The sequence below is a fragment of the Sycon ciliatum genome, chromosome 10, assembly GCF_964019385.1.
Source record: "Sycon ciliatum chromosome 10, ocSycCili1.1, whole genome shotgun sequence".
NCBI classification, from domain to species: domain Eukaryota; kingdom Metazoa; phylum Porifera; class Calcarea; order Leucosolenida; family Sycettidae; genus Sycon; species Sycon ciliatum.
Window position 1 is genome coordinate 22552023 of NC_088652.1, and position 72089 is coordinate 22624111.

The 72089-nt window shown below is 46.6% G+C and overlaps 1 protein-coding gene and 2 long non-coding RNA genes across 4 annotated transcripts; 1 reads left to right on the forward strand and 2 right to left on the reverse strand.

Moving 5' to 3' along the window:
• The first annotated feature begins 2652 nt into the window (after window positions 1–2652).
• Window positions 2653–42324, forward strand: LOC135825950 (uncharacterized). Its single transcript, XR_010555172.1, has 4 exons — window positions 2653–3281; window positions 6788–6853; window positions 38224–38410; window positions 42054–42324. It is a non-coding gene; the product is annotated as an uncharacterized LOC135825950 (long non-coding RNA).
• LOC135825586 (uncharacterized) lies at window positions 23731–26870 on the reverse strand. 2 transcript variants are annotated; one of them, XM_065338194.1, is made up of 5 exons: window positions 26499–26870; window positions 26003–26305; window positions 25160–25807; window positions 24857–25081; window positions 23731–24706 (listed from the first exon to the last, which is right to left on the reverse strand). In XM_065338194.1, the coding sequence occupies exons 1-5, from the start codon at window positions 26865–26867 to the stop codon at window positions 23918–23920; spliced, it is 2334 nt and encodes a 777-aa protein (XP_065194266.1). In that variant the 5' UTR covers window positions 26868–26870; the 3' UTR covers window positions 23731–23917. The 2 variants fall into 2 exon arrangements, with proteins under 2 accessions (XP_065194266.1, XP_065194267.1); XM_065338195.1 differs by lacking the exon at window positions 24857–25081.
• Window positions 42325–45371: 3047 nt separating the features above from the next.
• On the reverse strand, window positions 45372–51371 carry LOC135826112 (uncharacterized). The gene is made up of 3 exons (XR_010555215.1): window positions 51087–51371; window positions 47208–47345; window positions 45372–46619 (listed from the first exon to the last, which is right to left on the reverse strand). It is a non-coding gene; the product is annotated as an uncharacterized LOC135826112 (long non-coding RNA).
• Between the last annotated feature and the right edge of the window lie 20718 nt (window positions 51372–72089).

The following is a 72089-nucleotide window of genomic DNA, read 5'->3' on the forward strand; positions in this document are numbered from 1 at the left end:
GAAAAGTGTAAACTCCAAAGCAAACACGCTTCTCATGCTGATCAGATTGGCGTTATCAGTTCAAAAGCTGTACCCCTACGTCGCAGACTGACGGAGCGCCTGAGAAACATATCACCCGAAGACAAGGAAGAAGAAGTGGAAGCAGGCATGAAACACGCTGGTGATCTCATTGAAGCATTTGGCTGTGACCTCCAAGGGAAAGTAGCTGATATCAAGAGATTGATACATGAACACTGCGACGAGCAACTTCACCGGATCAAGCAACGAAAAGAAGAACTGATGAAGGAGGCGGAATTGCACAGTAAGAAGTTGAGTGAGCTACATGCTCAAACATTGGCCGAACGCAACGGAGTTGTCTTCCAAACCATTAGCAAATCTTCTCTGAGGAATGAAGATCTCCTCAAAATGCATCCACAATTGACTGAAGTTGTTACAAGTTCTTTGCAGCACCTCCCCAAGAATTATTCTCGGATGCAAAGATTAGCGTTTGAACGCCAGAACCTTTCAGGTTGGGAAGGCATTATCGGCAGTACAGGAAAGGTCGTGGACAACACTGATATCGATTTGTCTAGGTGTGAATTTTCAGAAAAGAACGATAGGTACATCGGTTATGTAGGCGAAGAGACGAAAATTACAGCTTTGGTAAATAATTGGCAAGGCAATCCCATATCTGAACCCGCATTGAAAGTCTGCAGTATTCAAATCTGGGCAACTGAAATCCAATCTGATGGTGCGGAGGTCCCAGTGGCAGTGCCGATATCAAGTTACGGCGAAGGCGCAGTACATGCTCGCTTCCAGGGTCATGAAGATGGTGTCTTCTTTCTGGAAATATGCTTAGATCGTCCTCTTCCCGTGCCAAATTCAGAAGAGGACATAATAAATAATAATGATGAAATATTCAAATTGGGCTCTTTTAAGGTTATGGCTACCCTTATGGTGTACAAAAGCAGAGCCATTATATTTGATGAATCCGACAGCTTTCCGAGAAAGTTCATTGACGTATCCCTCAATTTTTATACTGAGCCCTGCGTATACCCTTACACCACCCTGCGCCATATTAAGGATGGAAATGCTAGCATCCGAGCACTAGAACCTATTCAAGAACGTTATTTTGCAGTTGCAATAGAAATTGTGCACTGCGCATCCAGTAAACTAGAAATAGGGTTTACATGGGACTGTAGACAGAGTGAGCAGAAAATGAAACTGCTTCTTGCATCCTCTGCTAAAAAGCGTTCACTGCCTACTCCTATTAGTGGCTGCAGTTCTGGTGAGACAATACAAATATCACGCTCTCGTGAATCGCTCGATACCTATAATATTAAGCATATTTCCTTTGAGTACGAGCTTATCAAGGAACATAATGCACGGATTGACGCCGGTAAAAAGCCATTTTTGATGGTTCGTATGTCCCACTCCCATACATGTATAGCCATATATGATTTGAACTCGGACTCCATGTTTGAATAAACACGCATGTGGAGGAGTAGAAGAGCCAAAACGCCCAAAATCATACCCTGATTAATTCAGTGTTATTGTAAAAAGTACGTCATTCGCTGTTCTCTTATTTGCTATAATCTTGTGTTAGATAATGGCCAAATCCTATGGCATTACCATTTACATCGTATTAGGGAATGTTCCGTCTCGTCATTTCTAGTATCAGTTTTCGTTAACTTGGTTGTGTATGATAGTGTCCCGTGTCATTCATTTCACCCGATAAATAAGAGCCGCATTCAGGTTAATATTCCATATAACCTGCTTGAATTTAATTAGCCAATTATAACTTTGCTTGCCAAGGGTGCTGTCCGATGATGTTAGCTGTTATATCATCAATAATTTGGCTTGCAACGTGTGGATAAGAAGGTCCTCGAAACATGCAATGTGAAAAAGGTAAAAAACGATCAACATCTAGGAATATGATAAGTATGACATCACTTGCTATCGGATCAATAATTATTTTATCTGAATAGAGTGACCATCCCAAATGCAATAAAATGTGTGAAAATCACCGTTCGAATGTAGATAGGATTAAGTTCCACGTCTGTAGGAACACACTCGCCTCAATTTCCCTCAACTTACTTCCCTCGGCTCAAGCGTGAAGGAAAAAGTGGGGTATCGGTGCCAACATTAACATGTTTTTGGATTTTATTTGCGCATGTTGTCATAAATATTGTCACACTAGTAGTGAGATAAGATCTAATCGTCGCAAGTGGATCTAACACATGATGTACGTTCCGATCAGGGTGTCGTGGCACATCATGGTAGATCTACATGCATGGTAGCCCTTCTCTTCAGCTGTGGTAACACTTTCGCCAACAAGAAATCCTAATATTGAGTACTAATATAATAACGTGCCGAAAGCAGCGCCAAGGCTTATGCACCCCCTTCCTGGGATGGGGTTTTGTACTCTGCATGACGCAATGGAAATGCAAACGGGGTCTACTTATGTAGTACTTGTTTGAGTCGCGGGTCGTATTTTCTTGCCTCCTTGAATGAAGACGATGAAGTACACACACACACATGTGTAGATTATAATTTAGCGCCGGCGGTAGTCTGAATGAAAGCTGAAGTCAGTCGTTATTATGCTGCGATGATGCGAATCATAGGTGTATAAAAATAATCATGAATTTTTCTCCTGCCTGGATCCATGTTCTGGTTGGCTATCGACCTTGTGCTCCCTTGAGCCTTTTCACAGTTGGAACAAGGACAGCTCACCTGCCCTGGTAAATACTTTGGTGAATGAGTTACTTGTACGTCTACTCTGGATGTCCTCGAGATAGAGGACCCGACTATACCTACCCGGGACGCAACTGAGTTGCTCCTAGATTTTCTATCGATACCAAAGGAAAAGTCGTACTACTAGTATTGTGTAGAAATGTTGTATTGCCGAAGATAAAAGCAAGCCGAAAGGTAGTTGACGCAACAAATAACCATAGTCGTTTTTCCCCTGCCGTCCATGCAAGAAGACAGGGGTGAACAGCATGTTCCTTGCTTTGGAAGCCATTATCTCGCTCTGGTGTGGCATTCGATAAATTGGACGAAGACAGCGGCGTTCCTAGCGGAATTCAACCCGGTGAGTCCTTCGTCGGCATCGACTGGAAATGCGTCACGACATTTCGCCATTGGGCAGGACACAGTCATGACTCCCTAAGCACTTTGGAGGTTCCTGCCAATGACGGTTCGACAAAAAACGACCGCGACGATGTCAGGGGTCTAGTCACCATTGTGCTGGCGGAATGCGAACACTGAGAGGCACATGTCCCTGCGAACGACCTGGATGGCAGGTGAGCATGAGAACTATTATTAATTTGTTGATAAATGTTTGAAAATGAAGTAGGTCGATGTACTTCCTCGGCTTAGGTTGCGCTTAGGCCCCGGTCACACATGCACTTTTTTTGGCGGTTCCGCCAAAAGGTAACTTACGCTTCCGCCGTTGCCGAGGCAACGGCGGAGGCGTAAGTTAAGCTTTGGCGGAAAGTTTGGATTTCGCTACGCCAAAAAAATGCGAGCGGAGCCTCCGCTTTGGCGGATCTGCTTTGGCGGAACCTGCATGGTGATGGCTTTGGAGTTTGGTGTGCTACTTCTGCACTGAGTTCTGGTGTTGTTTGGTTGCCGTTTGGTATTCAGTTTTCATTTTGTTGTTCTTTGCCAATGAACTGTACGTTCTGGAGATCTCGCAAACAATACTGCATCATTATGAGTGGATAATTGGTGAGGGAATCCGTCTCCCAACTCATTGGCCCTGATCGCGGACGATCTCCAACTCTCTCCAAGCAATACGTCCACCAGAGTATGCAACACTAGGACTGCAACCAGGGAGTAGTAGAGTACTCTGCCACACCCTCACTGCAACTGCAGGCATCCACGCAGTCGCTGGGTCGATGATGAATCATGGAGGAGGCAACGGCACCCTGCTATAAAACTATTTGAATTTGATAGTGATGTAAACTAAACTAATATTCAAATACACCCGTGCTAGGCCGCAGTAAATGTGCCCCAAATCCACGAGTGTACTTGACAGGAGACATTCAGCAGCCTGTCAGCGATCCACAATAGCTCTACTTGTACAAGCGAAGGTCGCTTCAACTCGGACAAGAACATCTAAAATTTCATAGGACGTGCTGCATTTGCATTCTCTCCGCCAAAGCGGAGCGTTGAGGAGCACAGTAGTCTACATGTATGTGTGACCGCTGCATCGTGTGGTCCGCCAAAGCGGCTGCGCTAGGTCCGCTTTCCGCCTCCGCAAAAGCGGTGCAAGCTTTTCATGTGTGACTGCGGCCTTACACGACGACAAACACTTTCGAGAAAGGTTTCACGGTGAGCGAGAAAAGTACTATCGCGCTCACACAAGACTTTTATGCTTACAAGTATCACAGAGAGGGTAAAACAACCTATTTCCCTACTCTGTGGTGAAATTCGCCGGGCGCGCGGAGAAATGAAATATTCATCATGTGGATTGCCACCGAGTTTTTTCTTCGTTGTTGGAAAAGACGGCTCATGCAGGATGAATGACCATAATGCTGCACTGGTGTTTTTTTGGTTGTTGAGACTTCAAAGTCTTGAGGTCGCGTTCTTAGTGCATATATCTGACGAGATGAAGGAGGGATCGACTCGGCTAGTTTTGTTCTTCTCGCGAAGGAGAAGTCGGGGCATGCACCTCTGGCTGCACAGTGATTTCATCTCGCTCACGCAACAATGGCAACATTTGCTGCTGTACCAAGATGCTCGGTAGGCTGTCCAAGGCTTTTCGAAGACATTTGCTTCGGCGGATGCTAAGTATCCACGGAGTTCTCCACTACTCTGCGGTCTGAGTACTGGGCATCAACAAACTGACAGGCACTCGAGCAGAAAAAGCCGTAAAACAGTATGGTATTCATCAGACATTATGCATAAACGCTCAGCGATTATACTTTTATCGTTCCCCCCACCCCCCCCCCCCTCCCCCCCCCCCTCTGGAGTTTCCGAGCAAGAGTTCATGCTTTTCTCGGTACGATTATGATGTTCGTGGCACGCGACCTAATCACCATGGTCACTTACCTGTATCCGTCTTTTTGCGCATCGTGTGAGCGCAACCTAAGCAAAACTTTGTTGCATTTTGCAGTTCAGTCCAAAGCATTCTATGGCCACAAAAACGCCTTGCAGAGTGGAAAAAAGCAGCATTTGAGAGATACCGTTAGTTACAGGTGTCACACAGCTCGTTTCGAAGCAGTCCGGCTTGTCTCTTCAACTGGACGTGATGACGACTCACTCCCTGATGAGTCTGCATCATCGCTGACTGTCGCATCCAGCACTGCCAGCTTTTGCTCTGCAGCCTTTACAAGTTTCCGAGACACTAATTGATCGTGGAAATCGCCAAGTTTTTTTTTCGCTTGAACTGTGAGCTTGACGATCCCCACTGTGATGCTGGCAGTTGTTGTCTCAACCATTCTCCAGAATGCCATGGAAGGAGCCATATAGACGCAACCAAAGGCTCCTCATGTAGGCAGCGGGGTATTCGTGCCAGTACCCTTCCACAGCCTGCAGAAGCTCCTTCCGGGTTTCCTTTGCCACGAGTGACACATCTGTTTGAAGGCAGTGCAAGAACGCCAAGTCGTTGACGTTGAGATCGGGACTTTGCGCCGGCTGAACGAAAACCTGAATGTCAAATCCTTCTGCTTTCTCCTGCGCTGCAAACACACGTGCATTGGTTTTGGCTGTGTGCAGGCTCGCACAATTGTGCTGGTACAGCAGTGGCTGGGCAGATTCTGGTCACTTCTGCAAGCCACACGGTCTTTCAAACTGTTTCTCTTTTTTCGCACTTTTGTGTCATCCGCCTGGGTTTGTGTTCTGGTGACATCCTCTCAGGAAACGGCTACGCTTCGTTGATTTTTTCGAAAAGGACTCCATGCCCTTCGGAGGTTCAAATGCCTGCCAGAACAATGGATGACACCGTGGCTACCGTATGCCGGGGATAGATCACTGACATGTTTCTCTAATGCCAACATAAAGATTATGACACGAACACAAAAGAATGCAACGAAGTTTTGCATAACAGAGGAAGTAGACAAATATTCCTGTTAGCTCAATCTCTGGGCAACTATCAACAGTACATACCCCCCCCCCCCTCCCCTCCACCTAAGGCCTCGGTCACACCACGTGAAAAATGCTGCTCCAGCGTCTGGAGCATGAGTTTTCGTTGTCAACTGATGAAAATGCGGAAAATTTGAGCATCAGATGGAGCAGCGTCTCGCGCGAGCAAATCGAATGGATGGACACTGCATCACGACATTCTGTGCAGTGCTTTCACAGTCAAACGTGATTTACGTGCACTCCCCTAAAAATTTCGACCTAGGTTCAGCATGCACATAATGCATCATGACCATGAATAACAGGCACCTGCCATCCTATACAAATGCAGCCGTGCAACCCCCTAAGAGGGGAACCGGCTACGTCCCTGATTCACTAAGTTGCATAGGCAAATACATTTTACACCAAGTGATGTTCATGATCTCCTGACAGTTGGGTGGTGTACAGTCAGATCTCGCTAATCTGGTGCTCTTTTATCCGGCTCCCTCGCCATCTGGAAGAAAATCGTTGGTTACCGATTTACAGCATATTCCATGCATACATACAGTATGCGTGTTCGATTATCCCGTTCAATCTACTAACCAGATGTTTCTGTGTAAACGGACGTGTGCGGTTATGCGAGGTCTGACTGTACTGGCTAATGATGCTACACATCTGTGACATAATGCTGAACCATATCTTACAAGATCACTATTCTCATCATCTTTTCATCACTAAACTGCAGATGCTCGGCGGCTGCGGAAGGAATGATGCAAAGAATTTGGTGTGCTCTTTTGATGCAGGACAGCAGGTAAATCACAGTTGAATTCTTCTGTTCAATACTTGTGTGTGAATGCGTGTGTGTGGGGCGGGGGGGGGGGGGGGGGGTGTTTGTGCTGAGTGTTTTGCACGTTTGTGTGTGTGTGTGTGGGGGGGGGGTGAGTGTGTGGGTGCATGCGTGTGCAGACGTGTTTGGGTGTGTGCACATGGCCCTCGCAAGCACTGGAAGGATTGCGTTGTGTCCGATCTAAGAGTCCGTGGCCTCACCAAGGACTGGTATCCTATCGCCTGTAAATCCCGTGCTGACCGGCGGGCTATGTATGGGGAGAATGCGCCTCGGCCTGGCCCAGTGGTATGTACAGATTGCAATCAGTCATTCTCGCGCCCTGGAGATTTTGCTCGCCACAAATGTATGGTTGAGCGGGCCAAGCCGATTGCTGAGCAGCAAGGGGCTTGTCACGGTGGGGATTGTGGAAGTTGGTTTCGTAGCAAGGGTGGTCTAGCTGTTCACAGCTGTTCCGCTCCTCAGCCTCCCGAGCCCTGTCGAGCCTCTGCATAGGATGCCTGCTGTGCTGTGCGTGCTCGCTGCTTTCGGACTGCGCAAGGCCGCGGTCGTCACCGGTGCTCGAGGACTGGTCCCCGCACGACTTCCCAGCAGCATAATTCGTTAGCTCATGTATGCGTGTGTTCTCGCCGGCTCCATTTCCTCCACCATCTCCGGTGTCATCAGGCTGCGTGCTCCATGTTCCTCCCTGTTGCCCCTCCTGGGCCCAAGTGACCCCTGTGGCAGTGGCTCTACAGGCCAGGTGTGTATGTGTGTGTATATATGTAGGACTCAGTGACCAGTCAAGGCCCCGTGACCAATCACGGTCCCCGTGACCAATCACGGTCCCCGTGACCAGTCAAACAGTCACAAACCCCCCATGACCAGTCACAAATTAGTTTACCAGTCACAATGCCCCATGACCAGTCACAAATCACCATACATGTACATGTGTAAAGTACACAGTTCGTGACTGCTCGCAGGGTGCTTCGTACTGCAGGATTTGTTGTGGAAACTATAATTCCCTATGAGCGGTCACAGAATACAGTTGTGACCACTATAATTCCATGCGAACAGTTACATGCGGAATGTACAGTTGTGACCACTCTTTCTCTGTGAGTAGTCACAGGCAGAATATAGGTATTTCTGTATTACAAGAGAGATTGGAGGCTTTGTCAGAACTCTGAGTTTCACGTATTACTACGATCGTTAGGCAACTGATGGCTCCTAAACGGGCAGCCTGAACATTAGGGGGAGCAAGGTGGGAAATTCTGAGGGGTATCATAGGCGACGGGTATTATAGTGCAAGAGTCAGGTGCAGGCATGAAGTTGCCAAGTCTTCAGACTTGGGGCTATGCAGCAGCAGTTCCAGCGTGAATGACATAGAATAGAGCTGGGGACCGCACATGCCCACACCATTACACACACATACACCCACACTCTCTCCCTTTTCTCACATACACTCACACGCGCGCACACACACACACACTCATTCTCTAAATCTCTCTCACACACACGCACATATGTCATTCATTCTCTACATCACACACACACACACACACACACACACACACACACACACCTGGCCTGGTGTACAGCTACCAAATGCTTAGCCACGCCGTCCCCGAGACAGGGGGAGAGTAGAAGAGAGAGTTTGAGACACACACACACATCCACACACACACACACACACACACACACCTGGCCTGGTGTACAGCTGCCAAATGCTTGGCCACGCCGCCCCCGAGACAGGGGAGAGTAGAAGAGAGAGTTTGAGACACACACACACACACATACACACACACACATACACACATCCACACACACACACACATCCACACACACACACACACACACACACACACACACACACCTTTGACCTTTTGACGCCCATCGCCGGAGGCGATGATAGCAATGCTACGGCAGAAGCCATAGCAACTTGTGCTGGGATTGCACCATTCAACAGCTTGCAAGGCTGAAGAATTGACCGTCACTATTCAGCCTGGTCTACACCATACAGCTATTTGAAGTGACTTTTTCTGGCCAGTGAATCCCTATTTTTGGTCTTTTTTCTTTTTTCTTTTTTTTTCTTTTTTTCCCACACACACATCACACCACATAATCCGGCATGCACTGGCTGTTGGTAACCACCCAGGAGAATGAAAGAAAAGTCAGGAAGAGTCTGAGAAAGAGAAGAAAGACGTGTGTGACCATAATCGTCGGGAATCGAACCCGCAACCTATCGATTGGAAATCGCTGCACATACCACTGCACCATATGGGACACCCACACCCACACACACACACACACATCCACACACACACACACACACACACACACACACACATCCACGCACGCACACACAAACACACACACACACACACACACATTCTCTAAATCTCATTAGCCCCATCCCTCACACAAACAAGTCAACAAAGAGGCATCTTTGGATTGAGGAGTGCTGGTTTCGAAACAACTGGTTTGAAGCTCAAAGTAGAGCTGGTGTTAGCTCAGAGCAGAGCTGCTGTTAGCTCAGAGCAGAGCTGCTGTTAGCTCAAAGTAGAGCTGCTGTTAGCTCAAAGTAGAGCTGCGGTTAGCTCAAAGTAGAGCTGCTGTTAGCTCAAAGTAGAGCTGCGGTTAGCTCAAAGTAGAGCTGCTGTTAGCTCAAAGTAGAGCTGCTGTTAGCTCAAAGTAGAGCTGCTGTTAGCTCAAGGTAGAGCTGCTGTTAGCTCAAAGTAGAGCTGCTGTTAGCTCAAAGTAGAGCTGCGGTTAGCTCAAAGTAGAGCTGCGGTTAGCTCAAAGTAGAGCTGCTGTTAGCTCAAAGTAGAGCTGCGGTTAGCTCAAAGTAGAGCTGCTGTTAGCTCAAAGTAGAGCTGCTGTTAGCTCAAAGTAGAGCTGCTGTTAGCTCAACGTAGAGCTGCTGTTAGCTCAACGTAGAGCTGCAATGCTAAATGGATGTAATATAGCGCAAGGCAGAGCCGCAGCAAATAGCTAGATAACACCAGTTGTGAGAGTGGACCCGATTAGTGGGTACGATAATTATGATGGTGTGAATAAGTTGGATAGGGAGGGATGGTGGGAAAAGAAACACTGCTGAAGCACGATCCGTTGTCTGGAAGAGCACAACAGGGCAAGCAAGATTTGTTTTTCTTTTCCGCAAAATGGGCTGGTGCCATTTGTGATTACGCAGCAAAACAAAGCGCATGACGTCAGTCTTGAATGCAGTACAAAGCAATGCAGTGCAGTGTGTGCGCTAGTTCGGATTGTTGCTAACAAGTACTAGCACAGCTAGTACACCATTAGCCCCATCCCTCACACAAACAAGTCAACAAAGAGGCATCTTTGGATTGAGGAGTGCTGGTTTCGAAACAACTGGTTTGAAGCTCAAAGTAGAGCTGGTGTTAGCTCAGAGCAGAGCTGCTGTTAGCTCAGAGCAGAGCTGCTGTTAGCTCAAAGTAGAGCTGCTGTTAGCTCAAAGTAGAGCTGCGGTTAGCTCAAAGTAGAGCTGCTGTTAGCTCAAAGTAGAGCTGCGGTTAGCTCAAAGTAGAGCTGCTGTTAGCTCAAAGTAGAGCTGCTGTTAGCTCAAAGTAGAGCTGCTGTTAGCTCAAGGTAGAGCTGCTGTTAGCTCAAAGTAGAGCTGCTGTTAGCTCAAAGTAGAGCTGCGGTTAGCTCAAAGTAGAGCTGCGGTTAGCTCAAAGTAGAGCTGCTGTTAGCTCAAAGTAGAGCTGCGGTTAGCTCAAAGTAGAGCTGCTGTTAGCTCAAAGTAGAGCTGCTGTTAGCTCAAAGTAGAGCTGCTGTTAGCTCAACGTAGAGCTGCTGTTAGCTCAACGTAGAGCTGCAATGCTAAATGGATGTAATATAGCGCAAGGCAGAGCCGCAGCAAATAGCTAGATAACACCAGTTGTGAGAGTGGACCCATGAAACCAGCACTCCGTTAGCTAAGCACTATTGACGCACAGCAAGGGTCAATTTATGTCAGCACAGGCAAGCATTGCGCAGCTAGAGTTCAGTAGCTCATTACTCACCCGAGTTGGGGATCATGGCATCCATGGCACGGCAGCAAGCCGGGACGATAGCTGGCGCTTAGCGCTTGTTGTAGTCCGGATGTAGCATAGACACGCATCGCTCTTTCCACTGACCTGCCGCTCGGAAGAAGGAGTCGGGGCACTAGCCATAGCAGCGGTGGTGGCTGCACCAATGTAGACCGAATGCCCGGAGTAGTTCGACTGGGATGGTACACCGGCCGCAGCGACAAGAGACCATACTGTTACTGTGAATGACTGCCTGGTCAGCTGCTGTCTGTTCGAGAGTACGAACAAGAGTTGCTCTGGTCCCTCGCGACGAGTGACAAATGGGTAGCTAACAATGGCACGGACCGGGCAGTACGGCGGTACAAACGGGCCAATGTCACTAGTAACGCCTTTACCGAATGGGTCCGTCTTGGATGAAAGCAGGAAGAGTTGCAAGCGTCCGTCACCAGGGGAGCTAGTACAGCCCCGTGTGATGCCATTAGTGAATTCAGCACACCGAAGAAATCCAAAGAAACAGCATGGCGGCTTGGTAGAGCAGCTTGTCATGGCCATTCAGGATACTACTTTTCCGGCGTGCATCCGTCAGGTGTCGTAGGATTGGCATAGTTATAGGAAGGCGAGGGGTGAGTACAGCCGTACCATGGCATCGCTGGATGCCCTTCAACACCCTCTCCAGAAGCCACGCATCTACTAAGGGGCCGGCAAACCCATTCTCAAGGTGGGCTTTATGCACCGCACTCGCATACACAGATACAGTTCAGGGCACGCTGATCATAGTTCACGCATGAATGTGTGTCCAGGAACGATGACTCGGGCAGCAAAAGTGAGCTTCCCCAGGAGGGACTCGAGTTGACGCTGGCCGATGCTGCGCTCGCTGATAGTAGCCATGAGTGGCGCACGGATCTCGGACAGCTTGTCCTCTGGTAGCCGCAGTCTAGGAAAATACCAAGGTCAATGATGGTGATGGCCCTCGAGCTGGGATGGAGCAAAGAGGAGTGCCGAGATACGTGAATGCCCGGAGGGGGGGGTGGTGAGTTGCTGGTTGGCTGCAGCCAAACCAGTGGAGATATCGAGAAAGTCATCGAGGTAATGAAGCCGGTGATCTATAGCAAACTCGTGCTGCATGATCCAGTTGACTGCTGTGGCTACTGAGTCAAAGACGGCTGGGCTGGAGCGGAGGCCGAAAGGCAGAAAGCGCTCGTAGTAGTAGGAGCCTTCCCAGCGAAGTCCTGACGGCGGACTGGGATCTGCCGAAATGCACTGCGTACATCGAGCTTGGACAAATACACAGGCTGTGGGCATGACATGATAGTAGGAAGCGACGAGCGGGTTCTGGGCCAGGGGGCGCCCGGGTCCCAAAAAATGGGGTATTATTGAAAAATGGGGTACTAATAGTACCCCATTTTTGCGGTGAAAATTATTTTTGACCCGGTTTTTTTGCGGATAAAAATATGTGCCAGGGGGTGCCCCTACCTCAAAAAAAAAAAAAAAAGGGGGTATTATTGAAAATATGTATTGGGGTGTTATGCTCTACCCTAAACAATAAGGTAATATGGTGTCATGATTATGTAAGTATAAAAGGTGTGTTCTTGAATGATGATCCAGTCAGTTTCAAGTTGTTGTGGTGCAGTGAAAATGGATTCTGAATTTGAGATCCTGTATGCTTATGTTCGTTCAAAGAAGCAATGTGCGCTGGAGGAAAAGAAGAAGAAGAAGAAGAAGGAGATAGAGGAAAGTGAAGAAGTGTGTTATCATCGTGAAGAACAAGTTGAGCATGCTGGTCATAGAGTTTGTTCTCAGTGTGGATTGGTAATGGCTGACATTTACATGCCCGAGGTAAAGTGGAGAGAGCGTTGTACTAGCATAAAGACCTACACGGATTCCGATCGCATTCAAGGTGTGAATCGTCATCTTGTACATTTTCTCAACAAGATCGACTTCACTTTACCGCATGCACAGTTTCACCCTGTTCAAGAGGCACTGCAAGCAATGAAGAAGTCCAGCAGCTATAAAAGCATGAACTATGCAATAGCATTATCGTGTATACTTCATGAGGATCATGATGCAGTGCGCACACTGCGTTCTTCTTTACCGCGCAGTAATGTATCATGGTTGAGAAGCAGCCGCATTACACAACCTCTTCCATCATGTTTTCCACTGATGTTTCTTCTACATCTCATGGAACACATCAAGGGTCCTCTGTCCGCTAGACAGCTGAACACTCTGAAAGTTAATTTGTCCTTGATGTCACCTGCAGACCTGTCCATGATGCATCTTCTAATAGATGCCTATTGTTGGCATGACTACAGTCTGGAATATTTAGTAGATCACGTGACCTCTCTCCCACCTGATCTTGCCAACATACTCTATCAATTTACCAAGACTGCAGTACGTCATCAATGTTAGCAATGCGTTGGAGATTTACACTCTCGGGAACCTGTTCTGAGACATGGTCGAGACACGTTCAGTCATGACCGAGACATGTTCCGACAGGTCAAGTGCAAGTCGTGCTGTGATTGGTTAAATCTTATCATCTGCTCACCGTGTCCTCTGATTGGTTGATTCTTGAACAATTTCACCGTGTTCTCCAAGGTCGTCACCTCCCATAGGATGTTATTTCAAACTCGGCGGCGGTCAAAAGGGTATATATGTGCAAGCACAGTCCTCCATTCACTCACAACTGCCTTTGTTGTTTCGTTGCTCAAGCCTTCTCTCTCTCTCTCTCTCCCTCTGGATCTCACTGGATCTCTCGTGACTGATATCATGATGGCCACTGATGCTGTTGTTGCTGGTGAAGATGTTGTGGACTGTTTGGGTATTGACCCGTTCGCTATCAAGACGATAAAGAAACCCGGTCTCTACAAGCGACGTGCTAGCCGTAATCCGAATCTGGAGCCTCTGCCTAAGATCAAGATGCCATCTCCTCGTCCTACCATACTACCAGGTGTCGCCACCATTATTACGGATGGGGCAGCAGAGTGTGTTCAAGCAATGTACAGCAAGACCGCCCACGACTATCATGTTGCTCCTGGCACCGATTTCTACTATACGCGCGGTGATTTACCGGGCATGCTTGTCAATGGCACGGTATGTGAAGGACGCTTTGGTCAACTTAAGCTGTACGTCCAGGCTTCACAAGACGATCTCATTCAATTCTTCCTGAAGACCTCAACACCTTTGAGACGTGCCGTGAGATCTCCACATATCAACAGGATACGGAGTAACATCTTCCCTGCAATGTACCAAGGGAAGAGTGTGACTGCTTTGTATCTCAAGCCAACCAAGGGTGTGCCCAACTTCCCGATGAACGAAGAGTGTCAGCTCTATCTGCATCCTTCCACTATATCTTTCAACAGGGAGAAGTGCGAATTCAAGGCATGGCTTTCGGCAATCCCCCTGATGTTTGTAGACTCACGGCTTTGTGAAAGGGATCACGACACCGTGCAAGACCTTCCCGAGGCTGAATTGACTCGACTGGTGATTGCATTCCTCAAGAAGTGGAGCACTGCTGACAACGTGACTGCTGACATTGCGTTTGACACAACGGTGGCGGCGGCAGCGTCTCTCCCTGACACCCTACCGGACAATTCACTGGACTTGAATCTGCTAAATGCTTAGTCTATCTTACCACATTGATTGATCAGAAAGACTTTATATCCTAACCCTTTTTTTTTTTTTTTTTTTTTTTTTCATGCTCTCTCACTCTCTCTCTCTCTCTCTCTCTCTCTCTCTCTCTCTCTCTCTCTCTCTTGCTAACATATCATCGCTTCATTAGATTACCACTAGCACACATGAGTATCATAATGATTTATTTGAGAAAGAAAATATTTCCTATCATAATTAGAACAGTGTGTGTGTGTGTGTGTGTGTGTGTGTGTGTGTGAAGATGGCGTACTGGGCTACGCATTTCCATAGGAGTGATGGGGAGGAGACTTCCCTCAAGCACATGCAAAGCATGCGGAATGATATTACCGAAATACAATCAGTTGTGGGGAACGATGACACCGAAAACACCTTGGTTCATGATGTGGAGAAACTGAAAGAGGTGAAAGCCGATGAGAGCAAAGTGGAAGATGTGGAAAACAGATCTACGCGCTACACAGATCAAGCCATAGCAGCTGATGAGCTGCACGTGAAAACAGATGGATCCGTGTCCATGGATGCTAACCTCAACATGAACGAGCATTCCATCTGTAATTTGGCGTACGATGATAGTTCTTTGACATGTGCTGTCCCTGCCGGTTGGGTCAAGAATGAAATCCAACAAGCATCATCGAGATTGCAAACTGGTATGGACACTGTGCGCAAGATGAAAGGACCTCGTGGTGATCGGGGATTGGGATGGCTTAGCGGAGGTGGCATGCCACTGAACTCTGTAGGGAGAAATGGTGACTTCTATCTCGATGCAACCACGCTCATCGTGTACAAGAAATTCAGCTCGAAATGGAAGGCGTTTGGTCGGCTTCATGGATCAAGAGGTGAAGCTGGTCCACGTGGAGAACGTGGATTGACCGGTCCTGAAGGTGAGACTGGACCTAGAGGAGCTGATGGGCAAGGCGGTGAACGCGGTCAAAAAGGTGATCAAGGAATACCTGGTCCAGAAGGTCCCAGAGGTGAAGTTGGACCACGTGGAGAACGTGGATTGGTCGGGCCTGAAGGTGAGATTGGACCTAGAGGAGAAGATGGACAAGACGGCCCACAAGGTGAACGTGGTGTGCAAGGTGATCAAGGAACCACAGGTCCCATGGGTCCCCAAGGAACCATCGGTCCAACCGGTCCTCCAGGAAACAGAGGTCCCGTGGGTCTCCAAGGAATCATCGGCCCCATAGGTCCTCAAGGAACCAGAGGCCCCATGGGTCCGCAATCAAATCAGAACCTATCCGATCCGTTTCATCTACTACCTCTCATTCGGAGAAACGCCTACCTCTACATATACTCTCATCCTAGCAGATTTGAATCCGTCACCAGGGTGAGCAGAAACAGATACAGAGGGATAAATCTCGTTGACATGAAGGACAAGAGAATCAACGTGAACAGCATCGACATGTTCCGAGACGATCACTTCTACCTCAACATTACACAACCCAGCCAAGTTTCCATTAGAGAACGATTCGTCAATCTGTTTCACGACAACATGTCTTTTGCAATGTTCCAAGTAATTCAAGTGGACGCACCTGACCCTAGAAACATGGCATTGAAGGCATTCGATATCGATACTGTCGGAAATTTCAGCTTGGATAGTTTGTACGTGTTGTTCACTGCCACCCACATAAGCGGCAACTACTTCACGCGTCCCGGCCATTCATCATTCAACATACCCGTTTCGTCTGTAGTCAGCCAATTATCGGCGGCTTTGGATAAACCTGTGTCGAGTATGACGAATCTCTTGGGTACAAAGTGTGTCATAAGTTACGCTCGGAATTCAGAAGGCCTATTCACTCTATACGTAAACTCCATTTTGATACATTCCAACTTAGACACTGTCCCATTTTCCAGGACCAATGGAATCGAAGATTGCAATTATAGCATTGGTGGTACTCAATTCTTCAACGGCACTTCATCAAAGTTGTTCTGTCATTTGCACTTTGCAGAGAGTTTATCTTCTCACACAGTCCAGCGCATCCACACAGAACTCATGGCACACTACGATATATGAAAGTGCTACTTTGATTGTACATAATATATAGCACACATGCTACACTACATTCTTGAGATGAAAATGAAAAATAAAACCTATCTATAGTGAGTGTCATCACAACACCAGAATGTCTGTGATATTGACAGTGGCGAACAACACGTCGGGCGTGAGCAGGGGATTGCACAAACCGAACTTTACTCTAAATGTGAAGGAGCTCGATACGCGTGATAAAGTCCTGCATGTTGAATCGGCTCAGTTTGAAGTACACTTTGAGAACATAGACGAGGCAACGAACAAACTCTATGTGGTACATGGTGTAGAAGAAGAAGAAGAAGAAGAGGATAGACTTTCCATCAAGACGGGAACATACAGCGATGTAGACGATTTGGTGTCTATTATCAATGCCACTCTGAAACGAGCAGGACACGGAGACATTGTGTTTTCCTACTCTCGTCACACCAGTCGCATAAGTGTCTCGGTACCCAGGAATAAACGGTGCTTGTTGAAGAAGGACTCACCCGCATTGGTGCTGGGTGTGGGCACTATTCTCAAGCCATACACGATCGAGGGATCTCACACGTTCCCGTTCGCTGTGGATCTGACGAAAGGCAGAAGACTTGTCCTGCTCTACACCGACCTCATTGGACCTGCTGTGGAGTACGAAGACAATACTGATTCGAGGGTGCTGAAGACTTTTCTTATTCAAACCCTCAACGGTTTGAATAACTACGTGTTCGGGAAAGAAGACAAACGACTGCTGATTCCACACGAAAACGTGACTAGCATTTCGTTCTGGTTGAAATTCAACACCGGTGAACACATTACTTCCGGATATCCCGTCTACCTTGATCTTCGGATCACCAACACAACTACTTAGATGGATCTTCCAGATGTTCGTGTCCGTCACGTGCGTGACATGGTGGAGGATATAGCAAAACGAAAGAAATTGGAGAGCGAAAAGGTGCGTTGCCGGGAGAAGTACGTGATTTACAACACTGCAATCTTGTCCTTTCTCATACTCATTCAAACCATTCTCAACATTCTTCAAGGGAGTGGTGCCGTATCTGGAGAACATCGCATTCGAATCATCGCCATCAGTAGCACGATTATCGGCGTGATCATGGCATGCATTGGTAAACACGTTCTCGACACCAAACGTCAACTTATCACGTGTATCGAACAACTGCAGCAGATGGAGAGAGCTGAAGACTCGTTCATGTTGGAATTGGGCATTACTCTTGAAGATGGGAAGCTCACTAACGAGGAGCATCAACGATTGATATCGATGATGAACGACTTTCGCAAGACACTGGATATTGGATCTTTGAAAAAAATTCACCCCTTTTATAATGTGACTCGCAAGAATGGCACAGGAGATATACTCACCACAAGCTCCGGAGTCCTTCACGGGACTCCTGACCAACACGAAGATCGTTCAGAAGAACATCCTCGACAGGACGGAGAAGAAACTCTCGTTGCTTGAGGGTAGACGCGGAGTACGACTCTTTTCCACAGCAGATCGATCACCACCATCCCTGAACAATGAACTAGACATCTCGTCGCCGAATTTCATTGCTCTGGGGGAGAGCTATTTCATCGTGAAAATGCGCTATAGTGTCAAAAACAATCTCAATAACCAGCCTGGAGACTACACGCGATGGGTGTGCACCACGTCACCAGCCTTTTCGTGGTTCAAGAACATTCGAGTGGAGATCAACGGAACAGAGGTCACGCAATCGAGTAAAGTTGCCGACATGCAAATGGTTCAGCATATCCTCAGTCTAATGGAAAGCAGCAGCGAACGCCTTCAGTACGTGGACTCGGATCTCTACGGTCTACAGAAACTGGATCCGCAAAGAGCATTGAGAGGTGTGGATTTATCGCCCTATCAACTTGGTGTGAAGCGTAAGCATGGCTATGCCTTCGAAACAAACGCTGCAAACGCTAATGCAGCACAAGCACCGGATTTCGTCGATGATTTCACACTCAGGCGTGCACCCACCGTCGAGCTTGTCACCAACGAAGGCTTCTCCAACACGGTTCAGGAAAATGCACTTCGTGCAGCTGTTGGACGGTTTCAGTACAAGCTGAGACCCTTCCTACCGTTTTTCAATCAGGACGATGCTTGGTTACCCCCGGGTACACAGGTGAAGCTTCGCTTTGATCTGCCACAATCCGAGCTTTCCAGATACATCATGCTTAGCGATCAAGGCGGTGGTGCCAACAGTGCTCTGAGCGTCGGTGATATTGAGATCGATCTACTCCAATTGGACTTTGTGTACACTACCTATCGCATGGAACCCAATCTCACCGATCGTGTACGCCTTCCCAAACAACTCTATTTCCACACGTGGTGCCCTCGTCTCATACAAAAGAGCATTTCAGATGATGCTGGTACACTGGAACTGCTTCACAATGCGGACATTCCACGCAGGATGATCCTGTTCTTCACAGATTTGACGCATGGTACACAGCCAGCATTGGCTGGAGGTGAAGCATCGCATTCTTCGAACAGACTGGCCATGATTCATGCAAATCTCAGTCAACTTCGTGTCACTGTCAACGACCAGACGCTCTTTGACAACCCGCTCAAGTTCCAGTGGGATGTGAGTCGTAATACTGAAGGGCAATACTTCTACGATTACAACAAATCCTCCTACCTGCGTGGCTACAATCTGGTTCAAGACTTTTTCGGCAAGACGTATGGAACGCAAATCCCCATCACCGCTGCAGATTACTGCAATCACTACTTTTTGGTGCCTATCAACTTGAATCTGGATCGGACCACAGACAATCCAAGATCGAGAGGAAATCTGTCCATCGACTATCAATTTAGCGACGTGACAAACGCCCCCGTGAGGAGACCTAGCGAAAATGGCGCCTCGATCAAAGTCAACCTTCTCTGCATGGACAAGTACTTGTACACCATGAGCAAAGATGAAGGTATCAAAGCCGAAGTTGTATGAATTAATTCCGACCTAGTAGTAAAAGGGCATCATGGAAGGTGGTGACCTGGAGACCAGACATCGTGTCTACGGTGGTGATTTGAAAACATCGAGTCGACAACACGGTGGATTCTTCTGGAAAAAGAGCTTCTGGAAAAACCTAATCGGTGCTGGACCGGATGAGATGGAAAAACAGATGGCGGAACCCACGACAAAACAAGATGCAATGCAACGCGGTGGACTTGGACCCCTGGCTGCCATGGCAGGAATGACACTTCTTCCCATGCTTTTGGGGAGAGGAGAGTCCGGAGACATTGTGGAAACGCAAATGAAAACAGCTTACAACCCTGCCATGCACCGAGGAGGTCTAGCCATTCCACCAGGATTAGCCGCCAAGGCCATACCACTCCTGACGAACCTGGCTGCTCCCTTGGCCATGGGTACCATGGCATCACTGGGTGACAACGTAATGGATAAAATATTCGGCAGAGGAGTAAGGAAGGGAAGCTCAGCAGGTGCCATGAAGCGCACTAAAAGTCGTCGTCGTCGGCATGCACCGAAGAAGATTCGTCAACGAGCATCTCGAAAAACCAAGAAACCAGCTCGTCAAGTTCGCTCCAAAGGCCGCAGGGCACGAGGAATAAAGAAACAAGGAAGGGTATTGTTAAAAAAACTAGGACATCGTGCCCTCGACGAAGCTTCATCGTTCCTGTCTGCACCTCGTAGATCCCTAACCCGTCCTGAAACTCCATTTGCTCAAAAAATTCGACAGAACATTAACAGTGCAGGACCGTCTTCTATGAGTTCCGCTCACATCGGTCCATCCTACAACATCTGATCATGGACTTTATCTCGCTCCTTGGACAGGAAATCGGGAGGAAGAAAAAGACTAGTCCCGTAAGGAACGACGATGTTCCGACCACGGCCACTGCTCGACACGGGCTGCACATTCCTGGTCTTCAGTTCGAGTCTAAGGATTGGTTCACGGAAATCATTCCTGCTCTGAAATCCTGGGGTCAAAACGTATTGTTTCTGGGACAGAGCAACATGGGTAAATCCTACTTTCTCATCAAGCTCCTGAAACGTGTGCAACCTGAGCGTATAGTTGTCATCTCCAACACGCCGGCCGATCAGTATCGTCTCCCAAGCCTCAAATCCTTCAAGCATTACAGCACCATGCCCGAGTGTATCGAAGACATGGATCTCCAGCCTAACACCTATGTGATCATTGATGACATCAGAGTGATGGGTTTGAAGCACGGCAGTCAAAGAGAGTGTCTCTACAAGTTCTTCACCATGTACAGTCATCATCATAAGTTGAACGTGTTCTTTCTCTCTCAGAGCTTTGATAACATTAAGGACATGAAGATCAATGCAAACTTTATGTATCTATTTCGCTTCACTGATAAAAGCAATATCAAGCGTTATCTCAATACTCTGTTTGGTGGTCTGTGCACGAAGTCATCCATTATCTTTAGATTGTATGAGAAGTTATTGGCGGTGTGTCGCAGACCTATCCTAACCATTGATTGCTCTTCTAATCAGTACTACACGTATTGCGAAGACACTGCATTAAAGGTGACTTTTGAATAAAAACCTCGTTGATGTGCGTGTTTAGCCGAAAAGTTAGCCGAAAAGTTAGCCGAAAAGTTAGCCGAAAAGTTAGCCGAAAAGTTAGCCGAAAAGTTAGCCGAAACATTGAAAAAAAATTCCAATAATGAATAAGAATGGAGCATCTTACGGTGAAATTCTCAAATGGGCTACCGAGCAGTATACAGAGGGTGGGGTCCAGAAAGGGATCCTTCTCGATACCCAAGCGTAAAAGGTTGCAAACCTTGCAGTTTATGTCGAAACATCCTCAACACATCCTCAAGAAGAGAGTAAATTCGTGGGAAGTTCTCGGTATACCACCACTCATGCGGCAAAAAGGAGGTAATAACTACAATACCTACTTGAAAAGCGTCAAGAAAGTTCTTTCCCAAGTGCCAGATCACAGTTTGAGCACCTCCACCCTGTTGGAACTGCAAGCTGATCCGCGAGTAAAGCGTCTATATGACACCCACTTCAAAAACAATCCCGATCACATCAGTTACCCGTCTGTGAGAAATGTGATTGCATCCAACATACTCAACTATGATTCCACTACCGATCAAGTTCGCGATTCCGTTGCAGATGTCAGGAAGAAGAGAAAGGCACCTTTAACATCAGTGCCTTTCAATCTATTACAAGACCACGAATTTGACCGATGGATCCTACAAATCCTGGACAGTTTCCTCCGACATACAAATATACCGGCAACCTTTTTGAAGAGCAACTATTTCACAAGCCGATCACAACTGCTGCAACTCTACGATGAAGATCGACTGAGGTTCAGGAGTCGGGTGGAAGCGGCTGCGGATGCCCTGAAGACGCAGACGATGAACGACTACACTACTCTGGTCAACGAGACGAATCGCATCTACATGTCCAGGTACCCGTTTGCAACCATAGCGGGTGCGGTGGGAATCCACAAACATGTCGATGGATTCCTTCGATCAGAACGAAAGATTCATGAACTAGCCACCCTAGTGCTAGCTGTACCAGGATCGCAGCTCAAGTTTCAAGATCTCAACGATATGACTTCTACGTATGGTAGAACAACTGAAGCAAAATTGATCCATCCCGAGCATTTCATGATCAGAGCACAAAAGGTGATGGTGGACGATGCATCATTCATTCAAGAGGTTCTGAAGGATAAAAGCAGGATCACTCGTATCATCAAGGATATCCTGAGTGGACGTTCAATGTGATCACGTGCGCGAAAATTTTCAGGCTATGATCAAGAATGGACTACCCTCTCAGCAGTGCCGACATCAAAGGAAGATTGAATGGTGTTGGAGGGTTCGTGGGGTGTACAAGTTACGATCTCTTACCACCCTTGAACAATGGAGACTTTTGTATCGTCAACACCGACAACGTTCTACCGGTGTACGATGCACCGGAAGGTGGACATCATTGGTTGACCGTGTGTCGCGAGCAAAACGTGATCCTGGTTTTTGACAGTTTCGGACGCAGTCTATACACTATGGAGCAAGATTACACTGAACCTGCACTGTGCGATTTCTTTAAAGAAGCCTATGTAGACTGTAAGATCATCACCAACACCCAAGCCGTTCAAGACAGAAGCACAGCAGTATGTGGATGGTATGCCATATTGATGGGAAAGCTATTTTCCAAATATGGTCTGGATGAAGCACTTCGAATTTTCCGAAGAGTCTTCGATGAGGATGAAAAGCTGGAAAACGATCAACTGGTTCTCAGTTTAGGTGCCTTGCGAGGTGGTGGAGCCTTGTGGGATACGAAAGTGCAAAAAGCACTTCATGATGGAAGACAGAAGAAGAAGTCGCAGTCCACACCATTCCACACGCAACTGGCTAACGAATTGCACAAACCCAGACGAGTGCATTTCAAAAGACGCAAGGTGAAGAGCAGGTCTGTGGATCACATCTGGAGTGCCGATCTAGTGGATATGCAACGGTTTGCCCGAAGCAACAAGAACTACAAATTCCTGCTGACCGTCATCGATCTGTACAGTCGCTATGCCTGGGCAGTACCCCTGAAAACCAAAACTGGCTCTGCTGTCAGGGATGCATTCGACCTGATCCTGAAAACATCGAACAGGGTACCACAAAAACTATGGGTAGACGAAGGCAAGGAGTTCTACAATGCAACAATGAAGCAATGGGTCAAGGATCACAACATCATCATGTACAGCACCCACAACGAAGGAAAAGCCGTGGTGGTGGAACGCTTCAATAGAACACTGAAAGGCAGAATGTGGCGCCATTTCACGGAGAAAGCTACGACACAGTATCTTGACGTCCTTCCTCAGCTTATGGTCAAGTACAACAACTTGAAACATCGCAGTATCGGCATGAGTCCCACGAAAGCTTCTCTTGATGGAAAACCAAAAGATGCAGACGTACACTCGAAGCAATCACCAGCTAAATTCAAAGTGGGTGATGATGTGCGTTTGACTGTGGCTAAACGTCATTTCGAGAAAGGGTACACGCCCAACTGGACAGAGGAAGTGTTCGTGGTAAACGATGTCCTACCCACTGTACCCCACACCTATCGTGTTCAAGACCTGATGGGAGAAGTCATTCAAGGACAGTTCTATGGAGCTGAGCTACAACATGCCAGACACACAGGATTGAGATTCGATAAGGTGTTGAAATACAACAAGAACAGTCGGCTCGTCAAATGGAAGGGTTATCAAGACGAAAAATTCCATACCTGGTTAACAAAGAAGGATGTGAATGATCTCAAAAAGTATTAGCATTTCATATGTACAATGTAGCTCATGCTTTGGATTAACGTGAATATTATGAATCGCATAGTATTTACAATGTATTTCATGAGAAGATATGACATATGCTCTAGTATGTGTGGAAATCCCTCAGTGCTTTGGAATATCCTTGTGTCCGAATGCCAGGGTGTTGATACCATCCTCCAGAATGTAACGCTTACTGTCGAATCCACAGAGGGCAATCTTGTGTAGCTCCTCTCCGTGAATGCAATGTCGTCGACTTCGAAGAACATTCATTGTTCTCTTCAGCTGAGACTCCTCGACGAGACATGTTCGATAATCATCGACGGTTATGGTGTTTTTCAACACGCTTCTCTGCACACCTTTGGCACGCTTGCCATTGTCGTCGTTGTCTTCACAGCGGTATGCGTACATCTTGCTCCGCAAACCAATGAACTCCTTGATGGGTTTGCCACCTAGTTCGTCCTTGAACTTCCCTACCACCTTCTTGTTGACCGTGCTGTACAGGTGGTGGGATGGTGAATAGTTGGATGTGTCATAGGCTGTTATGTTGTTTGACATATCGGTGTACAGATCATCCGTTTGAATATGTACGATCAGACTATCAGTATCAGTGTAGAGCAAACGTACATTTTGTCCATAGCGGGGTAGGAGAACTTCATAGTAAAAGGAATACATCAAGTGCTTCGACAGATCGAGGATGGCTGTACCCACATAAATGGGTTTATTGAGAGTCACCTTTGTCTTGGCAAACTCGATTGCTATCAGATCGTTCTCAAAGGCTACACTGCGGATGTACGAAGGTTTGTTGATGCTTTTCTGGAGACGTGGTTTTTCATCCTGTTCACGAATGAGCTTGATGTTTACTCTGTTTCGAACGTTTTCCATGGTCTTGCCATATACAGCATTGTTCATCAACTACGATAAACAGGCATACAAAGAAAAGCCAAGAAAAACAACAATAAGAAAACTGTTATCTTCAGGTCATTCACACTTCCAGTACATACTAGATCCCACACTATCGCTAAATACACACACACACACACACACATGATGTGGAGTACCCACCTTATAGAAGTCTTTCTCGAAATCAGAAGTTGATAGCTTTCTCAGGTCAGTATTAGTGTCGATGTATGGCTTCATCCATGGGTGTTGTGTGAAGGAGAGCACACGATGCACATCTGTAATCTCCACACCCAAGGACACATACTGCTGCAAGTTTCTGTAGTGCAGAACATAGTGCTCTTTCGGTAGTAGATTTGGTACCAGTTTCTTCGCTTCCAAACCGGTCACCTACAAGAGTACAGTATAGATATACACAAACCTTAGAAGATTAATACAAGCATATCCACCAGATAGACCATGACTTACCATTAGTTTCTCTGCCATGTGGGTCTGATATGGAGAAAGCATATCTCGTGTCACCTTCATCTTCTCAGGAGCCAACGGATAGTCATTCATCATGTCATGCACACCATCTGGAATCCTTAAATCGCACTCCACCATGTATCCCGTCGAAGAGTCCATTGGATGATCGAGTACCGTCTCCAGAAGATCATCCGTCACTGCTTCAAAGCAGAAGTCCGACACGGGCAAGGGTTGAGACATGGCCCATCCATATAGATTGTTCGCATCTAAATATTGGATGAAGCTTGACGGCTCGTCTGGATTGTACTCCGATAGATATCTGTTGTTGGCGGTGGCGTGTCTAGCGGACACCATGCTTATGCCACCTCTTTTGCCATGCTCAATGAAGTTGAACATGTCAATGTCGGAAATGAGATGAAGGGACACCTTCGTCATTTTCAGCAGCGAATCCCAGGCAAATTCCGGTAAGGTGAGGTAATTAGCGGGATCCAATCCATAGGTTGCGTGAGCAGTTCTTCTGAAGTTTTCGAAAACGTCAGCCAACAGCAGCACATCAGTCTCCAGGTAGAGGTCGTGATAGTCTCCTAGATCTTCACAGTCAAACGCAGTCCATACTGTTTGCGCATAGGCATAGTCTTCATCACTGATACCCTAGGGAATAGAAAATGTACACCAAAAAGAAAAACAAATCAACGAACTTATTTTAGTAGTTCGCCCACACAATCAATTATTTAGTATGAAGCTGCAGGAAGCGTTCAAACACATTTTGTCTTATTTTAGTACTTCGAAGTAAGATGGTGAAAAAAGAAAGAGAGAAAGATCTACTATATCTATCACACTACTCACCGTGTTCGTTAGCGTTGAGTGGAATGCATCCTTGGGTGGTAGACGCGTTTCTTCGAATTGGTCGTACGACCCCATATATTCATACGGGTAGACACCCTTTCGTGTCAACAGTTTGCGTTCATCCTCGTCTGGAAATCGTGCGGATAGAAGGGCGAATGCATCTGGTGGTGTGGCCGAAACCAACCGGTCTAGGGAGGTGTTCAAGAATGCCAGGCTGTCGATGAACTGGAACTGTCTCCATCCGAATGTGACATATTTTTCACTGTTGATGGGAATCACTTTGATAGCACCGAGACGCTTGGTCTGAGAAGAAGAAAGAAAAAGAGGAGACACAGTTTTAAGGTGCAGCTGTAAAGATGAATATCAATCATATAAACGTGAATATGAGTACCAACATAGTAATGATCTTCCTTCTTAGAAAAACATCATGATCCACGCACACGCACACACACACACACACACACACACACACACACACCACGCATATGTAACGTACCCGTTCTTGTCCTTTCTCGTTCACATACGTAATCTCATCAGTGGATGTTCTCCCAATGGCAGATATGATGTGATGAGAATCGTATCCCTTCAAGTTATGAAAGATCACAGGAATCTTGATCTTGAACGGCTCAATCCGCATGTTCAGGTTACAATGGTTGTGTGCTGCACCACGGTAAGCACCGGTGATGTGACAGTGGTCACGTACACGATCGCTACCCAACGCTTCACCACAGATCCAACAGGAGACTACCGTTTCAAATTCACGTTGCTGACTTTCTGAAATGATCATTTGACCAGCATTACATGCTAGAAGCTCATCACGGATAGTCTCCTCCTCTTGCTCAAGTGACAGCAGAAAACAGAACATAGAATCTTCTCCACGGTAGAAGAATCGGTTCGTGACGACGCCATCAGATCGTACTACAATGTACGAACAGGAACAGGCTACATGCTTGTTCTTTTGGAATGTCGAATGACCGATTTTCTTGACAGCGGACAGAGGTTCTATGAAGGCCTCACAATCGGCATAGATCACCTGCATTTGAGAGAGAGAGAGAGAGAGAGAGAGAGAGAAGTAGGAATAGCAGCAGGGACAACACCGAGTAAAACAGCGGAAAAGACAGATAGAGAATTAGGAATAGCTGCAGAGACAACACCGAGTAAAACAGCAGAAAGGTGAACAATCAGAGTCAAGAAACATGTGCAGGAAAGAAAAGAAAAGAAAAAAAAAAAAAAAAAAAAAAAAACAGACCACAGTGTGTTCACCTTGATTAAGTGTTCTACTTACAAATGGGGCTTGAAGCTGCTTGTTCACATTCCTGAACATCACTCTATCACCAGCCTTTGGCATCTCCACCGTAGCTTCAGGATGTTCACTGCAGTACATCATATGATTATTCAATGCCTTCTCCGTGACGTGTGTTGAGAGACATCTGAAGCAGACAAAATGTGCTCGACGTGCTCCAGTAGCAACAAGACGACTGAATGACTTTATCCACACCCAGTGCTGCACCTCCACGTCATTGCGTTCGTCTTGGATGAGCAATATATTGATGGCGGTCTGCGGTTGCTGAGAAATTCTTAACGGATATATGACTTTCTCTTCATATCCGAAGACGTTGATGTAAAGACCGTCGTTCAGTCTTTCGATGACTGGTATGTCTTCCAGTTTTGCTGGAAACTCGATGCCGCTCACATCCACAGTATCCGCATGTTCTGCGTACGACGATTGACGACATGGATGAGACTTGTCTGCCGAAAATTTAGCAGCCAGTATTGACCATCTAAAGTACGGATGACATAAGACATGGACAGGCGGCATACAGTTCAATCCATACACCGTATCACCACACTGAAACCCCACTGCTATACTTACAGTAAACACTTGTTGTCAGTGTTCTGCACGTTAACAATGGCCTTCTTCGACTTCAACTCCGGTGGCAAGGGGATGTACGAACTTCCTCCAAGTACACAGTAGCGTGACATTTCGATGTGTAAACAGGAAATCCGTTCAACTACCCAACCTGATCCATGACGAACGAAATCATCAAGACGAGCGTTGATCTGAGCAATCATCCTACTGAGAAGGTCCCTCAGGTCCATGGTGTTGAGCACCAGCGTTGTACTCGATCGGAAGAAGAATGTGTTGGAAACCATTTGTCCTGTAGCAGGATTCAGCTTCTGCATCACCACCTGAACTACCAAAGAACACTTGTACTGACCCCATTGCTCAATATTCTCTTCAAGAAGCAGCTCCAGCGACGGTAGAACATGAGAGAAAAACTTTAGTACATCTGCAAACTCTTGATCAGGACAATAACTAAAGAATTGCAACAGATCAGATGATCTCACTACATCAAAAGACTGACGAGGTTTCTTCCGAAGGGGTTCCATCCTGAGCAGGGGTGGTGGCGGACAACCACACAATGGCTTGACAAGGTACCGAGGATCTATTTTTATAGGGTTTTCGTAATAGTTGAATTCGGAATAACTGGTTGTTTTTCAATTAACCAATCCACTCATCTCCCGCTGGAAACAATTAACCACTTACCGCACTTCCCGCTGAAAACATGTGACCAATTAGCGCACTTCCCGCTGAAATCACGTTCATCCTTTTATCGCGCATTGACCCATGTTCCACACTTCACAGTGAAATCAGTGCTGCAATGATGTACTGTGACGTCAATGCATGGATGCATGATCTGTGCATCTGAGGTCAAGATGAATCCGGTATTCCAGCAGCTAAAAGTTCGAGAAAGAATTGTTGTATGTCGAAAAGAATTATACGAGAGGAAAGCTAGAAAAATTCTACACCTCATGGACCTTTCGATTACGGACATAGATGGAAAACTAATTGACTTATGTCAATGGAAAGATTCCAAACCCGAACCAAAAAAGACACGGCATGTCGCGAGCAACGTTTTGGTTTTTGGCGCGCACCGTGTTCACCGTGTTCTCCAAGGTCGTCACCTTCCCGGAGGCGGGACCCGGCGGGACGGGACTTGGCGGGACCTATAAAACCTGATATAATTTCATTTTTGGTTCACAATTCATTTTTGAGTCCATTGGATGATCGAGTACCGTCTCCAGAATTTCTCTCTCTACCAGATCAAAGATGTCGGCCTGGTCAACCTCCGAACCATATGTAGAGAAGTTTTATTTATTTTCTTGTAGTAATAAAGATGAATTAACCGTTCGGTTACTCACCGATCTGGGTACAGCTTACGAGCTAAGACCCATGCTTCTTCACCCGGATCGGGCGGACTTGACTCCCATGGAGATTGCACAGTATCTGTGCAGGGTGTCGACGCGCGTTCTCGTGAGCGGTGAGAAACACCAGCGTCTACCGAAGATCGTTGTTGATGGTGTAGAGGATTATGGATCATCATCATGGCGAGATACGGGCAGTCCGGAAAATGATCCGAAAAATTGAAATTACAAGTCAAAATACTGCAAAACTATGAGTTCTGATTAATATAAAATTGGAAAAAGTGAGATAACATTGACATTTGAAATAGTAATATTTTAGACATCGGAATGCAATATTATGATGTAGGGCTGGACATATTACCCACCCCTAAAAATCAAAATTAATGATACATGCAGAATTCCAAATCATGACACCATATTACCTTATTGTTTAGGGTAGAGCATAACACCCCAATACATATTTTCAATGATACCCCCTTTTTTTTTTGAGGTAGGGGCACCCCCTGGCACATATTTTTATCCGCAAAAAAACCGGGCCAAAAATAATTTTCACCGCAAAAATGGGGTACTATTAGTACCCCATTTTTCAATAATACCCCATTTTTTGGGACCCGGGCGCCCCCTGGCCCAGAACCCGCTCGTCGCTTCCTACTCATGATGATGTTGATCGCGTTGTCAATGCTCGCGTAGTGCAGAGAGAGCGGCTCGGCAGGAATGCTGTCGTTCGCGCCGGTGCTTTCCGGACTAGACAGATGGTGGATCATTCGCAGCTTGCCGTTCTTTTTGGGGATGGCACCAATACCAGAGCGGCGCATGAACTGAAATGGAGGTGACGGAAATGGGCCTGTGGTCTCGCTGCGGGCGCAGGAAGCAGCTAATTGCTCGGATATAAATGCCGAGTGAGTGAAAGCCAAGGGTAGATTATTAGAGAAAACCGAAATGTCGTGTTGGCCGGCAGATCCAAGAGTAAAGCCACGGCGCAGCCCATGGAGAACATACGCAACGCATTATTGATATGAGTGGTTACGTAACAGGCGGGCAAAGTGGTCAGCTAGCAGTGTGGTGTCTGCAGAGTGTATAGGAAAGAAGCTACGTACCGAGTCAAGCTATTCAGTAGCCATTCTGCTAGGAGCGGCGGGGTGGCCGATTGGCTCCGCGCTGCTGCTGGTTGCACATGATGCATGGGTGGTCCTTGCCACACTGGCTGCAGGTGTGGGAGAAGCGGCACGACGACGAAGAACAGCGACCTCCATTGAAGTTGCGGCAGATTTCTTGGCTGTCGCTGGTATGGTTGCGACCACTGGAGGTAAATGCTGCTGGCTTGGGGACGAAAAGGACACAAACCGCCCCTGGATGGGCCGTCTTACATTGAGCGCATTTTGGGTGTGCATGGCCTGTGACAGCTATCTGCCATAGGTTCACGTCGATGGTGTCCAACCTCTTCGTGCCTGGTTACTGGGCCACGAGCAGCCGCAGCTGGCGGTCGTACTCTAGCCACGCGCTTGGGAAGAACTGGCGGTTAGCAGTCAGGATCAACTGCTGGTACGCAATCAGTTCAGCAGTTCAGCAGTGCGGTGTAGGGCAGCAGCCGTGATAACAGACATGTATGTGGTCCATGCCTCGAGCCGGGTAGTTACATGTATAATTATCGTGAACCTTGCGACGCACCTGCTTCGCGTACGGTCATCCGACTCAACGATATTTAGCTGGCTATCGTTATTCGGGCTGTGCACCAGCCGGAATGTTGGGCCGGAAGTGTGCAAGAATTTCAGGCAACCAACTTGAAAAATCTACGAACTCCCCTCGCAAGATACGTTCTTGCACAGCCTTGGGCACAGCTGGTGCAGGTGGCTGATCGGGTGGGTTACAAGGGCTTGGCCTGGCGTAGTGGCGGCAGCAGCCGCATTGCCTTGGCCTTGGGTGAGGAGCGGCACAATGCTCTCCGATAATAATAAAATGGCGGCCGACAAAGCCGACTACACCTCGTCACGTAGATCTACGGGAGCGCAGATCCCATGTTGAGCCCGCGTCACCTGAGCTGGCGGAGGAGGCATTGGTGCAAGTCGGGCTTCTGGGCTCGCGAGCCGTGTCCGCACTGTCATGTTGCTGGTTCTCCTGGCCGGAGCAGACCTCACTACCAAGGGCTAGTTGTGCCAGCAAACGGTCCTGTAAATACTTTTACTAAGTTTCCTTTCGGATTCAAGCCGCGCTGAGAAGGCTCGCCGCGGGGGCTTGGCAAGGCATTGCCTTGACAGTGTCGACAGTTAGGTCAGACATACTGAAGAAATACAGTGTCGAGGTGACACTCGGGCTGGCAGCAAAGCTACGAAAGGAAAAGAAACACTGCTGAAGCACGATCCGTTGTCTGGAAGAGCACAACAGGGCAAGCAAGATTTGTTTTTCTTTTCCGCAAAATGGGCTGGTGCCATTTGTGATTACGCAGCAAAACAAAGCGCATGACGTCAGTCTTGAATGCAGTACAAAGCAATGCAGTGCAGTGTGTGCGCTAGTTCGGATTGTTGCTAACAAGTACTAGCACAGCTAGTACACCACACACACATTCTCTCTCTCTCACACACACACTCTCTTTCTCACGCATGCACACACACACACACACTCACACATGCGCGCGCACACTTACTCACACACACACACACACAAATAGGCAGCGGGACTACCAGCTAGATTCACGTGACCTTGCGGACAAAGTTACGGAGGTAGAACTTGTTTTCATGACGACACTTGGACACAAGTACTTCTGTATTATTATTTTATCTCTTTTCAACCAATCCACAAGCCAAGAAGAGATGCGTAGACGGAAGAACCGTACTCTTGGTGATACTGATCGCAAACATGATTAATTCCTCCAGGCCATTGAGCACCCAATTCTAAACCTTATCTAAGCAAAGCAGCATGCCAGTTCAAGAACATCTCGTCAGACATACATATCGATACATGACGTCTGGTGCACTCTCACTAACAAGCAGGCATCGCAGGCTACATTCGCACCAGCAATCAAAAGAAGTTGAAGTGAGTGAATATTTCTATAAAATTAATAATTGGAAGACAAATGAAGGTGTGGAGGATCGCCCAAAAACACTGACAAGGAGACAGTAAACGGTACACACGTAACACAGTACTTGTATGCATGTACTTATACACAATATAGCAGCACAACGAGAAAGACCATGATGCATAATGTTGCATCAATAAATTTTACAGAGTTATTTTGGGAGTAGAAACGAAGATGTGTTCGAAACAGTAAACTGCGTAAGCACTACGTTGAGCCAGAATATTGAAATACAGTTTCCTGCAGTCAAAACAAGACACTCACACTTCTCTGGTCTAGTTCGCCATTCTTATCGATAAACATGACTTGATTTAATTTCTTACGATGGTTCTTGAGAATGGATCAATGATGTCTTGAATAGATGTCTTCCTGAACGACTTCAACTGAGAGGCAGTTTCAGTTTCAACAAGCTGGACATTGTTTTTCTGTGGAGTCTTCCACAAGAAAGACAGAGCTACACACACGAAGGTGCTTGATGTACTCAGTACCTTCTTGGAAATGAACATATTTTCATTTCCATCTTCATTATATTTTCGTCTCTGCATCGTCGACGATGTCCACTTCTGACTCCGTAATCTTGTCACCCATCCTCTCCAAAAACACAAATCGAGTGCTGCTTGCATGCTGGATCAGTTGAAGTCAGTCTCTGCTCTAGCAAGATCGGCATGCAAAAATTACATGACTGAAAATATTCCGAAATAGCTTTTCTGAACGACGAAGTTTGTTCTTCAAATATGATGAATAGCACAACCTACTAGCCAGAACGTCCTCTCAAAAGAGATTCTATCTGAAGCCTGCAAGATTTTCGACCACCCTTCGTTTTGGAGAGGAGTCCACACACACCAGACTCGAGCTACAAGTAAACGACGCGGAGATCGAGAGTTGATCGAAATCTTTCTTGCTCACTTCTGAAACCTGTGAAGGAAAAAATATGCTGAACGCGTGAATGCCTACAGTTGAGTCGTAATATTTTGACGTGGATCCTGTGACCGTTCACAGAGAAAGTCGCGGCTGTTTCTGACTGGTCACCGGGATTCAAACTGGTGTGTGACTTTATGACTGCTCTTCGGGGATTTGTGACTGTTTGATTGGTCACGGGATCGTGATCGGTCATCGAGACGTGACTGTTCACTGAGTCCTACATATATATGTGTGTGTGTGTGTGTGTGTGTGTGTTGGCCTGTCAGTGCCTGAGGTGGGGTATTCACCGACAGGAGACTTGGTCGGATAGTGACGATGCCGACACTCTCCTCGTCGCCCCCACCTCGGTGTCCTTCGCGAGGCTTTGCAAGCCCGCGAGTGGAGCAAACTACCGTACGAAGACGACGACTTGGAACGACTCGGAATGTTCGCTCTGTTGTGGAGAGTGATGGACCAGTTCTACAGTCCATTTCAAAACTATAGACACGTACCTAGGCAAAAACCGTTATGCCAGCATCTATACCACATAAAATCTGTGATCACTTTGTGCATAAATTTTCCAAATTGGGCGTCTGTTATCCAATCCTTTAGAAACTATATGAGAGTAATTGTGGAGCGATCCTGAGCAATATTCCGAAAACTATTCTCAAAAAGTTCCAGCCAACTTTGAAATATTTCAAAAACCCTACGCGTCTATAGTTTTGAAATGCACTGTAGCGCCAGCCGTGAGAGGAATCGTTTCCGATGATAAGCCAGAGCCATAGCTGCTGGAGATGGCTCTCTCGAACATGGTCCCGCTCGTCGTTCTATATTGTCGGCCCCGTAAGGGGACACGTGACCGTAATGGCAGTGTTTACCAGGACCAGGACCAGGTGTGTGTGTGAGTATGTGTGTGTGTTTGTGTGTGTGTGTGAATGGGTGGGTGGGTGTGCTTTTGTCCAACCGGTTGGCTACCTCCTTGCCAAAGCATTTGGAAGTTGGACCAGTTTCGGCTCCATGATCCAGTGTGTCGTTACTATGGCTTTCATAGTTGAGGTTGTTGGTATATCTGTTAGCCCTGGGTTCCCAGTACTCAGCTGCCGAGGCCAGTTGGAAGAGTAACTCCAATTCAGTGCTGCCAACCTACTGGGTCCTTTTGTGTACTGTGGCTTCTGATGTTCCGTGTTTTGCAGTGTTTTTCCATACTACCAATGTCCTGCCGTGCGCATTGCTTGTGTTGTGCTTTTTCGACACGCACATGCTCGTCTCTGGCTGAATTTGCTAGTCCAAAACATGTGGGAATTGTACCACGACATGATATTCTGTGCTACATGTAGTCGAAGATTGGCATTCACTCGCTGTGGCACAGGGATACTCAGTGTTTAGCTTGCGTTTGCCATTCTTCTACATACATATCTGTAGCTGATCGATCCTCTTCAATTTTCCATACCATTTTGCTCAAATTCCGTCCTGCGGACAAAGGAGTGATTTCCCAAAAAATATGGAGGTGGGCAGCACTGCAAATTTCACATGAAGGTACCCATGCATCTAGTGGCTGCGTATATCAAAGCAGTATGCTGTCTATACTTGTAACCCCAGCAAGTGTAGGGTGTGCATAGATGTGTCTTGGCAGCCCTATCCTGATGTGCTCCATGTCATGTACACCAGGTGTGCATTGGTGGGTTGATTCACATGACTTTGTCAGTTGTGTGGATTAGGCTGTTATCTGGAACTAGTCTTGACCTGTTCCATTCAGATTCAGATCTGCTATCGTTGCTATAAGAGAAAATCTGTGGGTGCGCATCCAGTGCATTTGCAGATCTACGTGTTTCTTTTGCGACCGGCATGTACACGGTACATTGTGTGTTTGTGTGTGTGTTTGTGTGTGTGTACTTGGTCCGTTTCATCGCAATTGTCGCTTACCTATCGCAACTAAGAACAGGTGTTTTTTTACCGCTCTGTGAAATTTCCAATACGCATAGTGAAGAAGCATGATACAGGATTCCTGTCCGCCACAAGAAATAAATTCAGCGATGGAATCTGATGAAGCAAGTCGAAGAAAGGAAGCAAGGTTACAAAAAATGTAGGGGTCAAACGGGTGTACCTTTAACTAGCGAACGGGTAATTTTCTTAACGGGCGGGTTAACGGGTACCCTTTAGCAGCCATATTATTTTTTTGCGCATTTCTCACATAAATCATGATTTTAATTTGTATATTCTCAGGTTGTATTTTGATACTACATTATGATTCGCAATTGATTCGTGTATCATAATATTATTATGGCAATGAAGGTTCCAAATGAATGTCATCCGTGCATTTGCCCATGTACATAACTTCGCAGGCAGTAACTTACAATCGTACATGTAGATGGTCCTACAAGCTACATGTATTTTGATACACTACGCAAATCAACTGCAGATCGATGTGATTCAAGCCATGCAAGGACAGAGTGGTTTAGCAAAACTTCCGTGATCTCGCGCAATCCTATTTGCTATGTTCGCAGAGAACTGGTACTCGTTGCATTCAGAAGATGTTCGCGCCCATAGCTAGCTGGGGTGCCTGACACAGCTGATGTGCTGCTGGCCAGCTAGCTGCTAGTGCTAGCTTGTTGAACTCATGAAATGAATCTTCACAAATCCGTAATCTTGTATGCAATATTTCGAACTACTTTTCCAGCTAGTCGATTGAAGGAACAAACTACAACATGAGTATCATATATCTAGCTACCACCTACGGACATCACCGTTTGTGACACTCCGACTGGTCACTCAGCCTGGTGACACTAGTTCATCAAGTACCGTGGCAGGTTCGATGTCGGAGAACCATCGTAACTTTCTAGTTACTCAGCTGCCACCTCGAACGAGTTTCAAGTCTTGCATTTTCTCACATCACAATCAAAAACCTCCAGTACGAGGATTTTTACTTGCACTCGAGTGGAGAGAACAACTGTCAAGTCTGTCTTTCAGCCTGCTCCTGCCTGATAAAGTCGAAAGCGGGAATGCACAGGAAAAAGGAAAAGAGTATCCGCACTCCTATTTTGCGTCTTGGAATACGATAGGATCACCTTTTTTTTTTTTTTTTTTTTTTTTTACAAACGGGTACCCTTTTTCTAACGGTACCTGAGATTAACGGGCGGGTACCCGGGTACCCGGTACACCCGTTTGACCCCTAAAAAAATGTACAAAAGAAAACAGCGACGGAGCGCCTTCTTGCACTCAGGCTTTAGTTTATCCGACTCTGGCTCTGTATCACTCGAGCTGATGCCACTTGAGCTCACATTCACTGGTGTGTATAGCTGCTAGCGTAGAGTACCGTATCTCTTGCTTTCTCCGCTTGGCGTATAGCAGCGATGGGAAAGGAACAGGCGCGGTTGTCACTTTGGCACTTGGAGGAACGTGGGCAGCGTGACCCGTCTGTCACTACAGTACTGTGTGTTCAACAATGTTTTTGAATCAGGCACACATCCCTCTCCAGACAGCTGTCATATGCTCTGCTGGATATGCTGACCACGACTGTTTTACTGCCGCTGCCAGATCGGACAATGTCTTCTTTGCCACCATCTCACCACCAGTTTGCAGGCTTGCAAAGAATACCAGGTCATTGCAGTTCAAACATTGCAGTTCAAACAACTGAGCTGGCTGGCCTGGCCGTGACTGTCACGCTCTCCAGGTCATGATGTCGATTTCCCCTGCTACAGTTTCGGTCTTTGAGCTGCGCTTGGCTTTTCGCTGCAGTGAATGTGTGCATTCACTGCGTGTGCATTCACTGCAGTGCATTCACTGCAGCGAAAAGTTTCCCACTTTTCCATCAAAATTGTATGAATCGCGATGCCACTGGCGCTAGTCGCGATGGTTTTTTTCTTTCTGGTCTCCTCTGATCTTGCCATCACAACCTCCCAAACGAATGTGAGTTAGATATCGAGATTGGACTGGGTTTTACCTGTCAAAAGGTGCGTGGGAGATAAGCGACAATTGCGATGAAACGGACCAAGTATGTATGTGCCTGTGTATGCGTGTGTGCACATGTGTGTTCGTGTTTGTGTTTGTTTTTGTTTGAGTGAGTGGCTGCAGTGATGTGTCTGTAGTCTAGTGTAGGTTTGTGGCATTTCTTGGGTGCATTCACGTCAACATGGGGGTGTGTTTGTGTGTGTGTGTGTGTGCGGGGGGGGGGGGGGGGGGGGGGGCGATACCGTTGATATCTTTTCTGCACATTTTCCTCATCCACTTATTGCGATGTGGTTAGCCCAAAAGTGCGGTCATACTTTTCGAGTCCACCCGTAGGTTGGGCAGGTTGGGGATTTGGAGACTGTCAGCTGTTTGGCAGTTCAATTAGCCGTCAAAGAGCTGATGTCAGGCTTCTTGAAAGTGCATACATTACTGGGGGTGCAAGAACAAAGCCCCTAAGAACAACCAGCCTAGAATTTCACCAAGCACACATACCAATGTATGCACGGTGACTCGACAATGCATCAACTGTATGTAGTACATGAATATAGGAAAGGACTAGGCTAGGAGGAATATACAGCCCGATATCGAGACTCAACAGAAACGGCAACAAGGACTGCGATGTTGATCCCGAAACCACAAGTGCAATGGCATGGAAAAGACCATTAGCAAAACAGCACTAAACGTGTACATGCATTTGGCTTCAACCCGGGGGGGGGGGGGGGGGGGGGGGTATGAGGCACTAGTCAGACATGGCGTTATTCAACATACTAGTAGTGCTCTAGTCTGGTGAGTATCGTATGTGTGTATGTGTATATGATTGTGTACAAGTAAGATTGGAACGAAATTATATTGCCGATTTTATCCACCTTACTTGTAGGAAAGCTGTGCCGTTTCGGGCTTGGCGTCCTTTGTGTGCAGAGAGGATTTGACCTACTGCGTACATGTGTGCATGTTCGACGTTATTTGTATGCGCTGTGTGTATACATGTGTGTGTGTATGTGTGTGTGTGTGTGTGTTTGTGTGTGTGTGTGTATTTGTGCTTGTGAGTGTGTGTGTGTGTGTTTGTGTGCGTGTGCATGCGTGTCTGTGTGTGTAGGAGTATGTGCCCCGATATGACATGCAGTACTCCGAAAGGGATTCTGAAATGTCCGCTTACTATGGGATGGGGAAGTGGATGGAGCGACGGAAATCACTGACGTTTTCTACCTACTAGTATACCGACCATATCAGAAGAGACACATGACGATTTATGGCAGAGTACCCAGGACCAAGAAAGGAACAAGGTATGTTTGCCAGCTAGTTTTGTGTGTACCTGTCACCTGTGTTGCTGTCAAATTTTATATACGGTAGAATCTCGCGGATAACCCCACCCGCATAATTATAAGTATGGAATCAAGCAAGAGCACGAGTGTGAGATCGCCTAATCACAGCCCGCCGCGCGAAGCGCGAAAGGCTGTGATGTAGGCTGATCGAAAACGAGTACGAGTGTTTTGATTGCATTTCGGACATGCACCCAGGCCATGTACCCGCGCTTGAAGTATGGAATCAAGCAAGAGTACGAGTGTGAGATCGCCTGATCACAGCCCGCCGCGCGAAGTGCGAAGGGCTGTGATGTGGGCTGATCGAACACGAGTACGAGTGTTTTGATTGCATTTCTGACATGCACCCGCGCTCGAAACTCATATCGAACTTGCAAATACTTCGCGAAGGGCTGTGATTGGCTGATAGAACATGAACACGACTGCTTTGATTGGATTTCTGACAAGAACACGCACTTCGATCTTCCTATCGCGCTTGAAAGCACGACTCTCAACCTTCTCGAGCCGGAGTCGAGTAAAAAAAAAGCGAGCTTGATCAGTGAATCAAAGCCCTAGTGGAGCGGGCTTTGATCGTAAAATCAAAGCCAGCCTGGGCGGGCTTTGATGGGAAAATCAAAGCCCACTCCACTAAATATGGAGGTCTACTTCTTGTAGCATGCTTTGATGGCCTCATCTAGGCCCTGCTAAGTGCAATGCGATTGGTCATCGCCGTGCCTACAGTCTTGTGACATGTCGGAAACTAATATCGAACTTGTAAATACTTCGCGAAGGGCTGTGATTGGCTGATAGAACATGAACACGACTTTTTTGATTGGATTTCTGACATAAGCATGCACTTTGATCTTCCTATCGCACTTGAAAGCATAACTCAACCATCTCGAGCCTGAGTCGAGTAAAAAAGCGAGCTTGATCAGTGAATCAAAGCTCTAGTGGAGCGGGCTTTGATCGTAAAATCAAAGCCCGCCTGGGCGGACTTTGATGGGCAAATCAAAGCCCGCTCCACTAAATATGGAGTTCTACTTCTTGTAGCATGCTTTGATTGCCTCATCTAGGCCCAGTTAGGTGCAATGCAAATGGTCATCGCCGTGCCTACAGTCTTGTGACATGTCAGAAGCCCATGTTTGCGCATAAGCCCAGGGAAAGTTCTAACATCACAAAGCTTGATCGTACAAGCCCATGGGCCTAAGTCGTACAAAGAGTCCATAGATTATGGACTAGAGTCCATAGATCTTGGACTAGATAGAGTCCATAGATTATGGACTCTTGGTCGTACCATGTACGTAGTATATGTAGTTTTTTTTTGTACATTTCAACACAATCATCGTTTGTTTTTGTGGCTATAAGCAATGTACTTCTCACTTCTTTTGTATTACCCGATGCACACTTTTGGTGTCAGCGTATGAACCCATGTTCTTGTATAAGCCCACCGAAATATCCTTGTGAAACAGAACAGGCCATGTTCTTGTATAAGCCCACCGAAATATCCTTGTGAAACAGAAAAGGCCATGTTCTTGTATAAGCCCACCGGAATATCCTTGTGAAACAGATAAGGCCATGATCTTGTATAAGTCCACCGAAATATCCTTATGAAACAGAAAAGGCCATGGGATTATCCGCGGGATTCTACGGTAGTTAGTTTCAAAAGTATACATACCTGGTGACCAATGAACTTCTTCTGGCTAGTTTAACACTTGTCTAATCAGTGGTGCTAGTGTAGGCTATAATACTGTACAGTGGCGTGCACCGAGTCTCGAAAGGGGGGTTTCTAGAGTTGGTTAATTTTTTTCTGGAGACCCACTGTATACTTATGTATTTGTGCACATGCACATCCCCCGAACATCCCGTCGGAGGTAACGGCGAGGGCTAGGGAGGAGGGAGGGGGGGGGGAATCAAGACCAGGGGTGCAGGGCACCAATGAACACTGGTGCTGATGAGATGCGGGGCTCGTCCGACTGCTTTCATCAGATCATGCCGGCACAAACGCGTCTCAGAGGGAACCAGGTACAGAGGTAGAAAAGAGTAATGAGGAATGGAGGGAGGGGACGATGTTGCATGGAAATGTTGGGCCATTGATAACCGGTAACAGGATAGAACGGGTTACCGTTTACGTACCAGCACTTCAAAAAGGATTTGCAAAGAGGGTGCAAAAGTCAATGTACTCGTATACATGTTTGTCATATTGAACACGTAAATGTTAGATAGGCCTAGCCGCCCAGGCTACACTACAGTCTATAAGACTAGTATAACACTATGTCTATGGTACTTCACTACTTGTAGTCCACTTCATGTTTGTTTCATCAAAACACTGCTTACATTCGACGGATCTTTCTTTCTGTTCTTATGACGAAGTTTTCAGCATGTATTAGCAATGTTCCACATGATTTCAATAAAGAGTTATGGGCCTTGCTTCGATGGAAGCTCGCGGAAGAAAAGCGAAGTCCCGCGTCCTTGAGTCGCGGCCGGAGCACCGCTTCGTTCTGAAGCAGCGCAAGTGGATCATGGACGCACATTTTTACGTCTTCCAGTCGACGTTTTTGACGAGCATTTCTGCTGCGCACATGAGCGAGAACGAAAGGCTGTGGAGATCTTGATTTGAGTCAACAGTTTGGAAGGAGATATCGTCAATCATATCCTTGAACTGACTTGCATCGCGCGTGCTTGACTCAAATTTCGAGACCGTCTGAGAACGGATTTCTTGAACGTCATCGCCAATCCAGGAACCAACCAGAGCTAGAGATCGATCTCTCTGTCGCTACTCTCCACAGAAGAAAGAGAGAATAATGTATTTTCAACTGCATGCAAAGCAACTCTCTCTCTCTCTCACTTCGAAATAAGGACATAGTCACTGTACTGTAAACTGCCCGTCGATCGACGCGTTTGCAGGATAACCAATCCAGTAGGCACGCTTTTCCTTTGGCAAGATTGCCCGAAAAAAGGTGGTTTCCAGACACCAAAAAACTCATACGGTGCACGCGCCTGCTGTATAGCAGGAATTTTCGGACGGAAATTTTTTCGCACAAATCCAAATTTCAACCTTTCGGACGGATTTTATTATTCGTACAGTGCTGCATGCTAAATGCACGTGTTCACTTGCAGAACCTGTGTATAGTATACGTATTTTTGCATGAACAAATTTTAGTATGAACTTAGAAGTATGGTATCAATTTTAGTACAAAAGAGACTGTGTACGAAATCGTATGAAAATAAATTCCCGCCGAAAATTTCCTGCTATACACAAATCATATCCACTCTGATTTAGCAGACAAAATGGCCTTCAACTTGGGCATTAGAAAATGTCGTTGGATCACAGGGAGAAGCGTGGACACTTTATCTCAACCTTATTCGTCTTCCTCCGAAAAAGGCCATAGAACACTACGAGCGCTGACTGCCTGTGCGACTCTCCAGAATGTAGTTAGCGTTCTTTTGGCATATCAACCATGGTCGCTGTCATGGCTGTTAGTCCAGAACAAATTCATTCCTCTAGTGTTGATTACCAGGTAAAATGTATGTCTAGCATGTAGTAAGTGTTATGCGCTTTCCTGTGCGGTTCGTAAATGTTTTTTTTGCGGTTTTGTTCTTGGTGCTGGTGCTGTTTTTTTTCTTGCAGACCAAGAACACAGCAAGAATTACGTTCCTCAAATATTCAATAGGAGAAGGCAATCATTGGCTCATTCTCTAATGATGGCCATCCCTAGCCCCGACCACCAGCCCCTAGGTGAACTTCACTCTAATAGCTTCACCGTACCAATGAGTCAAACAGCAGAGATGTGTGAAGCGAAAGTAGAGATTCTTCACCTTTTGCTTAGGGCCTGTCACTTGTAATTTGTGCCTGGTGATAAGACTGAGGGTCATGTATTAGATTTCAGCTGTGCAACAGGCCCAATAGACCCTTTGCACAATAACGGTCACGTGATCCGAGACGGGGCATCCTCTTCGATTTTTGTGCAGAGTATCAGTTGTTGAGCATGGTGGAACACTGTATTTTTCCATTTTGGAGATGGAGGAGAGAGTGTCGAGTGGTTTGCCATCGATGGCTGTGGAACCCGTGGACGAACTGTCAAATGAAGATCGGTTGTGTAAGGAACTGAACAGTTTTCTGCTGAATGAGGGTGCGTATCTGTCTGGAAAAAGAAGGAGTTGTTGGAGCGGTAAGTTTTCCGCATTCAGTGGATATTTCGGATTACTGTAGATTGAAATTTATTTTTATTTTCTCTACCTTCTCTCCTCTGTCGATGTAGAGAACACTTCTCTATGCAGAACCCTGATGCTCCTAGAACTAAGAAGGGCACCACTTCCTCGAGTGTACCTTCATCATGCCCAACATTTCATGCGTCCCAGTGGATGAGTGATGAACCTCTGTTTCCCAGAGTGAGTGCCACACCATGCTTGCTCGTCTCCAACGCAGGGGCAAGTCGCCGACGACAGTGAAGAGGGAGCTGATGGAGTAGTACTAGTGAACAAGCCCGTGGATAGTGTCCATGAGTTTTACTTTGGTGGCTATGTGCATAATGTGAAAGTCTGTCATATCGTGCACACAGCCACAGCTCGAACTCAGATGACTTTCTCCGCACACCTGAGCGATGAGGCCGCGTCTCTCTCCACTTCAACAACAGCAACTCGAGCAGCGCCAGCAAGCAGTCGATCTTCCAATAGCGAAGACAGGGATGGGTCATGCCTTTTTCTCAAGCTCCAGAGTCTCTTGGCAGGGCGTTCCATATCTTCGCAAAAGCAAGGATGAAAGTCGTCATGGACAAAGTGTTCCGAGCACAACACTGTAAACGATATCGCAGCACTGCGGCCCTCGGTACCCGGCCCTCTTCTCGCCAGATAGCCAGGATTCCAGAGTGTGGAATGCCAGCATCACCAGGGAACGCATGGAAAGACAAGTGGGTTCCTTAGACTAACGTTAGTGACGGTTGCTGCAAACAAGAACCCAACAGTGGTCCTTGGAAAGCATTTCGGGACTTCTTCCTTCAGAACTAGAAAAACTTGAAAATGAAAAAGGCTGGGGAGTACATACATGAACATCGCGTCGGGACCGTGAAAACACAGCCTGTCACAGGAAACTTGATCACGTCCTGCAGCAAAACCATGCATGCTGGTTGTGCCAAGTGTGCAGCGCGTGCACAGCATGCCCCGTCTCGACCCCTCTCGCTTATTGTGCAAAGGGTCTATTCATCAGCACGCTGCTCCAGCTCCCAGCTGTATTGCAATGTCTTCTTCCCCTTACAAAATTCTTTGTGATCAGAAGTCGAGCCCATTTTTAAACACACACGCAGCCCTGGAGGCTTCACAGCTGTCAATAATAATAGAAAGGTTTTGCATTCCGAATTTCGGAATGATTTTCGACTGTGCTTTTCCGAAAAAAGCGCGTTCCGAAAAACGGTATTTTCAGTGTTTTGCATTCCGAAAATCTGATTCGACTTCGTTTCCAAGGGTTGCCATGCAAAACAAAATGGAGAGCGTCGAAGGGGTTGAGCAGGATCAAATCCATGTGCGCAGGTCAAACTGAATTTGGGTGCGGTTCGAAGACGAGGACGGACTGATGGTGGACCAAGTGATCCAACAGCTGAAGACGAGGTTGGCGAACTACTGTCTTGTACTGTTAGTAGGCTCCAGGGCAAAGGAAGATAGAGTGCGATGAAGTGTGAGAAGATTAGTCAACATGGCGAGATCAGCGAGAGCAGCAAAACCAGCAAAAACCAAAACTACATACGTGGAAATTTTTTCAAATAATCGAGAGCAGCAGAAAGCAAAAATACGAACATGAAAAATACACTTTTTTGTATTCAAATTTGCACTCCCAAACATGAAAGAGCCGAAAATCCATTTTCGGAAAACCATGCACTTTCGCCACCACACTTCCGAAAGTTCGACTACTTTTTCGACTGCTGCCGCCACATTCCGAAAATAATTCAGAAATTCGGAATGCAAAACCTCTCTAATAACTATTATAGTGATCTGGCAAATCTGGGGCTATACGACTATCTGTACTGGTATGAACTATGGCAGTTTAGCCTTAGCTGATCTAGCAGAACTACAGCAACGTAATAGAGGCATGCCCAGCCACTGGACCAGGCGAGTAGCACCGCCATATGGTCCGGCCGGAGAAGGTGGAAGGGGGGGTCTTCCTGGAAATTTTTTTGAAACTAGGGTGCAAAATCCTGCATTCCTGGCACTTTTGGCATTGTGTTAAAAAATAAATAAAAAGTGGTCCGGCCAGAGCCAAAGCTGATCTTGAACACCGCAGCAGCTGTGTCATAAACGCCGCTCACTGAACCCACGAAACTCAGATCAGCAGCAATGTGGTGTGTGGTGTGGCAAGGTACAGGGGTCAACCTCACTGCCAGCAACCACAGTTATCGAACTTTGCAGTGCAATGGAACAATGCAAGAATAATAATACTGACAGGCATCACAGCAGCACAGAGTGTAGTAATGGCACTACTAACATTCACATCAACTGCCCTACAGGAGTGCTAGATGTTCATAAAAGCAGCACGCTGTAGCAGTGGCACTGCCAGCACTCACATCGACTGCACTCCCTAGAGCGTCAGTAGTAGTAGTACTAGTAGGACACGGTGCAAGACAGGCATCACTGCAGCACACTGTAGTGGCACCGCCGCCAGCGCACACATCAATTGTACAGGATAATGCAGGCAAGGCAGGCATCACAGAGGTGATCAGCGGTGCCACTGCCCACAACTGCAGCAGCTGCAATACAATCAACACACAACTAGAGCCAAGTGGCCACAATGTAGAGCAGCGGTCTGAGGACTACAAGGGTCTTGGCACTATTCACTATCTGTCCGCCATAGCTTCCAATCTAACATGTACTTATTGGCCTTTGAACACATACAACCCACTCACACAACTAACATCGTATTCTCGCACAATGCACCACAGCAGCCGTCAACTCAGTATACTTACCCAGACATGCGTACATCATTTTTTCTCCTCTCAGGAACACTCAACAATGAAAATATTGGCAGAAGAGAATGAACTAGAACTAGTAATGAAATAATACAAATTGCAGACGCACACACACATAGGTGTAAATATAAAATTTAAAAAAATTGGAGTATGATCGTGGCAATACGCCCTTGCTCTAGGGATGCAGATGGGAAAAGCGTGGGGCCACAGCCAAGCACTATTGTCGTGTACGATTACGACTTGAGCACATAATTACATGAAGTTTCTGTTGTTCTGGCACCGACCCATACGCATACACTCACAGAGCTAATAACATAATGTACTGACAATGTGAGGAAAACATTTAGTAATGTGTTGACGTAAAACCCTCTCTCGTAGCTAAACGTGATAAACAAGCAGAGATGATACCCGCAAAATGAAGCTGGGTTTTGTAATGGTGTGGTGTATGCCGCAAAAAAATCGTCCTGGATAAGTTATGCGTGCAGCACGAAGCCCAACGGTCATTAGGCTGATGATCAGAATTTCATGCCTATTGCAAACTTCACGCAGCTGAAGATGAGCACAGAGAAGCAGGTGCTGTCCGTAATGGCACCTCCTGGTGCTGTGTTACTCGGCACTGTGCTTAGCACACTGAGCACTATTCCTGCAGAAATTGTTACTCTCTATCCAAATCCCAGCTACTCTGAATATTTCCCTCGTGACAGACCAAATACACTCCATTGAATTCTGCAATGCACCTTTCTGTCTTACCGCTTTTCATGTTGAGAAAGCATTGGTCAATGAGCATCTTGTGAGACATAAAGCAGTGAGGGTACCTTCTCTTGAACACCAGTGATGCTATGCAGGACGCAGTTGCTCGCTGTCCATTTGCGACAGGAGTTCAGACAACAACAGGGATAAAGTGATGCACACATAGCTCCTGCCAGGGAAATCCATACGTGTACTCTCCAGTTTACTAGTTGACGGTATCATGCACATCTTGAAATGACCATGTGATATCAGTATCGCCATGCCGGGTCAGAACACCAGCTGCAGTCCATCTAATCCGATCTAGCGTGGTCCGAGCCACTGGTGTGGGGACTGGTCCGTCCTTTGCTCCGGAGTTGTCATCTCTGCTCACACGTGCGCTGTGACTGCACTCCCCAACTGATGTGGCTCCAACCAGTTCTTGTGTGGAAATGCACGTAACCAGTTACTTGCTCCTGTACTTCACGATATTGCTATCATGCTCGTGTTCGCTTCTGCAAAGTACACAACACCCATATGTATGCACAAAGCCCAAAACACAGTTATATAAGCAGTCATGAACATTGTTCGAGTGCTCAATTAATACCATCCAAAGGACAGAACCCATGAAACTGTGCAACCAGATCATGACACAACAGTTGTACATACTACCGTAAAGTCGCGGATAAAAGCCGGGCTTATAAGCACATAAGCAGCTGTCTGCATCAGGCTTCAATGCAAACCAGGCTTATATGCAAACCATGCTTATATGCACCACTGATATTTTTGCCAGGCTTGTATGCACATCGGCCGATCCGGGCTTGCATAGAAGCCAGGCTTCTACGCGCGACACGCGTAGATCTACCACTGACTACCGGTATGGCGGCAGTTTTACTATGCACTGTACATGGCACATGCACTCTTGACCTACCCGATCCGCGCTTGCATAGAAGCCAGGCTTTTACGCGCGACAGGCTTATATGCATTTGACCCGTTTGATTTTCAGGCTTCTATTCGCGATGTGCTTGTATGCAAACCCGGCTTTTATCCGTGACTTTACGGTATTGGGATCTTGTGCATGACAGATGCAGCATTGTACGTACCATTCTTTCGTACACAGCTGAGGCACCAATATATGAGCTTCATATCAGCAAGGAGATTGAAATGGCGGTTGGATATTCATTTTGCAGACGCTGCGGAAACACCTTCGCTGGTTTGCTGCGGTAGTCCAGCACATTGATCTTTGGGAATGCCCAAGTAAAATAATACAATACAATAGAATACAGGAGTTGGATTTGAATATGATCCGCTCATCCATTTCAGCATAACAGTTTCAGATTGCACAATTCCCTGTTCACATTAAAGTTGGTCTGTAAAGTGTTAGGATGTGCATACAGGAGAATTCTATCCAGGGTAAGTTTCAACCAACCATAATCACAGGTTGACTGGAGCATTTACATGATGATACAGGTTTACGTCGGGTTTAATCTAACCCTACCCTTCATGAACCCTCCCCCACCCCCCCCCCCCCATGGGAAAATAATAATAAAACCAACTTCAACTTTTGTTCCCATTTCAGGGAAGGATATCTGAGGTTACATTTGTTTGGTTATTCCAGAATGGGCATGGAATGCCGCCGGTACCCATCACGGAAAGGAAATGAGTGTAGTAAACAAACGCTCGAGCATGCATTCGAGAATCTGGCAATATTTTTACTTAACTCCGGAAACGACGGTCGAATGTTTTGTTTACGGGGTAAATGTGGTCATGTAGATCTACGAGTTGTTGCAAATGATGGCCTTGCGAAGACTACCGGTAGCCTACAAATGATGTAGCTGCTATTTTGCTTCCATAAGTTTCTACAGTCGTGGCCGAAGAAATCCAACACGCGAGTCAAAGGTAGCACTGCCTTTCCACTTCAATGACATCATGCACGTTTCCAAAACTTATCCGCAGTGGCCGCATATGCCTTGGTGCTGCTTTCGGCACGTGGGTTGGATTTCTTTCGTCACAACTGCGGTAATTTTCTCCAGAAACAGTTATGAGTAATATCCATGGTTAAACATTTTTCTTGTAAACAACCACCTTTTCATCTGTGAAGATTTACAGAGTTTTGAACCAGGTACTTGCCCACGGCAACTCCGAACGCCTATAGTGAATGACCCAGGGAGAAAGTCATAAATTATACCCCAATCCACTTATGGCGCACCTCCATTAGTAGAGCCCCATCTATAAACTCTACATAGACAACTTTACGTAAGTCGAATGAAAGCTCTCAAATTCACGAGTTTTTCCGCCCATTTTTTAAAGTTACTCCACTTTACGTAGCTCGGAACTTGTCAATTATTCATTGCATTGTGCAGAACGAGCCCTTTCTCGTCTATTTTCTGGAGTTAAAGATTTGTTTCAAACCATTCAAAATTATTGTGATGCCTTGCATGCAGTGGCAAAGCAGAGGCATAAACACTAGTTTGCCACTCAGATCTCATACACACTATCACAGATGGCTAACTTCCAACCGTATTCAAATTAATTTTACCATTCAAATCTCAATACAAACGACAGTGCTCCTCAAAGAAATTCGTTTTTGAAAGTGAATGCCACGCAGGGCGCTGTGCAGCCCTAGACCTGCAAACACTGTGAGGTGAACTAGTGCAGGGGAAGACTTTAGCCATGCGATCGGATTTCTTTGAGCAGCTCAATAAGCACAGGCTGAATGCTTTATTCTCACTTTTGACCAGCTCCCGCGGCCATTTCTTCAGCAGAGTATCCAACGTCCTCAGACCCAGCCCATGGAGATCAGCCATGGCTGCATCCTCACTCGCACATGGAGTTCCGTCTTCAGGGTCGCTTGCACCACCTACTATCAGTCTTCATATCTTTTGAAATTGCATTGACACTATTGCTTTCACACAATTCTTTTCACCTAGGTGCACACTATGACTTTGGAGAGGGTGTGTCGCGGTCGCATAACATCATGCCGTAGCCCCCCCCCCCCCACCAGGAGACATAGTTTTCAAATGAATTTATTTGTAGAATGCTTCCAATACCATTAGACTCCGCAATCCGAACTCTACGGACTCTGAAATTGAAATGTTTCACCGGACTTTCCCCGATGTTTGGAGCACACACATTCTTCCCCTCCCCCCCCCCCCCCTCCCACCAAGAGTACATAACCCCCCAGAGTGTGCAATGTCTGACCCAGCTGTGCATAGGGTCTTGGTCGAGCGTAATTGGATCTTTGCGTCATTGTACCGTACACATCTGAGGGGATATCTGGGAGTCGCGGGTACTCTCGTGTCAGAAACAACAGTGCCCTGCCTCGAGACCGGCGTTGAGCTGGTGTGGAGTGTACGCAAGACATCAGAAGATCCGACTACGCTCGACCAAGACCCTATGCAGAGCTGGATCAGGTGTTGCACACTTTGGGGGGTTATGTACTTTTCCTTTAACCCATAGTATATACTGTAATTCTGTACCATGCTGAGGTCAACAACTGACTAAGTATGCCACTTTCAACACCGACTACAAGATATTCGGTGTCAAATCCAGACTATCGTCGTTTTTCATCTTCTTCTTTTCTGTTGCGCTAAACGTCGCCGTAACTTAGATGAGGCATCAGTTTCTGTTTAGTTTGTTTGTAAAATGCGACCACATTGCGTATTCTGCAAAGATGGATTCGGGAAAGCAGGAAAACATCTGATGTGTTTTTGTAGGATCTACCATGACTATCCTCCCGCCAACTCTCAACAAGATGGAAGAATACGCTGTGCCAAACCACACGCAAGCTTGCTACGTGAGCGACTCATATAACATCACCGCCTCTTGGCCACAGTCACGAACAGTACCCGGTCGACCCATTCATGTCGGATAAAGTTAATTGCGATAAGATGACTCAGAAAGGAAGGATGTGAACCACCGAGATATTCGAAGTCGTCCGGATGATACCATCAGTACCACCATTATCCTGCGGAGACAAGGAGCTCCCTTGCTGTGCAAGCAGCCCCGTTGGATGGCGGATGTAGGCAGGAAGAAATAAATCCACGAAGATACATTCCTCATTTCCACAGCAGGATGCAGATTCGGTATTATTGCACACAATATCCTGGGCTTCCGTCTGAAGTGTGTAATCTAGAAATCCAGCGTGCGACACATGTAAACAAGATTGATAATGGCAGTGAAAGAGCCGGGATGCTACAGCACATAACAAGGCCGCGGACACACCAAAACAGGCTCAAACGTGGACAGCAGAATCGCTGACTGAAGTGGCGATCTGCACGCTCTCTGCACGGTAACACCAACATGCACTGACTGGTGGATTGGTTTTGCGTCGGAAAGTTGAACTAGCTACCAGCGATTTCCTTCGTTGGCCATGCACAACCTCTCACCTTTGGCAAGCATGGAAAACTCACTATTTTCTGTTTGTTTGACTTGTTTGCTGCAAAGAATTTGGTACGCAAACAACTTTTGGCAATTGCCTTCGCTTTGGTCACCGAGTCCATGCTGAGGATTGAACGGAAGGCTGAAGGAAATAATCAAGCAAGCGTACGGGCTACTACAAACTCGATCGAAGAACACAGATAGAACGGAGGGCTGAAGGAAAAAATCAAGCAAACAAATAGCCTAACCTGCACTGCTCGCCTACTTTCCTTGGTCAAAACCAAATATCAGTAGATGGCAACGAAATTTCACCGATATTCCCACCCTCAAACAATGCAAAACTCAAGAAAAAAAGGCTCCTGGCGGAATTCAGCCGGCCATTTGCTGGTTGAATTCCGCCCGCTGGAAGTGTCCGACGTTCCGCGATTTCCGTGGAAACGGCCGACAAATTCTGCACGGAATGGGTGGAATGGTGGAAATTTTGCTCGGTGACCACTGCCTAACGGAGCGCATTTTTCAGACTTGAACAAGTTTCACGCGGGTAAACACAATTTTTGATTGATATCTTGTGTTACAACTCTTCTTGTTGACAAGTGACTCACCATAGGTTCTTCCCGCACCAGGTACACATCTGCACATATCCCGAAGTACCAGACTCGGGCATAGAGTGCATGAAGATGACATCAGACCTTCTTTCCTTGTATGAAGATAACATCACACCTTTTATCCTTGTATGAAGATGACATCACTCCTTCTCTATCCTTGTATGAAGATGACATCACACCTTCTCTATCCTTGTATGAAGATGACATCACACCTTCTATCCTTGTATGAAGATGACATCACAACTTCTTTCCTTGTATGAAGACTGGACACAAACAAAGAACATAATCCGCAAGAAAATATCAATTTTCTTCATTATTCCATCAAGTCTGAATCCTTTCCAAAGCTATACAAGTCTATCATTGCTAATACGACACCGGTTACAAGACACACCTCATTAGCAGGCAACAATCAAAATCACCTGAAGCTTGAAACGTGTACGTAAATTCACGTACGATAGTAAAATTTCTACTGAAAATACAAACCATTTGGAAACCACGGGTTACCGGCTAACGAGGGCACAGGAATACATGTACGGAGAAACGGCTCAGGATAAAGAACTCTGTACATGACTTAAGGCCAAAACAAAAAAAATAAGTAGAAGCATGCTTCGTATCCGCAAACCTCAAACAACAGACTCAGTCGGCAGAAAAAAAGCGTCAATCGGGGACACTTGAGAGTTGTGATTTTGTTACTCCTCTGAGTTGTGATTTTTAGCCCGGGCCAAGCGCAATAAGAGGCCTTCTACAGAAAAAAAACTAAACTGATTCTTTGAAGGATTCTTTGTAGCTCGTCAATGTTAGTTGCTCTATGGAGCAGAAATGCTGAAATCGATTATTTTACTGTGTGCACTCATGTACTCAGGCATACAGTCTCACTTGCATTTTGGCAATTTTGGCTGGAATGGTTGCTGCTCTGCGGCCCTCGGTGTGCATTACCTGTGTTAGCAGATTAGCTGAAAGGACCGTTAGTATGTCTTGTTTCCGGTTTGAAAGTGAGAGACGACCTTCGTGCCCTGAAAAGGAGTAGAGAGCGACAAAGGTACGTCGGTAGCTGATTTTCGCGAGCTCCTCAAAATCTTTTAATGTAATAGAAAATTTAAAATTGCGGACCGAAGTCATCGCGGCGGAGGGTGTACAGTTTCCTTGTGGATTTGTAGTTGTCTCGTTTCGTTCCTACATGTATGCCAGTGTCATGATGGTGAACTGGAAAGGATAATTATTTTACTGCTTCGGTTGGCCGACTTTGTTTCGTCCACGTTGAAAAGTGACCCTAAAAAAGGGTCGAATCGTAATGATATTGATTGTCAATGTACGTGATGGCATGTTGGCTATGATTTTGGACAATTTTTTGGATCTTACTATAAATGATTCTGAGCAGAGGGTTACATGATTATTATGTTATATCGATGGAAAAGAGCAGTGCAGATCAACACGTACATACATACTGAATTCATGTACACGGTGTCTGCATTTGGATTTCAAACCAACCGGGTACACGTGTACCTGGCACAACTCTGGCAACCAGTTCAGACACGGGCAAGTTCAAGTATGGCTACTGTGCATCAGGGAGTCGTGAATATTTGACGGCACCCTGCACATGATTATACGTTAGAACAAAGAGTACTAGTAGTTTCAAATCTCCCTGGAGATTCTCTTGTTAGTACAGTAAAACTTGTAAGTAAAGACCACTGTGACTAGCAACCAACCTGGTACTACAGACCACTTCACCACGCACGGACGGTATCACATTCATATAGTATTATGGTTGTGCAGTGCAAACCTCTTACTACCCACCACCTGCCACTAAAGACTGCTTTCTCCGGGGCCAAGGGTGGTCGTTAGTCAGAGGGTTTACTAGACATGTATGAACGTACTGGGCACTCTGTTCACATGCGTCTGCACGAGGTGCTGCTTGTTATAATAGTATGTACCTTTTAAAAAGAAAATACTCGAAATGACGCCGAACATTCATTTCCCAAACGGTTCAAGTCCCCCCACTGGGTTCGTGATCCAGCTGGCCTTGCTTTGGAGCCAACACTGGTATGTAGTATGGCTCAGATCAACGTCACAGTTGACTGATTGTTCTCAACCAGACTGTGGAATCCTGACAGCTACTGAGAGAGGAGAATTGCCTGATGCATGCACACAGCACCAGTGCATAAACCATGCCAATGAACGATTTCGCAAGCTACTACTGTGCTAGTTCTACTTCTAGTACTTGCAGGCACAGGCATAAACCTATCGTATACAAACGCAGACCAAACACAGTTCAAGGATTTGGGTAAAAAATGACCCAGCCGGCCGAACAGAAAATAAGTGTTTTGTTACGGTGTTCAAACCTCAAGAATACTCTCTGTCATCTACAATAATATTTTAGAAGTTCTGGGCCATCAAATTTTTATATCCTACCGTGCACTGTCGCGTTGCCGTCGTCTTGTCTCCACAGCAGTTTGTCACGAGAAGCACCTGGGTCAACCCGCAATAAAATCTTGTGACTCAACCAAAATACAAACGGACTGCTGTATTTCTACTTCAAGAGTGTTGAAATTTCAAGTCTAACAACAGAGCTAGAGGCCGCAATATCTCCTTTGTCACAGAACGCAGACGTGAGACGCCATTGAACAAAATCAGAAAAAAACAAAAGTCCTCTTTGAAAACGTTTCTCTCAAAAGGCCTCTTTCGTTTCGTACTCAGCTACACGCACATACATCTGAGACCAACGATACACCAGGGACCATCGCAAAAGTTCGCAGAAGCCCCCGAAACGAAGACCGTGAGTTTCGGGCCTGACCCCCCTCCCTCCCCCCTCAAACGAAACGACAGTCACAATATGGGCTTCATTTTTTCACTTGGATGCTCACACATAATAATTATTATAATACTACACAAGCATTGTTGTATCAGTGTGTAACAATGTACAGCACTTTATAAATGCAACGATGATATCACCTTGCAGTGGGTGATCTAAGAACGAGAACAGCTAGAGCAATGCAGTTGTATCCTTTGAGCATTACAATGAACGTTGATTGGTGTATATTGCTTTCACATTCCCCATACGCGTCCTGACAAGCGATCTACGCCGGCTGTGATGGCATGCTAATCCTACAGCTCCTATAATTATGTCGTCAATACTTTTTTGAATTGAAGCCCGGTTTGCGATTTTCGCACCGACTCCCTCCCCCCCAAACGTATGCTCTTCGTTTCAGGGGCTTCTGCGAACTTTTGCGATGGTCCCTTACTAGTACAATGTAGTAACAAGACTTTTAGTAAGAACCTAGCGAGTCAGGCCAACCCGCGATATTCATGTTAAAACAAAATGGCGTCACGATTTATTGAAAGTGGTATAGTTGGTGGAACGAGTGTTCAAACCCATTTGAACTTCATACTGTTCGTCTTCTTTTTGACATGCTCTCTTTCCATCGTCCTTAGCTTTTATTTTTTGAGAGCTGTTTTGGCTTTCTCCTATACCTCTGGGGGATGCCAAGTGATGGTTTTGAGAGGCTGGTGATGGCTGTGAGCGAGAGTTTGCCGATCGGCGTCGTCCTCGCTATAGCGATGAAAATACTAGTTATTGCGCACCTGGCAGATATCACAACACGTCGGAGCGTCCAGGAGCAAAGGAATCTTGGGTTTTCACTGGAATCTAGTTCCTCCAGCATCGTGTAGCCCACCGTCGGTGAATGGCGGTCCAGAAAGGTCGAACCTGGTCTTCTGCAGCATCTCGCAGTCCTGCGAGGCACACTGAATACGCCTGTCATGTATTCTACAAATAAAAATCACGAAGTAGTGGACTTTACAGTGATGAGTCTATCCTGTATGCTGCAAAAGACGCAGGAAATGTGACTGGTGTCTGTACACTCAGTGACTGGACGCCAACACCTCAGTCTTCTCCTGCAGGATCTGTTTGACATTGACATTATGCAGTAGGTCGGCATTGACCTGGTTTGGCAGCTATCGTTATAGTATCTGCCTGGTTGGATGTAGCAGGTTGGTGTTTGCTCGTCGTCCAGTCCGGAATTTTCTTGTAACTCACGGTGGAGTACGCGCAGGGTTTGTGATCATCCCTGTTCACTTCAATATTATCAAACACAACGTTCCCTTTGTCACTCATCTTATCCTGAGTACTGAATTTGCTGACAATATTGCACCATACTTGTCACAACCTACCGCCACTGCTGGCGGTGGCGACTGGTTCGTCAATGGCGGTGACCAGGCTGACTGACTAGCTTCGAGACAGCGGCCTCGTTGTCAATCCCGCGGCAGCCTAAAGGTTGATTTTATTCATCCAGCCTCAGCGCCATGTTGACGATGCCCTAGTGACTGTGTGTCATGGATTGCCTTGCCATCAGCGGTCATTGCCGTCCACCTTGATGCAGCCCTCAACAACTGGCTCAGCCCATGGGAGTCTCAAGTGGACAAAATTGTTGCCAAAGTAGCTCAGAAGATTGGTGCATCGTGGTGTAGGTGAGCACATAACTAGGACTTCCCAGCGTCTATTTGTCCAGGCTGCGATACTATGTGACATGCTGTACTGCACATTCTTTTCAGCACTGCAAGGCCGGCAGCTGGACCGACTGCAGGGGCCGCGCACATGCAAGCCGCCTTTTGCCAGTGCAGCATTCTGGAACGTTCCTTCCTTCTGAGATCCGTGGAATAATAACTTTCTTTGCTTCAAAGCAAGTTGCTTACCTTTCTGTTGTGCTCCCAGTGTCCTTACAACAATAACCTACAGCAATGTTTTATTTTCCTTTCCATTCCCCAACCAATGAATACTACGATGTCGATTCTATTTCTTCATACTTTGGTGTGTGCCCGCGCACGCACGTGTGTGTGTATACCTCACTCCCCACTCGAAGTTCTGTTCCCCATCACTGGAACACTGCCTGTTCTTTCAGGACCTGCCATCATCTGCGGATGGGCATTCAATAATTGTATTGTGTGTGTTTCATTCAGAATCAGATCCGCTATCATTGCTATTAGAGAAAATCTGTGGGTTCACATCCAGTGCATTTTTAGATCTGCGTGATTTTCTCGCCACGGGCGCATACATGGGACATTGTGTGTGTGTGTGCGTCTGTGTGTATGGGGATATTGTCTGTATCGGCTTTTGGTACTAATGTTCAGGTCTGTGCTTGCATGTGTGAACATGAAATTGTTCGGTTCCGTGCATGCTATTGCTATGTTGTATATTATTGTATGTATGTGTGCATTTCCACGAACAGTGTAGACGAGCGTGGAGAGTGCATTCATCCCTCATCAACCACTTCCCCTTGGGCTTACGAGAGTTTTTTCTGCGTACCTCTCTGATACTGTATTGATGCCGGCACCTGTACCTCGATGTGTTCCTCTATCTGCAGTCGCCTTTAACCTTCGGTCAAGTTAACGTTTATTGTGCTCTATTTATCGTGCGAATCAAAATAAACAATAATAAAACAAGTCGTGCTAGAGTGACGACATGTGCGTGTAGTAGGGTTGATGCGATGGGACGTTATAATTAGGTGGAACAGAACACACATTGGGCAGATTGATTGGACATCATTTATTGTGCTCAGTCTAAACAGTGAACATAATAATTATCTCCAGTGACAGACTGTAGCGGCTAGCCTCCAATAGGTAGCTGGCACTAGTCGCTACTGCTTGTTTGACAGGTGCCGCCAGAACCCCTGTTGTGTCATGATAGATGCACATGCCCTGTTCTGGGGCATACTGAGGTACTTTGATTTTGTTGACTGCATGTAGACAGCATCCAATAGTAGTACTCGTAGACCTTGGCTCTTTGTAGGTCAACCACCATCGCATGGATCGATCGGTGACTATGCACTTGGAGGTTGGAATAGCCCGCGCTGAACAGATCTTGCCATGGCCCAGGGAGTGAACTCGCTTACTCGACTATCCCGGTTTTAGTTAACCAGCATGAGTGGTGCAATTTGTCCATACCATGTTGCGAGCTCACAGTTGTTTGGGCAGGTTTTGAGCTGCACCACGAAACAAAGCGAAATAACGGCGTGACTGTAGAGCAAGGAAGCGGCGAGACGGCACTTCCAGGACGAGACAGGCAGTAGAGATGTGTTCACAGCACGAGCAACCTCTCAGACCCTGCCGGTACTCCACAGTTACAAGAAAATGTCGGACTGGACGACGCGCCAATGCAAACCTGCTACATCCACCCAGGCAGATAGCTGCCTAACCAGGCCAATGTCGACCCACTGCATACCGGTATGTCAATGTCAAACAGATCCTGCAGGAGAAGACTGGGATGATATTGGCGTCCAGTGTACGGACACCAGTCACATTTCCTGCGTCTTTTGCAGCATACAGGATAGACTCATCACTGTAAAGTCCACTACTTCGTGATTTTTATTTGTAGAATACATGACAGGCGTATTCAGTGTGCCTCGCAGGACTGCGAGATGCTGCAGAAGACCAGTTTCGACCTTTCTGGACCGCCATTCACCGACGGTGGGCTACACGATGCTGGAGGAACTAGATTCCAGTGAAAACCCAAGATTCCTTTGCTCCTGCACGCTCCGACGTGTTGTGATATCTGCCAGGTGCGCAGTAACTAGTATTTTCATCGCTATAGCGAGGACGACGCCGATCGGCAAACTCTCGCTCACAGCCATCACCAGCCTCTCAAAACCATCACTTGGCATCCCCCAGAGGTATAGGAGAAAGCCAAAACAGCTCTCAACAAACAAAAGCTAAGGACGATGGAAAGAGAGCATGTCAAAAAGAAGACGAACAGTATGAAGTTCAAATGGGTTTGAACACTCGTTCCACCAACTATACCACTTTCAATAAATCGTGACGCCATTTTGTTTTAACACGCATACGGTCCACTGACTGTCACTCTACGTAGCTACGTGACTTAGCGAAGTTTCGCAGCTCAAATTTGCGCCTGCAAAATAATTACCAGGGGTACCCGCGGCACAAAGGTCTTCGTTTGTTCGCTGTCCGTGGCCCCTGACGTTTCGGTCCATGTCTTGTTCACACCTCGCGTGTGCGCGTGAAGTCCGTGACTACCCTGTACAGGCTGTAGACCTACCGCGTGACCATGGTGACAGAACTGTGTCGTCCTTTGCTTTGAGTTTGGGCTTTGTGGACCCTACTCATCAGCGCAGCACAGAGAAAATGAGGCACACCAAAGGAAGTGAACTGCCTGAAAAGAGAAAAAACCGCCAGACCCACCAGGACTCGAACCCGGGACCTTGCTTGCCATGAGCAATGCTCTAACCACTGAGCTATGGCCTGGGATCCACGACTGATCCTTTGAATTTGAAGTTCTCCCAATACTTTCAAAAACTGTACCAAGTTTAATAATTATTTTCATATCTCCCCCGTTCCCACCCTTTTTTACTTCTTCACAGTTCGAGCCGAAAAGTACTGTTCACGTTTTAACCATGCTCAATCGTGTTCTCAGGTTGAGAACAGCCCCCTTTACCGTGTTTTGGTCTCTCTTCGTATGTGGGCTGTCCATGCGGCGGCGATCCTCCACCATGTCATGGTCAATCTTGTGCAGGCGGGGTCCATGCTCCATCATCTCTTCCTTACTCTTCTAGCCCTTTCCCAAAGGTGCTCTTTTAATTCGCACTTAGTGCTTTTCGCGTCCCTCAAAATATGCTGAAAAAGTGCACTTTTTTCAGTGAAAACAGGCAAAAGGTGCTCTTTTTTCAGTGAAGCATAGCCATGATATACATGTTCAGATATGAATCCAAGCTGAGAAATGAATACACACTCTTCCATTTATGGGTCCACGAAAGGCAAAACAGGAAGTAAAGTTCAAAAAACCCACTTTTTACAGCTTCACCAACTAGACCTTGACGGAGTATGCTAGCATAATTTTTCGCATAATTCCTACCAAAATCGAATAATTGCATAATTCGAGGCAAATTGCATACGAATCGCATAAAATTGGAATAATCCGCCTGTTCGCATCAAATTCCATTCAGTTGTACGTTGTACATGTTCTACAAGTACAAGTACATGTAGATGCACCAGGGCGTCGTAGGTTTACGACTCCCTTGATAACATGTCCAGTCCATTACAGTCAGTGACGGCAAGAGTACATAAATACTCTTGGTGACGGTCGTAGCTAGGTCGGACGCCGGACGGTGCGTTCACCCCTTTGAACTTTTGCTACTAGTACCTAGAGTCCATAAACAAGAGTATGCAACTGTGATCTCTTTTCTATGGGCCAGATGCACGGCGCGCTGCCTTCATTACATCATTCAGCTGCAGTCCGCGCACTGCGGAAAATCAAACTTTCGTACGGAACTGGAGTTCACGCGCCAGAATTCAGAGATTTTGTAGGTACTGGAACGAATCGAGCAAAAACGGATGGGCTCGTGCGAGAAATTGAGAGTTTGGATGCATGCTTTCAGAGCGTGATGAAGGCAAGTTACGTAATGAAGGCAGCGCGCCGCCGCGCACTGACCCATAACCACAGTTGCATACTCTTGTTTATGCACTCTTGCTAGTACTCGTACTACAGTACAACACCCTCTACAAAAAAGCTCTTGCGCTAGTCGTCATGCATGTTTTTTTGCGAAACCAAGTTGGCTAGTGCTATGGTGTTTCGTCGGAACTGTGCAGCATAATGCGGCATAATATGATATCTTTTAGCATAATTCTGCAATTTTTTCAGCAATGCGAAAAGCATAATTTCATGAAAATATTAGCATAATCCGTCAAGGCCTATCACCAACTTGTTGCCCCAAAAACAGCGGCGTGCCAAGGCCCATCGAGCACTCGGAAACTGTGATCGCATGCATGAGCAAACAGATTTTTAGCACTTTTCGGTTAAAAAAGCTCAAAAAGGGCGATATTCACCAAAAAACGCAATAAAAGGGCGAAAGAAACGGGCTTTTCCAAAAAGGGCCAGAAAGGGCGAAAAAGGGGAAAACCTTTGGGAAAGGGTTATACTCTTCGTCGGAAGTATAAAGGGGAGGTGTGTAAAAAGCCAAAAGTGGGAGAGAAGACAAAAAAAGAAGAAGAAAAGATCTGAGAGTGTTCCAACGGCGTGAACTAATCCCGAAGGTGAGTAAAATGAAGGCGTGGAAGCAGGTGATTGTGATAGAGCGAGGAACTGTGAAGTGTAAATGTATGTGAAGGTATGCGTGTGTGAATGCTAGGCGAAGAGTCTAAGTTTTGTGACATTTTCTTTATGAATGCAAAGATCAGGATTGTGTTGACGGATGAAAACAGCTTGTAATCGCGCGGCCTTGAGCACGACACAAAACAGTGAATCATGAATCATCATCCAATGAGCGACATTGGCTACTAGACAAGAGGTGTTTCTTTTAAGTTAAATTGATGACCCTTTCGTGGTGCTCTCACCTTCCGTCTGATCCTCTTCGTCCTGGTTTTACCGTCCCACGTTCTCCATCACTGCTCATACCTGCCTCATCCTCTTCCTCTTCCGTATCATCCTCTGCACCCGACGACACATTCCTACGCCACTGCTCGGTGCAAGTCCATGCCCGGTGGAAGATGCCATTATCGCCGCACGAGTCTTGATTCTTGTTACTGGTCTCCATACCTGTGCTTGGCCATCTCCTGAAGTCGCACGTATAACTGTGCAGATTCAACTGGTATTGGAATTGTGAGTGCGTTCGATTATGCACTTGAATCAATTCATGATCCATTCGCATGCATTCAAATCGTTCGATTTTCATGTCATGAGCCATGGAATCGATTCGGAATCCATTCACACTCTTCATAATTATGGGGTGATGTGAATAGCTCAAATTGAATCATGAAACGATTCGTGAATCGATTCGCGGGCAAAATCGAACGCACTCAGTGTGGTTCTGGGTTGATGGTGCAACAGGCAACTGTTTGCGGAGTCGGCCCCGTCCAGATCGCTAGGCTCTGGCTGCATCTGACAATAGGTAGGCCGGTAGAGGGGACGGCTCGATACCGGGACGCTTTGACAGGCAAATTTGTATAGACCCAAACCGATCATCAGCGTTGATTTTTCACTCGAAATGTGTTTGTGGAAGGAAACTGGCATGTTGAAGTTTGCTCTGGGGCCAGAGTCAATCGAACTGAGCCACTCCTTTGTGTTGACCCATTGCCTCCAAGTTGCCCAATTTTTCGCTTCAAAAAAGATCAAATCAGAGGTGGCTCCAAACCGGACACGTTTTAGAGTGCAAGTCAAATTCACTCTGGCTCTGAAATTAGGTAATTGCTATCGTTCCAAGACGGCCAGTACAGAGTAACAATAAGCCTTGTGTGTGCTTCCATTAGTTTTTATTGGTATGCGGTGCTTTATTGGCGAGAGGCGAGCCGCTGTTTACCTGCGACAAGAAGTTGATTTTTCGAAAGTCGTAAAACACAAGTCGCAGTGCGAAGCAACACGTCAAAAACTCACCTGCCTGATATGGCGCTGCTGGTCATCGCAGAGCCATGGAATTTTGGCTCGGAGTATAACACATCGTAGTTTCACTGTGACATATGTTTTCTAATCAAAATACCAAGTGAGAAAGTGAATATTGAGTCCGTTCCGGTTTACAACCTGTTGTTGTGTGGTGTCGTGGGTGACGGAATCGAGCGTCAAGGTCGCCTAGATCTTGCCAAGACTGGTCAAGGGTGCGCCATCAGCGGTGCGCACAACATCCTTGTCGGTAAGCAGATTCTCAATAAAGTCTCCGAGGAGCTCGAGGTGTGCAGGGCCAATAGCGTTGATGTCGCTGCCGGTGTCAGGAAGCCAGCGCAAACTGGTTGGCTTGTCGGCAGACACGAGCTGCGTGTTGACGGCTATGGTAGCCCCTTCACAGGAGGACGCGGGACGTTGCAGCTTCAGCTGACCGACAGTCCTCTTAGAAGCAGACGGACACATGGATAAGAAGTGACCGGTGCGTTGGCAGCCGTTGCATTTGCGATCCGCAGCAGGGCAGGGTCGCTTGCGGTGCGGCCACAGTTGGGACACTTGTCCGGCGAGGGCTTGCTGCCAGACTTGGAAACCTTGGCTGCGGGTGCTCGAGCTTGCTTGGATGCCATTCCTTTCTGCTTCTTATAGCTGGAACGAACGGCACTCACGGACGCGTCTCCAGTGGCCTGACTGGGGATACGTGACGAGGTTTAACTGGCAGCCTCCTCGGCGCGGCATAGGTCGACGCAGGTTGCCAGGGTTAGATCCTTCATTGCCAGCAGCTTGTGTCGAACGTCATCCTGCAGGATGCCGGTAACAATGCCGTCTCGCAGAATTTCATCCGTGTTAGCCTGGAGCGACTGCTGGCATGTTTGACACATACGCCCTTAGCATGTCGAACAGACATCCAACCCGGAGAAGTTGCACGCATGAAACAACTCCCTCAGGGATGTGTACCACGCGTCGAACGTCTCTCCAGGTTGCTGGGCACGGCGGTAAAATTCAATCCTGTCCAGCAGGGGGTTGCGCTGGCGCCGGATGAACTTGCGTAGTTCAACCATGGCCTCCGGGACATCATGGGTGTTTGGCACCACAATCACACCTTCACGCATGAAACGTCTCAGGTCCTCATCCAAGGCCTGCCTAAACGCGGCCATCCTTGTCTCGCGGGGCTGCGCTGACAACAGCTGACACCGGGAGTAGTCCTTCCAGGCCTCGCTCCACGATGCAAATTCAGCTAGATTCGCCGACGACAACAATATGGGCCGATCCAAGTAGTAAGTGCGGGGCGGGTTCTGGCACACTTTTTGACCTTTGACCTTTGGGCCAAATAAGGCACACTGTGTCGGGCGTGCTTGGTCTGGCCCCGGGACCCCCCAGAGTTTGACCTTTGACCCCTGGCATGCCATAAATGTCATCCTTAAGGTTCTTTTCACCATAGGTGGCGAACGTGCACTTGTTCGGTGCATTCGCACCAGGGTGTAGTAAAATACGTACTATTCCCTGATTCCGACATCGTAGATGTGCACTGAATTATTGCACATGCCCGCATACGCAGGCGAAGCGTGCGGCCTTTAGTGTTATCCTGCGTGTGGAAAAGACGCAGTGCAACACAAGGTGTACTAGTACACGTGTCATTATACTACTCCCTGATTCGCACCTCGTAGATTTGCAGCAAACAAAGTTAACGTTCCGTGCATTCGTTTTATTTGCACATCGTAGATGTGCACTGACAAGTTGCCCATGCAGAGCATGCCTAATCGGCTTTTCGATCGGTTAAGAGAATGTTCAAATTTGGCCATATTATGAGACCCAAGACCAGAACTCGGCTCAACATAGTACTTGAAGTCACCGTTCCCAATACGTCATGTACATTTACATACACTCTGTTGAAGCACTGAAACATCGATTTTCGGCGAATTCAACATGCGAATTTTTGAACATTCGGCGAAAAGATGGGTAATTTCTTCAAAACCACTTTTTTCGGCGAATTTTTCGCCCGGCCGATTAGGGAAATGCCTACTATCCATGCAGGTATATTAGATGCATATTTCTATTTTGATCGGAATTCAGTTAGAATCAACCGGCTACGCCCGGGGTGTCATGCATCAAAACAATTATTGAAGGGGTGTCACAGTGAAGCAGTGTTGCTACGCACCACAAATCCCCTCCAGTGTTGCTACGCACCACAAATCCCCTCTGCACTGTACCGAATCTATACTGGAGAATCCAGAGTGGCCAGCAAAGAGTCACAACCCGCGGGTATCCAGTCACACTAAGGCATGTCCACCATTCCCCACATATTCACCGTAACAAAACACAATACTGTTTACTATAATACACTTTTATTTAAATTGACTTGGATGAGTTTGTAGAAGAGAACACAATGCACGCACACGCACACACGCACACACACATCTAGGTTATAGTGCTATACATGTATCTAGGGTTTAGGAAGCACGAGAATATGTCGAAGCACCTACACATACCTCTTCATGCAGTGTACTTCAGTAGCCCAACACATTACGACTGCTCAGGACCATCACAAAACACATTACGACTGCTATAGCACAGTACCATCACAAAACACTACACACTGTTACTACACTGCACACACAGTTACTACACTACGCCTGTTACAAGTACTTACAAATAATTTTGAAACAAACGGCGCATCCTCCCGACGGCAGCCCCAGACCTTCATACATCATCATCTGTAAAACCAAGCAGGAGTGCACACAAACACTATTAGTGTCACGAATACGAAAGCAGGGTAAGACAAGAGGATACGAAACAAGTAAGTATCGCTATAACGAGGGGGTAAGTATACATGTAAACAGAGCAGTGCTTACTTACAGGGTCCTAATACGCTCTACGGCGTCCCGGTAGTCGGACTGCAACAGCAACAGCAGTCCGACTTGCCGACCCTCCCAGTAACGGGCCAGATGGGCCGTACCCGTGAGGTGGGCGGCCACGGCTGTGGCTCCCACCAGCCTTTCTCCACTGTAAAAACGAAAGAAACCGCAGAAAGCACAGTGTCATAGAGCTCTTTTGTTGGGGGAGAGAGCTAGGAGCACTGCACACTTACCATTTATCGCAATATATGATTAGAAAGAGGCGGCGCTTGACGCACCGCCTCAGATGCCGGAACAGGGGTATTACCCCTGTCAGTTGGACACCGCAGTGGCACGTGAACGTCATTTGGGCTGTTTTCAGGATAATGATACTGAAGTGAAGGTGTGAACCGCAAAGCAAGACCTTTACCTTCTTCCTGTCGAATTCGCTCCCCAGCTGCATACCGACATCATCCGCTAAAACCCAATCATACCAAGTAACGCAAAGGTCATCAGTTGACCTTTTGGACTTTTCAACTCTTATCCAAAACCACCAAGAGGAAAAAACCAGGATGAAGAAGACGTCAGTTGTAGAAGCGTTTGTGGAGGAGTTGTTACATTATTCTCAGTAAATAGATATGGCTGATACATTCGGTGTAGACTTGGACGACCGGTCGTGGTCTCTCACCACGGATCCTTTACTAATAGAAAGGCGGACGCCAATAAGAACTGTTGTGGAGTTGGCAGATCAAAACGCGCAGCAAGAAATTTGGCACGTCGATGGTAGACTCCATCGGGAGGACGGACCAGCTCTTGTTGATAGTAGGGGAGTGTCCGCCTGGTGCTATGGAGGTCGCCTTCATCGCGTTAATGAACCTGCTTGGATAGGACGGGGTAGCCTCGAGTACTACCTCAACGGTGCCTAGAGCCGGCGGTCCTGCAGTCAGTTATTGTGACGCCACATGCTGTATTCTACGGTGGTATCACCAGGGAAGGCTCCACAGGGTGAATGCGCCAGCGGTGATACGCAGGGAAGCTAACAATCGTGTACGGGAGTGGTGCCGATACAACCTTCGGCATAGGGAAGATGGACCTGCTTTCATCTCTCACGAGGAGGAGGGTATCTATCAGTGGTACCTCAATGGGGTGTATTACGGTGACCACCATCAAGACCAGGCAGTACACCCCATGGAGCTGCAGTACATCAATGTAGTGCCTACTAAGGTAGACTCGTCAGCAATAAGTCATGAGCCCATCTGTGTGATTTGTCAGGATACCCTGGACCGTCCTCTATCCAAGTTGGAGCGCGGTCATGAATTTCACTTCCACTGTATCAAGGAGTGGATCAGTTCTGCCCCCAAGCCCTACTTGCCCAACCTGCCGCTACTCCATGACTGCTGAGGACTTGGTTGAGTTCTTGTAGTAATACATGACACAGTTGCATGTAGGCGACTACGAATGACCAGTCATGTGCTACAGATGGACACGAACACGCCACCCTAAGTAGCCATGAGCGGCTATTTGGGCAAGGGCAACAAAGCACCTCGTGGGCGGCCAAGGTTGACACTAGCCACAAGTCTGGTCGCTCAGTTGAATAAGCTGGGTGTGCCCATGAAGACCATGGAAGCCCTTTCCAGGTGCCGGCAACAAGCAGAGGACAAGACAGACTGGAAGATACTGTGCAGCTCGACACTCGAGGACAAATCAGTATCAACAGCTACTACACCTTGCTGATGATGCTCACAAGACAGAAGTGGGAAAAACCACTGAATTTCTTTATTTAGTGCTCAACTACGCGAAATGTGTTATTATTATTATTATTATACATGTTCAATTGTACACAGTCTGGCTGACTGCCATTCTCTACCACACATTACCGGACACTGTTGTGGTTGTCGTCGCTATCGTCGTCGTTGTTGATGTTGTTGTTGGTTGTTGTCGTCGTTATCGTCGTCGTTGTTGATGTTGTTGTTGGCTGTTGCTGTCGGTTGTTGTCGGTTGTTGTCGTTTGCTGTTGGTTGTTGTTGGTTATTGTCGGTTGTTGTCGGTTGTTGTCGGTTGTTGTTGGTTGTTGTTGGTTGTTGTTGGTTGTTGTTGGTTGTTGTTGGTTGTTGTTGAGTGTTGTTGTTGGTTGTTGTTGATTGTTGTCGGTTGTTGGGTGTTGTTGTCGGTTGTTGGGTGTTGTTGTTGGCTGTTGGGTGTTGTTGTTGTCGGTTGTTGGGTGTTGTTGTTGGTTGTTGTTGGTTGTTGCATCCTGCAACCCATACCCTACTAGTATCAGTGGGGATGCTAGAATCAGAAGAGGCAAGGCAGCACTCTTCCGTGGATGTATTACTCGACACAACACCACCCATACTTGTTTTCTAGAAGTTTTGAATATAATGATATATTGCAGTAGGAAGTAGTATACAGTCAAATAGGATAGGATAAGAATGAATGATCAGCTGTCTGATAAAGAATGCAGTTCATTAAAGACTTATTGGAAGCTCTCTACCAGCTGATCGTCTTGTTGGACGGCGACACTGCATAATGATATGAAGCTCTCAGTTAGCTGTTTCAGTTCCGTGGTAGAAAGTGTCATGTGCGCGTCCAGAGCACGATGAAAACATCTGGGCTCCACGTGGATGCAGATGATTGGAGCAACAGTAAGACGTACCTTCAACGCCTGCTCGTCAATGTCGAGGGAGACTGCCCCGGGGTAGATGAAAACATCTTGTTCCACATCCAGTTCGAACGAGCTGGTCGGGACTAGCTTGCTTTCACCGTTGATGTACACCCGACATTGACCGTCGGACGAACGTGAAGGGTAGAAGTTGGTCTTGATCTTCTCCACACGTCCTCTTCGGAGAGTGTCACGGAGCGATGGACAAGTCTTGATCAAGTTCGTAATGATGAACTCAGTGGACTCATTCAGTTCGATGTAAACCTGTCCTTGAGCATCTTTGCGAGCTGTTGCCGTACTACCACAGGCTGGTAGAGCTCCTGAAGGGAAGTACATCTTATAACCAGGCTTGTAGAAGGATCTACCTGATGACTTGTAGGACAGTTGCATGTCCTCCTGAAACCCATCCACCACAATCTCTTTGTGGAGCTTGGTAGGAGCAGGTGACACATAGCGACGCTTAGCCGGTACTGCCTTCGAAGAGAGCACAGCTTGAGAAGGGTAAGCAGGAAGAGCGGAATTCTTCCTCACCCGTCGCTCGTATAGGGAATCCATCTTCCAGGAAGCGAAGGCAGAACAACTCATCAGCACTGTATTCGATGAACGAATGACTCAACTACAGGACAACCATCTGTATTTATACAAATCAGAGACGGAGGCGGATTGAAATGATAAAAATATGTGTCAGCTAGGTCAACCAATCACCATCAAGCCCAACAAAAACATTTGCCCAATCAGCATTGAGCCCGCCAAAAACATTTGACCAACCAGCATCAAACTCGCCAAAAACATTTTGTCCAATCAGCGGCATGCCCACCAAATAATATCTCATCTTAAAGATTCCTTACATGATACCGCCACTTTAGTGAACTGATACAGTATGGAAATAAGATCAGAGTCAAACGTGTGCAAGTTCTGAATCACGTGATCAAGTGAATAGGTTTCCCAACAATAGGCATCAATCAATGATGTCATAAGAGATGTATCAGATGGAGATAAAATCAGCAAATTCGTACGCAACGTGGACAGTTGAGATGAAGACACCATCCTGGTCGACTCCATGAGATGCAGTACATATAGGAGTGGAAAATGCTGAGGAAGAGGTTTCATGATTCGACTGAACCTCAACCATGATACATTGCTACGAGGTAAGTAGGAACGCAGTTTACGTAGTACATCCACATTCGTATCGTATACTATGCAGGATAATGCTATAGCATAGTTTATACTCTTGTACAAACAGGATTTTTTCATCGCAAGTATCTGCTCCCGAAGAGGGTATACGCAAAGCTGATCGGATAAGAGTTCAGTTTTCGAAAGAAAATGCAAAAGATGACGATCCACACCGCATAACCGCTCATGTACCGCGTAAGGCTTCTTCATCAAACTACATCTCCTATGCACATCATCTTCTGGGAAGTAAATCACCGCCATGACAAGTCCACACGAAGAACACACGTATCTTCCTTCATGTAAAACATGATCAAGATGTTGACACTGTTTTTTCTCCCCGTATTGCTCTTTTTCTTCTTCTTCTTCTTCTTCTTCTTCTTCTTCTTCTTCTTCTTCTTCTTCTTCTTCTTCTTCTTCTTCTTCTTCTTCTTCTTCTTCTTCTTCTTCTTCATGACACACCATACCATACGGACACAACCACACCCCAACTGTACTGGGGGCCTATCTCTTCGAATTGCATTATATGAGTTTCTTTTTCCTTTTTTCTTTACCCGTTACTGTCTAAAAAGCAGTCGAAACGGTTTTTATCCACCATTTGATGGTGAGCATTTCCCTTCTTCTTCTTCTTCTTCTTCTTCTTCTTCTTCTTCTTCTTCTTCTTCTTCTTCTTCTTCTTCTTCTTCTTCTTCTTCTTCTTCTTCTTCTTCTTCTTCTTCTTCTTCTTCTTCTTCTTCTTCTTCTTCTTCTTCTTCTTCTTCTTCTTCTTCTTCTTCTTCTTCTTCTTCTTCTTCTTCTTCTTCTTCTTCTTCTTCTTCTTCTTCTTCTTCTTCTTCTTCTTCTTCTTCTTCTTCTTCTTCTTCTTCTTCTTCTTCTTCTTCTTCTTCTTCTTCTTCTTCTTCTTCTTCTTCTTCTTCTTCTTCTTCTTCTTCTTCTTCTTCTTCTTCTTCTTCTTCTTCTTCTTCTTCTTCTTCTTCTTCTTCTTCTTCTTCTTCTTCTTCTTCTTCTTCTTCTTCTTCTTCTTCTTCTTCTTCTTCTTCTTCAAGCAAGCAGCGCTGAACTCAAGCTATGTCCTATGGCTAAGGCGAAGGGAGCGAACATGGCGCGACTGGCCGTTGTATTAAAACTGTTTGGTGAACCTGTTGTAGAGCACTTGGTGGGCGATCGGCCACCCAGCGAGGATAGTTGGACGTCCTTAAAATCAAGATTTGAACTCGCCATTCCGGCCTCTAAAGGGCCGGGGGTGGACGATCGCCAACCTTGCCAACCTCTCGTAGTCACTTGTTCTTGTCGAATCGTTATTTTCATAGCCTACTCGACATTCGCCCTACAAATTACCATACATCACAACGCAACTACCTGTACATGACACACCATACCATACGGACACAACCACACCCCAACTGTACTGGGGGCCTATCTCTTCGAATTGCATTATATGAGTTTCTTTTTCCTTTTTTCTTTACCCGTTACTGTCTAAAAAGCAGTCGAAACGGTTTTTATCCACCATTTGATGGTGAGCATTTCCCTTCTTCTTCTTCTTCTTCTTCTTCTTCTTCTTCTTCTTCTTCTTCTTCTTCTTCTGTATTTTCTCATCACAAGTACTTTCAGCAGAGATGCTGGCCGGAGGGGGCGAAAGCGGCCGGAGGATGACCCCTCACTGGGCTGCACACCAAGCCCAGAACCTGTAACTGTTTCAACAACCCGGGAGGAGTGTGAGTCTGGTAATGACGCGTCACGGCCGATACCCGCTCACACTTCCCCTAGCTCGCAGCCAGCTGCAGGGGTGTGCGATAGGTGCGGAAGCACCATTCGCCACCGATTCAATTTAAGCTGTCACTATCAGACGAAGAAATGTTTAGCTGCATGGAAAGGGGCTGCGCCTGCAGCACAGCACAAGCACACGAAAGCAAAAGCATGTACGCGTACTTCGAGTACAACCAACACAAAGCCATGTCTACATTGTGCAAAACCTATATCTAGTTCAAACATGGCTCGACATCTGAAATCTTGCCGGGCTTTTCAGGCCAAGGTCGTCGATGAACCGCTCACTCCAACCAGGAGTAGTAAGACGGTCGTTGCCACTGCAATCAGCCCGCAATCCCAGCACAGTGCTGATGGCGACGAAGAAGAGAAGTTGGAGCATGGCTCCCAGAATGTGCTAGACCACAAAAGCCCAGAGCAGGACAGTAGCAAGCTCAATCTTCCCAAGTCAAGCCCGGCCTGGGAAAAAACAAACACACAACTAGAACAACATATCACACGCCTGTTTCCATTGTCAAAAATACGAAAAAACGATCCAGACGATTCACTTGATCAGATTACCTCGTTCCTCAGATTCTTCTTCCTCGGTCGAATCGTTATTTTCATAGCCTACTCGACATTCGCCCTACAAATTACCATACATCACAACGCAACTACCTGTACATGACACACCATACCATACGGACACAACCACACCCCAACTGTACTGGGGGCCTATCTCTTCGAATTGCATTATATGAGTTTCTTTTTCCTTTTTCTTTACCCGTTACTGTCTAAAAAGCAGTCGAAACGGTTTTTATCCACCATTTGATGGTGTGCATTTCCCTTCTTCTTCTTCTTCTTCTTCTTCTTCTTCTTCTGTTGTATTAAAACTGTTTGGTGAACCTGTTGTAGAACACTTGGTGGGCGATCGGCCACCCAGCGAGGATAGTTGGACGTCCTTAAAATCAAGATTTGAACTCGCCATTCCGGCCTCTAAAGGGCCGGGGGTGGACGATCGCCAACCTTGCCAACCTCTCGTAGTCACTTGTTCTTGTCGAATCGTTATTTTCATAGCCTACTCGACATTCGCCCTACAAATTACCATACATCACAACGCAACTACCTGTACATGACACACCATACCATACGGACATAACCACACCCCAACTGTACTGGGGGCCTATCTCTTCGAATTGCATTAGGCCAAGTAAAAAAAAAGCTAGATGATCGTCCCCGTCCGCCCCAGTTTTTGTCAGCGCCCCAAGAAATATTTTATTTTTTAAATCGTGAGTTTTTGCCGAAATCGTTGGTTTTTTACCGATCGCGGATGCAGGAAACATGTGCACGCTTTGTTTAATACTTTCTTTACTATATGGACCACATACTACTAGTATATCACAACGTCAGTATCGATCTGCTGAAGAAAGAAAAAGAAAAAAAGAAAAAAAAAGAAAAAAAGAGAAAAAAAACCTTGATGTTGTTGTGTACACTGTGTGCATGAGAGGGTAAAAAGTAAAAAAATAAAAATAAAATCCTCCCGCCCTCCCCGATTTTTCCAAAAAAAAGGACGATCATCTAGTAATTTTTTTTACTCGGCCTTATATGAGTTTCTTTTTCCTTTTTTCTTTACCCGTTACTGTCTAAAAAGCAGTCGAAACGGTTTTTATCCACCATTTGATGGTGAGCATTTCCCCCTCTAAAGGGCCGGGGGTGGACGATCGCCAACCTTGCCAACCTCTCGTAGTCACTTGTTCTTGTCGAATCGTTATTTTATATTTATATTTATATTTATTACAACATCTCAAGACTCGGTGGAAACACCGGCCAATGTTAAAGAGAGTGGGTGATTGCCAACCACGAGTTTTCACGAGTGGACATCTGCTAAAAAAGTTGCAATGAAAAAATAAAATAAAAAATATAAATAAATGAAAAACTCCAAGCCCGTTTTGTACGGTCATACCTCAAAAAGAAGAAGATTAAGTTCCAATACGAAGCTACCAAGTCCGATTTGAACAAGGTGGCGGGGCTCGAGTCTCTCAAGTGCCGGTGGCAATTCATGTTATTATTATTTTATTTATTTTACTAGGGTGTTTCCCACAGACCATGTGTTTGGTTACGCTGCACAAGCAGCGCATTACTTTATCCCTTCCACTAATTGTTATCGGCCAATCAGCATACTCTCACCACCTTGCATCCAATCAGCATACCCACGTCAC

Excerpts from the sequence above, each read along its gene's own strand:
- LOC135825586 (XM_065338194.1), bottom strand. The coding sequence starts at position 26,867 with ATGTTCTGTTTTCTGCTGTCACTTGAGCAAGAGGAGGAGACTATCCGT. Across the intron at positions 25,808-26,002 it reads ACTCAACGCTAACGAACACG|GGTATCAGTGATGAAGACTA; the intron begins GTGAGTAGTGTG and ends TCTATTCCCTAG. Across the intron at positions 25,082-25,159 it reads ACATGGCAGAGAAACTAATG|GTGACCGGTTTGGAAGCGAA; the intron begins GTAAGTCATGGT and ends GTACTCTTGTAG.